This window comes from Canis lupus, chromosome 7, assembly GCF_048164855.1.
Source record: "Canis lupus baileyi chromosome 7, mCanLup2.hap1, whole genome shotgun sequence".
Taxonomy (NCBI): domain Eukaryota; kingdom Metazoa; phylum Chordata; class Mammalia; order Carnivora; family Canidae; genus Canis; species Canis lupus.
Window position 1 is genome coordinate 27,412,753 of NC_132844.1, and position 72,089 is coordinate 27,484,841.

A 72,089-nucleotide genomic window follows, 5' to 3' on the forward strand; every position below is an offset into this window, starting at 1 on the left:
GGTCTAAGAGGAACCTGCTGCTCTGCTAAATTTCACTCTAGAAATGTAATGAAGTAAAATTTCAGGGACTGTTTAATACAGTTGTGTATGGAGAAACAAACATTTTAAAATCCATGTACTTAAAGGTTGTTCTTGCTACAGAGCATTTATACTTAAAAAAGAATTTTAAAAAATTCGCTATATAGGATTTGGTTTGCTAGCGTTAATCAGTTAATTGAAAACTAAGGAGATGCAATACATTATAAAAACCCTTGTATTGTTAGAGTATTTTATATTGCTTACTTTCCTAGAAGGAAGAGATGATCTCGGGATAGTAGAATTGAAAACAACCTTAGTTAGGTATCTATAATATTAATTTGCTGGAACTATCATAAAAAACTACCACAGATTAGGTGGCTTAAACAACAGAAATTTATTTCCTCATAGTTCTGGAGGCTAGAAGTTTAAGATCAAGGTATTTGGCAGAGTTGGTTTTTCCTCAGGCCTTTCTCCTTGGCTTGTAGGTGGTGCCTTCTGGTGTCTCACATAGTGTTTTCTATGCCTGTCTGGGTACAAATCTCTTCTTATAAGGACACCAGTCAGCTTGGATTAGGTCCTGCCTAATTGGTAGGGTCCTACCTTAATGACCTTATTTTAACTAAATCACCTCTATAAAGGCCCTATTTCCAAACAGTTACATTCTAAGATATTAGGGATTGGGGCTTCAACATATGAATTGGTGGGGGGGGACACAATTCAGTCCTTAACAGTATGGTAAGATCTTCGTCTTGCAAAAGAAGAAACTGAGACCCGGAGAAATAAAGTAAATTCCCCAAGGTCACATAGCTAGCTTTTGGCATACCTGATAGAGGATTGGGGCTCACATTCTGTAATCATTAGTGCCTACCTGGCTAATATTTAAATAAAAATAAATAGGAATTAGTAGCGAAGACTTGAAATCCCAGCATTTGGCAAATAGTGGACATTCAATAAATATCTGTTGAATGATTGACAGCCTCTCTTTAATGAGAAATAAGGACTTGTTACAGATTTGGTGACGTTTAAAATATGTCTAAAGATGATAAATGGATAGAAAAGTAGATAGACGTTGGATAGACAAGTATTGACCAAGACCCATTTATTTAGGAATCATACCTGAAGTAGAGTCCCACCTCTTCTACTATCTAAAGCGTACTTTTGTCTCCATTTTAAAGCCTCTAAACACACACAGTGTTATAGGAAGGTTGAATTGGGGGTTACAAAACAGGGAGCTGCAAGGAAAGCGAAGTACAGAGTTCATGTTCCCATTAGTGAGTGATTAGATAAAAGTGCTCCTGCAGATGAGCTCTTCCTTCAATCACTAGGCTCTGCCAGGAACACAGATGCAGGTTATTTCAGGTCTGCCTCTCTTGCAGAAGCAGGAGCTCAATGAAGGCAGATGCTAAGATCTCGGTACTTGACACAGACACTAGAACTTAGTAGTCACTTGTGAATGAAAGGAATTAATGAAAAAGAGAATATAGCCATCAGGCACTGAATCATGGCATTAATCTAAGACTAAAGACTAGGGGCAGCCTGGGTGGCTCAGCGGTTTGGTGCCGCTTCGGCCCGGGGCCTGATCCTGGAGACCCGGGATCGAGTCCCATGTCAGGCTCCCTGCGAGGAGCCTGCTTCTGTCTCTGCCTCTCTTTCTCTCTCTCTCTGTCTCTCATGAATAAATAAATAAAACCTTTAAAAAAATAAAATAAGACTAAAGACTAAAACAATTGCTCATAAAAACCCCTGACTTTGTCCACAGACACAGGAATTACTCAGAAGATACATATGCTGCTCACTGCTGAACTGGGAAAAGATCCTCATTAATTATTTCATGAACCAGTTTGTGCCTCAACATCGTCTCCAACACTTAAAATGCCTTTTCTTTCCTTTTTTTAAAAAAAGATTTTATTTATTTATTTATTTATTCATGAGAGACACAGAGAGAGAGAGGCAGAGACACAAGCAGAGAGAGAAGCAGGCTCCATGCAGGGAGCCCAATGTGGGACTCAATCCTGGTGCTCCGGGATCACACCCTGAGCCAGAGGCAGAGGCTGGCGCTGAGCCACCCAGGCGTCCCTTAAAATGCCTTTTCTATGACTTACTCATTAGTTATCTCATAGAGTAATTTACACATTTATAGGACAGCCTATGTATGTGTGGATCCATTCATTTTGTTTTTCTTAAATTTATTCTCTTCTAAGTAGGAATAGCATGATTGCCTGAATTGTAGCACATCCTGGGTAGGCACATCACAAATTTATTTGGAAAATTCTATAAACCCCTCTAGAGGACGTGGGCTGAGCACCAATCGCCTTCCTCTTTTGGCTCAACCAGTCTTTTTGACCTTTGCTCAACTGCTCTCCCTCTCTCTGAATCTCTTATTTGGATTTTGCTCACTAGAAATAATAACCTATCTCTTTGCCAGTGTTCAGAAAGGGTTAAACATTGGAGAGTCCCTGGCTTCTTCTGAGTCACCTCCCTCCCCATTTCTCAGGAAATTTTTTTTCCCTTCCTTTCCTTGGCATTAAATAATCCTTGTAGTTAGTATCTTCATATTTTATAGATAAAATGACAATTCAAGCTAATAAAAAGAAGTGTAATTGGACAACTGAAGAACACGAAGTTTCTACTAAGAAATACATCAACACATTATTAACAAGCCAAACGGAAGTCTTTGTCCTGCCCTGACTATATGCAGAACAATGCCAGTCACTCCCTTTCCTTTCTGGAGGCACCTTTTGCAGAAAGTGTAAGCTCAGGAGACTCTAAGAGGAGCAGTAAAGTTTGCCTAGGTTTCCAAAAGGTGCTCCAACGAGGGGGACTGCAGGTGACCATCATCTGGCATTTTGGAAAGCAACCTGAGAGAAAAGTCCTATGATTTATATTTTTTAATGGCAGAAAACAGTCTTCTGAATCAAGTCACTTAAATCCTTATGGACTATTTTCAAGCTAAGCTAATACTGTGCAACTCTTTGTATGTGACACAGCAGCTCCCCTTCCTTCTCCCTTGAGTCTGGGTGAGTGGAAGTTGGCAGTGAGAGGGAATGTTGAATATTGCACACAGGGAGTTGGATAGGAATGTTGAGAGTTAAGGAGTAGCCTTGCTTACCCTCCCCCTTCTCTTAAAATTGTCCGGAGCACGTTTGCTCATACTCCCTAAATTTAAAAATCCCAGGACCCAAGTGAAACAAATCAGCCTCCCTCCTAGTGGATTTGCTAACTCCCAGAAAGGTAGAGACAGTCAGTGTGGAGGGCAGGTGTTATAAATAATTGGTATTTTTCCCACCTACAGTTGTTTCTCCCTATGAACTCCTTAGTATCCCTTGGTGTTACACCGAATAATCTACTGTCTTGAACTGTATTCCTGTTGTTTTTTTTGGCGTGGTTCTTGCCTCTCCTACAGATTCCAAGCTCTTTAACATCAGGACCAAGACATATAATTCTCTTTTACTCCTAAAGCATCAAACCTAGCACTCAGGAAATATGATTTAATTGGTTGATGAAAGAGAGGAACAAATGATTTGAATAATAAGTGAAGACAGAGAAAACTTAGGAAGATTTGTAACATTTGCAAACATCAGTGTCTTCTTATGTTTTCACATTATGTGGATGTCGAACTGTTCTCAAAATCTCAGGGCATTCACAGGAACTGCCCAAGTAGTGTTTCTGCAGGAGAGGTCTGATTGATCATGGTACTCTCATGTAGACAAGGACATGAACATGCTTATATGACTATGTCTCCTGGAACTTCCAAGTCTTCAGTTGAGTGGGCTTTACCCATCAGAAATTAAGAACAACTGATGGCCAACATTAATTGGCTGACAGGCAGGTATGACAGGCATGTTTCACATGCCTCCTGTTATCTTTATGATGATTCGGTGTGCAAGGCACTAGAATCTTTAGGTCATGGATAAGAAAGTTGGGCTCTAGAGAGCTTATATAACTTGCAGATAAGCAAACTTTACCTGTTTAACGCAGGCCTTAACCAACCACAAGTGCTGCTCCTTGAGCCAAGTTTTGTTGTTTTTGTTATTGTTGTTGCTTTTTTGCTGAGGCAAGATGTAGAAATACATTTAAAACAAGAAAAAGAAGAAACACTTGTGGCATCCCTGGAAAAATATTTGGAAGGATTTAATAGGAAGTAAACATTTAAAAAAGTCTTTTATTGATAAATATGTATTTATTTTTGTGGTAGAAGAGTAAAAATAATTTGAGGGATATATTTAATAAGAAAATAAGTTATTGTGTTGAATAGTAAAACACTCTATTTCTTTAAAAATAGATTTCTTAAAAACAAATAAGATCCAGAAAGGAATTTCTGAAGGGATGGTTTTATTTTGCTTCTTCAGACATGAATTATGTTAGGAGATTCCATGCTGTCCATGTTTGATATTCAACAATGTGTGCACATACTAAAGTTAGAACTATGATAAGGGCAGTTATTCCTGGGAATATGAATAATAAAATCCTACTTACACTGGAAAAGGCATCTTTGCAGGGAAATTTACTTTGTGATAATTTTCCTGATTTTTAGTCATTTAATGTACCATTAGATATGTTTTTTATATTTCTAAACTTCTATTTTCAGTTAGTCTAAGTCTGGCAAGTTATTGGAACTTATTTGTATGTTATTTTTACCTGTGGTTTAGGGAAAGACAGATTTCCCTGTTACTGTCTTAGTGGCCCAAAGTAATACATATCCTGTATTTTAATGGGGATATGTATGAATTTGTTGGTGATTATATTTATAATCATAACCCCAGTAGACATTGTTTAAAATAGGCTTTTGGAGTTGGCTTATTCTACTTTTAACAATTGTAAGTAGGGGTCAACAGAATGGAGTGGTGGAAAAATCATGAGCTTAGGAAGCCAAACTACCTTGGATCTAATCCTTGCATATGTCCCTAGGTAAATTATGAAACTCTGAGCTGTCAGTTTTTTCCATTGGATGATAAATAATTCCTTGAATTTAAATGAGATGGTATTAAGCACTTAATACTTCTATTTTGCTTTCTCTTTCCATCAAGCTTATATCCTATTCAAAGATAGAATTCTGGTGAACTACAAGGTCATTAGGGAACAAGGTTCAAGACTGATTGCTATTATGCAATAAATTCATTGGTTATTCTGACTAATATGAACCCACAGATAGCCCTGTGAAATCCTGCCAGGGGTCCTTTGGAGGATGGCATTAGTGTAGCATTGACAGCTCAGGGAACTGGAAATAAGCCAATGGTCATAAATTGCAAAGCCTTATACAATCCAAATATGATGGAAACTATATGCCATTTTTGGGGGTGATTTGAAAAGCACATGGTTTGGAGTTATTTTGATGGATTAAGTATTTTTCCTGAATCATCTAGTTTAGAAGATTAAAACTTGATTATAAAATACCAAAATGTTTTTAGATGTAGAAATAGTTGAGTATAAATCAAATACTCCAAGTTCATGAGAAAATAATCAAGTGAGGAAGTGATGTGGTGTTCTTTTAGGTTGATATTAGAACTAAGAAACATTACAATAGTTTATTGTTCATAGAATAATATATTCTTGCAGAATTGTTTTGGAACGCGGCACTACCCAGATTTGATTGGTGTTTGGCAACACACCAAAATAATACCATGATGAAGAAAAGTTAGGAGAATGTAAACTTTTTCCCCCAGTACCGTATGTCTTTTAATTCAAATCCAGATAGAGGTGGTTTTATTACTCTTCTATGGTTGAAAGACATTCCAGCATAGAAGCTCTCTGTCAGAAAAAGTTACATGATTGTCTAGAGCAATGGAGCTTAACTTTTTGGGTCACACACCCCTTTAAAGAAACTTTGTGGAAACACCTAAAGTCTACATGATAATATTAAGCCTCCAAGAATGGCTAGAAGGTGCCAGTCTAGGTTCTTGGCAGTTATAGCTAGTCTCAGTGGGCCTTGCAATGTGAGGGGAGAAATCCTAACCCTTGCCCATATGTAATTCTTTATCTTAGCTTAACAGCTATTCCTTAATTTACTCTTATTTTTCATAATTCTTGCTCAGATGCAGTCTCAGCAGGGATGTTTTTCCCTTTTGTTAAAAATTTAAAAACTCTATGATAATGAACTATCTTAATATCCTCCCCATTCTACCCCCACACCTCTTTCTTTCTCTCCTCCCCTCCTTCTCAACTTCAACCACCTGTGCTCCAAACTCCATGTCCCTTCAGTTTCTTCCAAGACTTTACTGAAAGATCTTCTCTTTCCATTATTTTTAATCTTTCCTTTTATTGTGGCTATTTCTACTCCTTAAATAAGCACTGTCAACTCTGCTTGAAGTTACGTTAAGAAAAGTAGAAACAGGGGAGGTCCTGTATGTATACATAATGGAAGGTGCTAGAGCAGACAGGCAAGACCTCTGCCTGAGCAGCCAAAATGCAACAGCAGAGAGAAAAGATGGTGCTGTAATTGGGTGGCTGTGAGAAAAATTTCCAGGCTACCTCTAAGAACGAGAGCTTGCTTAGAGGGTACAGGCTAGCCTTGGAAATGGAGTGAGCTAATAACCTACAGAATGTGTTGACGCAGTAAGACTCAGAATGAAGCCTTGGAAATGGGGTGGGGGTGGGAAATAAGGACAGAAGAACATGAATAATACCAAGGCCCTGTATGCCAGCCCAGGAATAAAAACATCTCTGGTTGTGGATAAGGTGATTGGGTGGTATAGACCAAAGTCATCAGAAATTCTCGCTGTTTCTAGACAGCAAGACATCCATGGACTCTTTAAGTTATACTAAGTTATACTGACAGTTTTGGCTCACCAGGCTTTTTAATGTGTCTGAATTTGTGGCAAGAATGTTAATACAGTATTTCTGATACTCCCAGGAACTCTGGGAGAGAGGAGGAGGAAGGCTTGGAAGACAGAAAAGAAGAGCACCTGGCTTAGGTCTACAAATAATATCTTTTGCCGCTAACATATGGAGGAAGTGAATGTAACAAATGCATGGATTGAGGGATGTCTGTCAAGTAATTGGCTAAGATAAAGACTCATACACTATCTAAAGCTCTGATTTACTTTAAGAATTCTACAAAAGAATTATATACCCCAAAGGCCTTGAAGAAAGCGTCTTTATGCTTGTATGATTATGTTTTCATTAACTATCACAAACTGCCACTTAGGTGGGTAAGAATGAAAGTTTAATGTTCTTCATTTGTGTGTGATATTATAGTTAGTTGGAGCAGTAAAGTGGTTTAATCAAACAGGGAAAAGGAGAATTGAATACTACTTATCTATGTAGAGTTCCACTCACCAAAACCCAACCTCCCTGCATCAACCAAATCATGTCATGTCATTTTTGACAGGGTATCTGGAGAGCACAGAGACTCTAGGGGACCTACTGCTCTCCCTTCCCATGGGGGTCAGGTAGAAACCAGCAGCGCCACATAGCCCTGCTGGCTATGAAAGACCGACCTCTTTCCCTTTGCTTTGTAAAGAGTACTTGGTGTTCTCTCTTTATAAGCTTCAATTAGGTTTTGGTTATGGAGGGCTTATTAGTACAGTTTTATTGATGCTTTAACACATTTTTCTTAGCTGGAAGCTAGTTTAGGAGCCAGTTTGAGAAGCTTGTAAAGGAGAACTGCAGGGAGTGGTCTTTCCCCAACAAATTCCAACCAATTGGCTTCCTAGTATTACAAGAGTTTTTGTCATTTTCCTGGTAGAATTTTCTTCCTTGATTAATCTGATCCTTGTTATCTTGCAGATGAATAAATTGGAAAAGAGAGTAAATGGGAAATAATTGTTTACACAGCCTTTTAAAAGTCTTCAAGCCCTGAGTCATGTTCGAAGTGCACAAGGACTGCCGAGATCCACTGTCAGAGGGCCAGCACCTTGAGGGCTGGAAGTGTGCCGGATGTGAGAGAGGCCCCATCCCTAGGATAGCAGAGTCAGTAGGAGTGGGGCACTTCACCCTGTATCCCAAGCCTGGATGTCCAGGACTTAACTTTTCTTAAAGAAACTATTTATTTTAGAGAAGTTTTAGATGTATGGAAAAATTGTTGAGAGAGTACAGAGAGTTCCCATGCAGTCCATGCCCAACTACACCTTGGATTCACATCTTCCATAGGCGTGGTACATTTGTTACAGTTAATGAGCCGATACGGATACATAATTAAGAGTATTAAGCAAAGTCCACATCTTATTTAAGTTTTCCTAGTTTTTCCCTAATGCCTTTTTTCTATTTCAAGATCTTCTCCAGGATACCACATTGCACTGTCATTTAGTCACCATGCCTCCTTAGGCTCCTCTTGGCTATGGCAACTTCTTGGACTTTCCTTGGTTGTGATGATCTTGACAGTTTAAGGAGCATTGGTGAAGTGTTTTGTAGAATCTTTTTTGGTTGGGATATCTGACGTGTTTTTCATAATTCCACTGTGTTTATAGGTGGGGGAGGAAGAACACAGAGGTAAAGTACCATTCTTATCAGGCCACATCAAAAGTACCCATAATCAGTATCACTATTAATATTGGCCTTGATCACCTGAGTGAGGTCATGTTTGTCAGGTTTCTCTATTATAAAGTTATCTTCCCCTTACCTTTCTGTTCTGCACTCTTTGGAAGGAAGTCCTTTTGTGCAGTCCACACTTGAGGGATGAACGATGACATTCCATCTCCTTGAGGTTAGAGTATTTACATAAATTACATGGAATTAAATGCATGAAATATTTGATTTGTCTCTTATTTCCCAATTATTTATTCAATAATTTATTTATATTAATATAAACTCACAGATATTGACTTTATACTTTGAGTTATAATGTAATACTACTTTATCTATTTTCTTGCTCAAATTTTTCTGGCTTTGGTCATTAAGGGATCTTTCAGTTGGTTCCCAAGTCCCTTTGATATGATCCCACCTTATGGGTTTAAAATTTTTTTGGAGCATTTCCTTCCTTTCTGCCACTACACAATGCTCCAGGCTCATATTGGATATTTCCAGCCCTAGAGAAACTTCTCTAATGGGCTCTGGCTCCTTTTATTGAAGAATAGTATAGAAACCATGATTTGAGTGCTAAGCTTTCTGGTTGCTATTGGCATGTCATTGTCATCCTAGGCTTTGTCAGCTCAGGAAGCAAGAACATATGTGAGTGTATCCTAACCCACGTATATAGACATATCTATAGATATTTCTATATGTATTAGTTAACCCTCTGTTCCTACATGTATACATCCATTTATGCCAATGTCTCTGACTCTAGAGACTGGGGACTTAACTTTTTCGTATGACAGTAGATCATCTAGTTTGTTCTAAAATGTTTTCTCTTTCTCCTCCCTCTAACCAGACTGGGGGACAGCAGACAAGTAGTGGAAGGAGTGGGAAGAGAAGGAAGAAGTGGAAGGAGTGAGAAGAATTGTGGAGGTTCACTGATAATTTGGGATGCAGCAGTGGAAGATATAAGTGAGCCAAAATTAGTAGAAATAAGAGAAATATCAACTAGAACAGTATCATTTTCTGGGTGCTTTTTGATGTGGGGACAACCATTTTAGAAGCCTCATTGTAGCTGCCTAGAGGGAAATGTCCTGAAAGAGAGTCCGAACTACCATAGATTAGAACAGTTTAGAAGTCTGGCTCCCAATAGAGAAATAATCAACAATGCCCACAACTCAGCAGAGCTGCCAATTACTATTCTCTGTGGCCCTGGTCAAGAAAAGGTATGACATGTTCACTCTGTTTGTCAAGGCCAGGGGTATGTAATACATTTTAGAAAGACTTCCATTAAAAGTCTAAACACTGTTTTGATGCTTTAAGCATTGTTAGGTTTAAGTTTTCTGCCTTAGAAGCTATATTTGCTATGCGCCCAAGTTTGTTAAGTCCAAGGCCTCCTACTGAGAGTTCTAGAGGCCCAAATTGTGTAAAAAATTAAGCTGCTTATAAGGGGATTTGAATGTAATGAATTTCTGGACAACATCCTCTGAGATGTTAAGCTTCTACGGTACCCTGCCAGACTTTGCCTTTGCCCTTGCCAGGGCTCCTTGTGAATCAGCCCCCTCAATCCCATTCCCAGACTTGGGGAGTCTGCCCTTCTTGAGATGTTCACTGTCTGATGATAAATGAAGCCTATGGAAGCTGCTTCCACCTGGGGAAAGTGTTTGAACACCATGGACCTCATAAAGGTTCTTGAGGGATGGGCGAAGCATTTACCCACATCAACCACGTAATTCCTTACCCTCCTTTCTTTTGGAAGAGTTGAGTTCTGGGGCAGTGATACTGAAAGGCAGAAGGAAAACGCAGAGGGGAGAACCTGTGTCCTTCTTTCTCTCACTCCCCTTCCTTTGCCCATCCCCCATATCCTCTCTCTGCCTCCATCCCCTCTTTCATTTGTTCAGACAAATATACCTGGAGCCCTCACCAGCATGGGGCTGGCCCTGAGTACTCAGAAGTGGCCAAAGGAAGCATGGTCTTTGATATTTTAGTGCCTTCCTTCTGTTTGGGAAAACAGGCATGAAACAGCATCCTCAGTTATTCAGTTACTCAATCGCAGTTATGTTAGGTGCCAGCATGAATGAGATTTTACCTTGAGGTGAGTGGAATGAGGCTTTGCAGTTGGTTGAGATATAAAGGATTCTGGTGTTCACTTCAAATCACTAGAGCTGCCATTCCCAGAGCATTTCTGTGTTAGGATCTGTGCTAGGCACTTGGCTTGTGCTGTGCTAATTCTTCCACCAACACACAGTGGTATGTACTTGGCTATTCTTTTTTTTTTTTTTTAAAGATTTATTTATTCATGATAGACAGAGAGAGAGAGAGAGAGAGAGGCAGAGACACAGGAGGGAGAAGCAGGCTCCATGCCAGGAGCCCGACATGGGACTCGATCCCAGGACTCCAGGATCACGCCCTGGGCCAAAGGCAGGCGCTAAACTGCTGCGCCACCCAGGGATCCCCTGTACTTGGCTATTCTTATCCTCATTTTACAGATGATGCTCCTGAGATTTCAAAAAGCTAAATTGCCCACAGGTACAGAGAGATTATGTGAACGCATCATGATTTGCACCTGATGTCAGTCTGGATGCAAAGCCTGTGCCTGTTGCCCCCTGGTACCCTGCCTGCCTCCCTGTTTGGCTAGCCTCATAGAGTGAAAAGGAGGCAGAGACAAGTGATCCAATGAGTAAAGATGTCCCTGTGATCATCAAGTCATGAATTCCGCGCATTTCACCAGCTGCCGCTGAACAATATTTGTTATAGTTATAAAGAAAAGGCCAATCAAAGATTTTCTTTTTTGAGCCCAACAGGTACATGATGGTGTTTCCCTGAGCCTTTTAGGGAGGGGTTTGAACAGAGAAGTCTCACTTGTCTCAGCCACTTGCAGATACTATGCCACATAGAGTGTTCATTAAATATACATGATAAAGCTTCTATGTTGGTTAATTCAGTCTCCTTAAGACCTCTGAATCCTTTTTCCCATCCATCTGCCACTACCTTTTTTCTTCTGAGTCATTATCTTTTACTTACACTGTGGCAATGCAATCTTCATTGGTTTTTCCACTCACCTCTTTTCAGTCTGTTTTCTGTTGCTTATTCTGTGTAAAACCCTTCAATGAATCTCCCTTGCTGGCCAGATAGAATCCAGCAGGGCCTACTCAGGGCTTGCTGAGACCTGCTCTTCCTCCTTCCTCAGCTTCATCTCTCACCACCCTTTGTATACCTGGGTGTACAAGGTCCTCTTTGTAGGTCCTTGTCCTCTTTGATTTTTCAATCAAAGAAGGTCCTCTTTGATTTTTCACAAAACTCAAACCTTTTGCCTGTTGTCTCTCTGTCCTTGCTATTACTCCTAACTGATCCTCCACCCACTCTTCATTGTGGGATTTGGGGGCTTCCTGCTCTGTGACTCATCCCCTCCTATGTGGACTGTTGAATAGGAAATGTACCTCTGTTATCTTGCACATCACACCACATTGCAGCAGTCAGCAAACATATTTTTTTTTTTCAGAAGGTCAGATAATAAATACTTTTGGATTTGTAGGCCCAGGGTATTAGATGAAACAACTCAGATCTGCTATTGTCATTTGAAAGCAAGATATAAGCCCATGGATGTGTCTACATTCCTATATAATGTTACATACAAAAGTAGGCAGCAAATCAGATGTAGCCCACTGGCTGTGGATTGCTGACCCCAGCTATATTCCAATCAGCTATTCATTCATCTCTCTTTCTTAGTAGCCTGTCAGCTCCCCAAAATGAGACAGCTGATCTCTTTTATATTTCTATTCTCAGCATCTAATCTGGGCCTGACACATAGCAAATGCTTAATAAATGCTGCACCACTGAATAGGTGGATGAATAAATGAGTTAATATCATGTTAGGAAGTAAGCCTTTAATGGAGTTAATGGGAACCTTGACTAAATGAATCATGGTGAAAGTAGAGATGTACCAAAGATGTACATGTACTTAGAGATAGCATCTTTGTTGTTATCTGGATCAGTATGGTTAGAAAGCTTTGCCCCTTCCATTGTCAAGTTGCCAAAGATTAAAAAGAGCCTGGTGGGTGGGACCAGTTCTCCACAATCTAAGTCTCTGTAAATAATGTTAAAGTTCAATAGGAAGGTTACTAAATGTGGATTTTGCTTCATACCTACCACTTTCCATGGAGGAATTCTTAGTCACTGATGGATTTTGCTCCAGTAAGTCTACAGGGTCTGGGTGTACAACCATTAGCCTTTATGCAATTTAGGTTTGGAAATTTCCAAAGTCCAGCATTTACTAACCCAATAAGAGTTGATCAAGCTTTATTCACTCAGCCTAATGCAGGGGTGCCCATATCTCTGTGGTGGGAGAATGTATAAGCTAAGTAAGGTTTGAGTTGGGGGAGGCAGGCTATCTGGAAGGTTCAACTACTCAGAGCATCTCCTTCTCTGACAAAGCCAGATAGCAGGTGAGTGTGCTACCAGGGGAAAACATTACACTTGTTAGGTCTTTAAGATAATATTTTTTGGAGGAACTTTTTAATGATACACATCTTATTAAACCAGGACAATTAGAGGTATGTTGAATAGCATTTTGGTATTGAATTTTGACTTGGTATGGGAGAGGAAAACCATGGGCACTCAGTACATTTAGAAATTTTTTCCCTTATGTGAAATGGAACAGAGAAACACAGGATGATCACTTTGGTTGGAAAAGGGAGCAAATGGCCTGTACTTAATTGAATTGTATTGATTTTCCTTTATACTGAATACTTTATTTTGTTCCATTTTAGTTTGGTTTGCAATAGCAGGTCCAAATTCTCCCATAGGATCTCATACAATGAAGAAAGGAAAAGTAAAGAGTCATTTTTCGAGGGAGTAAGAATCCTAAGAACATAGTTTGATAAACCTAGCCCATAGATATATTCTCTGTTATTTTCAGTCCAAACGTATGGATCTCCAAAATTCCATAAAGCTGAACGTTAAAAAAATTTAAAAAGACATACAATATTCAATTGTACTTGATAGATATATGGTGAGTATTTCTTTCATGACTCTAGGTGTCATGCTATAGACTAGGGATACAATGATAACTGAACTTTCCGACACCTCCGAGGAGCCCAGAATCTGGTTGAGAAATGTTTAATTTATCCATTATTGAGTAACAAACCATTAGACTTAGTGACATTAAAAAAACACCCATTTTACTCTGCTTACAGATTCTGTGGCTCAGAAATCCATATAGGCCACAGTGGAGTTGATCTCTGTTCCACAGTGTCTGGGAGCACAGCTGGGAAGTCTCCAGTGGTTGGGAAAGATGTCAATGTCTGAAGCTGGGATCATCTGGAGGCTGCCTCACTCCCATGTCTGCTACCTAGGGATAACTCAAAGGTTCAGATAGGGATGTGGATCAGAGCATCTACATATGGCTTTTCCACGTGGCTTCAGTTTCTTCTAGCAAGCCAGATACACCTGAGATGGAGCATCCAAAGAACTTTCCAAGAGAGCAGAAGTTGAAAGAGCTCTTTGGAGCTATCTTCAGAAGTCATGCAGTATCACTTCTGCATTCCATGGCATTCAGCAAGTCACTATTGCCACTCCAGATTCACAGGGAGAGGAATTGGACTCCATCTCTTGGAGGCAGAAAAACAAAGACACAGCAAAGGAGCATGGGAGATGTTGCTGCAATTGTCTTTGGAAAATCTAGTCTGGGGACGCCTGAGTAGCTCAGCGGTTGAGCATCTGCCTTTGGCTCAGGGCATGATCCCAGAGTTCCAGGATTGAGTCCCACACCAGGCTCCCTGCATGGAGCCTGCTTTTCCCTCTGCCTACGTCTCTGCCTCTCTCTCTGTGTCTCTCATGATAAATACATAAAATCTTTAAAAGAAAAGAAAAGAAAAGAAAAGAAAAGAAAAGAAAATGTAGTCTGTCATAGTGAACTATATTAAATGTTTCTGTTATCTATTACTGGGAAATAACCTACCCCATAACTTACTGCATTGAAATAACAATTGTCAATCATCAGCTGGGTGGTTCTATGTCACATGGTATGGAATGGGTTCAGTCATATGGCTGCATTTAACTAGAAACTTGGAATGCCAAAGATGGCTTCACTCATGTCTGGTGCCTCAATTAAGGTGGCTGGAATGGCTTGGGGCCCATTGGTTCTCATCCACCTGGTCTCATCAAATAGTAGTCTGTCTATTCCATGCTTCTCTATATGATTTCTGAATTCTTTTAAGGTCTAGTGCCAGAACTGATGCAGAGTTAGTTCCAGGTTGGATTTTGCTTAAGCCACAGGGCCAACCAAGACTCAAGGAGTGGGAAATATACCAGAGGAGTGGCATGTGCATGAGAAAAGGGGTGGTCATCTTCAGAAACAACCTACCGCATTAGAGGTATCATGCTCTGAGATCACAGACACTTTTGCCAGGTTACCTCTGAGGGTTTCCATGTCAGGCTGTGGGAAGGAGGTGGGCTCATGGTGGCAGCGTGGTGGGTGGTGGAGTATCCAGAGAACATGTGACATTTGAACTCTGATTGCTCTTGATAGGCAAGATGTAGAAGCATTGTAGGCTGAGGAAATTGCATGAGCAAAGGACAGGGAGGCTGGAGCATGCACAGGGAATAGAGGGAGGTGCCATGGAGCTACAGCATCATTATATATTTGGGGTGAGGATGTGATGGAGTTGGGGTAGAAAGGAATGCCAGGAGATCAGCCTATACTCAAACATGTTTGTGAAGGGCTTTCTGGGTGCTGCTGAGATATTTGGACCTCATTGCATTGGAAATATGAACTGAGAGTTTTTAAAAGATGGAATCATAAGATATGAGCTGGAGAGAGGGGAGATTGGGTATAGGAAGAGCAGTTATGATGATATTGTGACAGCTCAAATGAGATCCAAGAAGATTTGCACCATGTCGGAATGGAGAGGAACCTCTGTGGGGCAAGATAAGAGAAAAGACAAAACTATTCGTACAGAGAAACAGGGCCACAGGACCAGTGTTATATACACTCTGAGGGCCATGGGGAGACTAACCTGCCAAAATCTTTTCTATCTATTACCATTCTGGAATTTTTCTGTTACAACTGATACATTTATATTAAGACTTGCCTGTTCCTTTAGTCCCAAAGGAGACCCTAGTGTGCCTGACTTTATCACAGCTATTTCCTAAGAAAAAAAGAAAATCCAAAGTAGTGTACAATCAGAATGGAGTTTTTGGAACAGCTGCCTTGGAAGCACTGACATTTAGATATGGTATGTTCGAGCTGATTGGATACTAGAGAAGTTTCATTTCTATATTTGCTCAAACTTCTTACCACTGTGGAGGTGTTTACAGCAGAATAGACTATCCATTCATTCAGGATATATCAAGTGCCTACTACATGCAAAGCACTATTCTCAGAGGTAGATACAGCAGTGAATGCAATAAAGTCCTCACTTTCATGGCTGTTCTTTATATTCTAGTAATAAGGATTTGTCACATTCAGAGAAACCTTTAAGACTGGCTATGGAATTTTATCATGCTGACCTGGCATAAGAGTTGTCCTTTCCTAAGTGGAATAGGTGTGCATTTTATGGCATCTCAGACCATAGACTTGGCTGTACTTACCGCTATCACCCACCACTCATCATTAACTTGGGTAATTGCTTACCATTAACAAGGAAGTCATTCCAAGTTGAGCACAGAAATCACAACAGGTGGCCTCCCACAGAAGGAGAATCGCATGCTCAATAGTGGGGGCCCAGAGTTTTGTTTTCTTGTGCCTATTCAAATTCTGACATTTGAAGAGTATGTTCCTTCCTGTTGTGCATTTCTTTCCATCCCTTTTGTTTTATTTTTAACACCCACTAACTGTCATGCCCTTTGCCACTGAAATGGATCTCCAATAACTACTGGATGGGAGGCATTTTGGCTGCAAGGGAATGTGTTTCCAATTTCTGCCTTTTCTAATAGCATCAACAGGTGTAAAGAAGAAGCCTTGGAGCCAAGTGCCACAGAGAATTAGATTAGTGCTCATTCTGGGGTTGTATTTAGATAGGTATTTTGAGGATTCCAAGTCCTGGCATTAATAAAACTTGGAAGGGTTGGGTTATAAGGTAAATATTTCTCTGGATAAGCCATTAACCATGAACTTTGTTATTTACCAGAATTCTATTAGGGGTGCACTTGCATACAGTTGTGGCACAATGATATCTCCTGTGAAATACAGTCATAAGGTCTGAGATTATCTTGAAGAACTTTTAGTCACTCATCAGAGGAAGTTCATATTCCTTTTAGACTACTCAGCATTAAGTGTATTTTATTATAGTCTAAATTACTAATTCACATATGGAACATGATAACTCTCTTTTAAACAAAGCACCTCCCTGTGCAGCCAGACATGATAAGTAATAATTTATGATAAATTCTTTTAAACTCCAATTCTTCAACATCCTCTTTTAGCTTACTTATATATATATTTTTGGATCATGTTTTCATTCAATTATGTATGCAACACTTCCAATGACTTAAATGGTAAAAAATTGTCCACGGTTTATCTAAAACTCGAAACAGCTGTGTCTTTACATTTTTTATTAATATATATTAATGTTTTCAAAGCAGCTTGGCTGCTAGAATGAGTGTGTGCTTATATGTGTGTGTGTGTGTGTGTATCTCATATGTGCACATGCGGACACATGATTCTTCTCGGAGGCATTTGTTGGCAGATAGGAAAATAATCTGAGTAGCAGATATATGATCTCATTTTTTTTCCTGGGTAGTTTGCAATTTGGATTTAGTCTCAAAGGATTAAGTATTTTAGCCTATGATGATTTCACAGATGCCAATGGCCTAGAACTTCTAATCTGCACCCATAAGCTATTTAGTAATTTCTAACTATAGAAATTACAGAGGATATTGTGAGCCCATCTTACCAGGATAGGAAGGAGTGTGCTGCCTATATTTTTGAAACATTGCTAGAGCCTTTGAAGCAGTTAACACTTCCTTTAAACACTTTGTTCCTCAACAGGAATATTTTGGAAGCAGTAGTAGCTGGAGTTTCCTTTTTCTTCTTCTTCTTTTTTTTTCTTTTATTTATTTTTTATTTTTTTGCATTTAGTCTATGTTCATTCTGCCGGCAGTTTTTGTTTTTCAAGACACCAAGAGTAGCACTAAATCTTAAGTATTTAAAAGTGAAAAAGTGAGGATGATTATCTTTTATCTGGGACTATCAAAGCATTTTCTAACCACTGAAAACTTGATCATTCAAATAAAAAATGGGGCAGTAATAGCTGAGATCTGAGGTTGGCAAACCCTCATATCTGCTATATCATGTTGCCTTTTCCTGTTCATTCATCCTAAACACATTGGCTTATCATCTATAATATACCAGCACTATTTTTAGGGATATATCAGCTAAAAGAGAAAAAGATAAAAATTTTCACAAATTTCACTTTCCAGTTGAGGGAAATGAGCAATAAAAAAAACCAAAATGATTAATTAAGTTGACTATCTCTTACTACTTTCTAATGTACCATGCAGAGATAGAAAAAGGAGGGCAGGAGAAGAGGGATTTGGATCTGGTGGGGACATCTGCAATTTTAGGTAGCCATATTAGGTCTTCCTGAGAAGTTAGCATTTAATTGAACTAGTGAGGCAAGTAGTCACGCATAAATCTGAGGAAGGAATTTTCTAGGGGAGGGAGTCACCAGTGCAAATGCCCTAGAGCAAGAACATACCTGAGGAAAATCTGATTTTCTAGGCAAATCCTTGCCTGCCATTCTCTTGTTTCTGGTGCCTGCTGATAATGCTTGGTGTCCTTGGTTTGTGGTGCATCATTATAATCTCTATTGTCACATGGTCTCCTCTCCTATGTGTCTCATTGTTCTGTGCTCTTTTTTTTCCCCCCAGTGTCAAAATAAATTTTATTTATTTTTTAAAACTTTTTGTTTTTATTGAAGTTCGATTTGCCAACATATAGTATAACACCCAGTGCTTTCTTTTTAAGGAAACTAGTAGTTGAATTTAAGGCCCACCCTAATCCAGTATGCTGTCATTTCAATTTACAATTTATTTACATCTGCAAAGACCATAATTCCAAATAAGGTCACATTCATAGGTACTGGCTATTAGAACATGAACATCTATTTTTGGTAGACAGAATTCAATGCATTAAATGGGGTAGGGGTAAAGACAGAGAGACCAGATGGGAAACAGAAGCACAGATAATGGTGGCTAGGACTAGAATGGGAACAGTGGAATGATAAAAAGTGATCTGCTTCCAAATGTGTTTTGAAGGAAGAGCTAATGATTCCCTAACACACTGGGTATGGGGTATTAAAGAAAAAAGAATCAAGAATGATGCTGTTGGGCACCTGGCTGGTTCAGTAGGTGGAAAATGAAGCTCTTGATCTTGGGGTCATGAGTATAAGCCCAGCATTGGGTACGGAGCCTACTTAATAAAAAAAATTTTTAAAAGAATGATGCTGTGATCTGAATATGTGTGTCCCCCCCACCCCTACCAATTTCTATGTTAAAGTTCTAACCTGAAAGTGATGGTGTAGAAGGTAGGGTCTTTGAGAGGTGATTAGGTCATGAGAGTGGAAGGAGGAATGGGATTAGTGCCCTTATAAAAGAGCGTCCAAGGAGATCCTACAAGGATCTAGCTCTTCCTACTAGGTGAGGATGCAACAAGAAGGTCCTGGCTGTGAACCAGAAAGAGGGCCCTCACCCATCTTTACCGGTGCCATAATCTTGGACTTCTAGTCTCCAGAACTGTGAGCAATGCATTCCTGTTGTTTATGAGATATCCAGTCTATAGCATTCTATTATAACAGCCCAATTGGGCTAAGACAAATGACTTCAAGACTTTTGGACTGAACAACTAGGAGGAGGAAATTATAACCAGCTGAGGTGGAAAGGCTGGGGGAGGACTTGGTTTTGGTGAAAAGATCAGGAGCTGTTTTGAATATACATATCTGAGATGCATGCTAGATGTGCAAGCAGAGCTGTTCTTGTGCAGTGGGGACCATAATGAATCCATGCTATCTCTTTTATCTCTTAGTAATCCATTAACCACCAAAAATTCACAGTTTGAGGACCAACTTCACAATCAAGCCGTAGTATGCATTGTAAGTAGGCCAGAGCCAAGCCTTTGTTTTACCTACTATTGGCCTTTTCCTCCAGCAGATCCTTTTCATCATTCTCCAAAGGCCCAAATGATTGGGTCTCCTCTCAGTGTCTCATGGAGCAGCATTTGAACAATACTAAGCTTGGGCTGGAGGGTCTTGGGCTGGAGGCCCCAAGGACTGACAGTAAATGCAAAATGTATTTCTGTTCTCATCTGATAATGGCAGAGATTCCAATTCACCACTTCTCTCCTAAAAACTTTATGCTCAGATATTCTCTTTCCTGTCAGTTTTCCTCATATAAACAAAAGCCTGGGGCCAGCGAGCACTGGGTTAGCAAGTGAGGCATGGTGGTTGTAGAGATACCCTGGAGCAGCAGAGTAGCGGGATTCTGATGGGAAACTGCACTCCTTCTGGTCAGTATAGTTCCTTTTAGTAACCTAAATGCACTAAACAAATAGTAAAATAAATAAATAAATAAAAATAGAGAGAAGAGGGATGCTTAAACATGTAGGGTTACATTTTGGTTGAAAAATCATACTTTTCAATTTTCTTCAAGAAATCTTTTTCTGGTGCTACATAAATTTCATTTGCCAACTTCCCTTACTTTTAGTCCAGGATAACATTGTACTTTAATTTGTAATTTTCTAAGTCCAATAAATCTTAGTCTAAGTTTTTGACATCGGTATCTTTGGCTCAGTATATTCTCTTACTGTTGGGCAGTGGTTACTATTACCAATGTCCACCAGTAATACCATCAAACCAGACCTTAAGCATGAAGAAGACCACAGGGTGTAAATTGTTTCAGTTGTTTTTCATCTTTACCTAAAGATTTTAATTTTAGAATTATTTAGCATAAGACACTTATATAAAAATTATAGAAAATTAATTTATTCAGGAAAATTTACTAAGCAAATGTTACTTACTGTAGTAGGAATACATGATGAACAATACAGCCATGATTCTTCCATTCTCCAAACGCTGACTAGATATCCTACAATATAATTAAATTCTGCTACTACTTACCCAGAGTTAGAATCTGACTCCACATATTTAAGGGCTCAGCCTTCACTTCAGAGGCCAGTCACAAGTGTGGGGTCCCCAGCTTACCCACACTTCTGTCTGACTTGGCTACAAATCAGGGATCCCCACAACTCCTCACCACCTCAGGTTCAAGAATTTGCTAGAAAGGCTCATAGAACTCAGGAAAACAGTTTACTTATGTTGACCAGTGTGTTATAATGAATATAACTCAGGAACAGCCAAATGAAAGAATGCGTGAGGCGAGGTATGGAGGAAGGGGTATGGAACTTCCATGCTCTTTCTGGGAGAGCCACCCTTCAGTATCTTGATAATCTATGTAAGCATGATTGATGAAATCTTGGCCATTGATGATTAACTCAGTCTCCAGCTCTTCTTCCCTCCTGGACGTTGCAGGATGGGATTGAAAGTTCCAAATCCGTAATCATGCCTTGGCCTTTCTGGGAACCAGTGATAATCCTGAAGCTACCCAGAGATTCCCAGACACCAGTCATCTCATTTTCATACAGAAGATTCTCTTATCACTCTGGAGAACACAGTGTTTTAGGAGCTGTATGCCAGGAACCAGGGACAAAGGCCAAATATCTATTTCCTTGTCTCACTGGAGGTCCTGGAGATAAAGAGGAGAGGAAAAGGAGACCAAAATGGAGCAGCCAGTACAGTAGGAGGAATATAATTTTAAGGTAAGAATCTTGATATAAAGTGTTTCTTCTCCACTGTGTCCATTTATTACTGTTTATAGTTAGCCCTTTAACAACGTAGGGTTAGGGGTGCCAACTTCTCGTGCAGGTGAAAACCTGTGTAATAGCTTACTGTTGACCAGAAGCCTCACCAATAATATAAACAACTGATTTGCATGTATTTTGTACATTATATGTATTATATACTGTAGTTTTACAATAAAGTAAGCTAGAGGAAAAAAGTGTTATTAAAAAAAATCATGAGGGGGTGAACCTGGGTGTTGTAGTCAGTTAAGCATCTGACTCTTGGTTTTGGTTCAGGTAGTGATCTCAGGGTCAGGATATTAAGCCCTGCGTGGGGCTTCATGCTCACTGGGGACTCTGCTTTAGATTCTCTCTCTCCCTCTCCATCTGCCCCTCCCCACTGCTCTCTCACTTTCTCTCATATAAACAAATATATCTTTCAAAAAATTAAAAGATCATGAAGAAGAGAAAATGCATTTACAGTACTGTACTATATCAGAAAAAATCCACGTATAAGTGGACCTGTGCAGTTCAAAGCCATGTTATGCAAGGGCCAATTATGTACTGATGTGATGTACTTTTTAGATGATTAGGGCTATCATCTCAATGAGTGCCCAGAGGGAAAGTAAATGGATATCATGAACCTGAGGTTATAGATCAGATGCACCCTTTCTCAAGTGGGAGTGTGGAATAAAGGACTACATACTGGATTGGGAATTGGGATCCCTTGGATTCCAGTCCAGCAACTCTAGGTCCCAGCTGTGTGGCCCTGGATGGGTCAGTATAATTCTGTGAACCTCAGTTTCCCCATCTGTCAGAAGAGGCAGGGGAACCAAGCCATCTCTCCAGTTCCTTCTGCTCTCGTATTCTACAGAGCTCCCTCAGGTTTGTGAGAAGTTTTCATCCCACTGAAGAGCTGAGAGAACGTGATAAAGTCACTGATCACAAACTGACAGCCTAAAGCCTGGAGCTAAGCAAATAACCTATCACTGGAAGAACTGTTGATCTTGGACAAAAAGTCAGAGTGAGTGTGAACTGTGGGAGAGATGATCTAGTGGGCTGCAGAGAGGCAGGTAATGGAAGGGCATGGTTTTCTATCTTTGTATGGGAATATCATTTGCATTTTTAATGTAATTTCCAGATCATTGATCCCAAAGTGGAGATCTGCACAGAGCATGGCAGGTTGCAGTGCTACATTTGAATTCCCCTTGTTTTCCCTGGAGCCAGATCAACACCTGGTCACTCCCACCCACGCCTCCCCAAGTCAAGCAGCAGACGCCAATGTCTGGACAGGCATGTTTCCAAGGGTCTGACTAGTTCCCTGCTGGGTCCCCAGTGTTTAGTGCAATGCCAGGACCATCATAGCCACTCAGTACACACTTGTTGAATGAATGAATGTTGAATGAACTCCTCAGTCTCACAGACTTGCAGGAAAAGGTTCATCAACTCAATGTGACAGGTGAAGGATCCTCTCATATTTCTGCACCTGTTGAACTGGGAATCCATGCCCTTAATAAATTTGCTTAGCAGCCCTTGGGAAACCAACGTCGAGTGATGGAAGGAACATGGAGCTGGGTGTCTGGATCTCTGGACTTTAGTGCTGGCTCAGCCATCCCAGGATGTGTGACTTAGAACTGAGACAAGGTACATAGCCTCTGGAGACCTAGGTTTTCTCCAAGGAAAAATTAGAGAATAATACTAATCAATATTCCATGGAATCCTTAGATTCTGTATTTCTTCCCTATTCTTTGTGAAGAAATTGGGCCTCACTGGAATTCAAATATAAGTTTCCTTCTGATAATAAATATTCTACTTGGTCCAGTTCCTATCATCTGATTAAAATTAAAATACATCATTTTGTATTTGAAATTTTTTAACGATTATATTCGTTTATTCATGAGAAACACACATACACACAGAGGCAGAGACACAGGCAGAGGGAGAAGCAGGCTCCATGCAGGAAGCCCGATGTGGGACTCAATCCCTGGACTCCGGGATCATGCCTGAGTCAAAGGCAGACGCTCAATCACTGAGCCACTCAGGTGTCCCTAGATTTGAAATTTTTAAAATACGTGTAGTGAGTCAAAAATTCTACATATAATTTATCCTAGTAATATGTTGACTTTCTTCTATGTTACATATGAAATCTAACACTTCAAATGATTACTACTCTGTGAGGCATTCTCTCATCCTCCCATCCATCAGAGACTTCCCCCCAGAGTTCCAATAGCCACTTGTGCCTTTCCAATGGCATAGGTGGTTACCTCACAGCAATCTTGCATCCTAGTCTTACTTACATTACAGATTCTCAGGTATAAAGGACCTGGATCATTGAGTAATCTCTGAAGGTATCCCCAGGACAGTTCCAATATTTGTTGAATTTAATTTTGTGAGCTACTCACACTATGTATTTACATTGTAAATTACTCAAAACAACACCGGAAAGGTACATAAGGCAAAAAAATTAAGTCTTAACAGAAAAGCCAGTTGTAATCCAATTATTATCTAGTTGCTTTTTTTAAAAAATTGAGACTATTTAAATGAAGCAATCAATTAAATGTGACCAGCTTTTTAGGCATTTATAATGAAGGAAATATTTCTAATGAAGAGAAACAAAGAAAATGAATAGAAATGTAATCCAAGTATAAATGGATAAGCAGAATTATTTATGATGAAGAACACTGCAAGCAATTTAGCTAATAGGTTAAATAAATTATGGTACTTCCATAAAATATGATACTGTGTAACCATTAATAATGTTGTGGAAATATTTTTATTCCAGTAGAAAGATGTTTGATATTTTATACAATAAAGTGTGAACAAAGAATATGTTAGTGGTTTACAGATCTGTAAAAAGTATGTGTCCAAACACATTAAGACACACATATGTTAAATGTCAACAATAGTAATTTTCTTTTTCTTTTTTTGTTTTTTTATTTTCTTTTCTTATTTGAATTCTTAATTTTCTATAATTAACAATGTGTTTTGCATGTAGAATATGTGCTCCAAAGCTCCAGATAAAGAGACAACCCTGTCTAATTAAAAATGTATACATGAAAAAAAAATGTATACATGAGATTCATTAGTACTGCCCATATTATTCTTAATTTTTTTCTCCCAATATTTAATTTTTCTCTTAGTTTCTACAACCTAACAATTGAGTGTAGACACAGAAATGAAGTTCAGTGATGCAGACCTTAGATCTGTAGGGTGATTCTGAGTTGGACATTATCTGGTCAAATGACGATAAGCAAATTATCTGGTTTCTTCTGTCTGTAACCATGTCTACAAAATATCACAAATATTGACTTATCTTGAGTAGGTGAAATTTGAGAAACAGGCTTTAGAAAACTTGGGGAAGGGATCCCTGGGTGGCTCAGTGGTTTAGCTCCTGCCTTCGGCCCAGGGCATGATCCTGGAATCCCGGGATCGAGTCCCATGTCGGGCTCCCTGCATGGAGCCTGCTTCTCCCTCTGCCTGCTTCTCCCTCTGCCTTCTTTCTCTCTCTCTCTCTCTCTCTCTCTCTGTCTCTTGTGAATAAATAAAATCTTAAAAAAAAAAAGAAAACTTGGGGAAAATGATTTAAAAGTGCAGCTTCCCACCAGTTACCCAACCTTAACATACTGTGCAGAGTAATACAAACTATCAGGCTTTCTTACTAATTAGCCACACTGAAGTGCTACAGGTGACATAAATGTACCTGTTGCCCAATTTGGATGTAAAAAGATCATCTTCCAGGTTGGAAATTAATGAATTTGCATATCAGTTGGGTTGTAATACTAGTGAATTTTTCTAGAATGAAAAGGAGGAAGCTGGAGTATGACTATAGCATCGATGTTGGTGGAGATTGCCACATTCTCACTACAAGGGAGAGTCTTTGAGCAAAGGACAGTTAAAGGGCAGGCCTTCTGTGGAGGGGCACACCTCCTACCACTTATTGATTGAATGCCCTCTGCTCTCATCTCAGCTGTTTTTCTCCCATCACGTGAGAAGGTGGCAGAGACCACCACTCTAGACAGCTCTCATCCTGGAAAAGTCTTTCTCATCCTGACTCACAACAAGCCACTCAGCCCTGCTGATAGTTTCCATGGATTTGTTTTATTCCATTTCTACCCTCTTACTATTTGCCATTATAACTAACCTTTAAGTCCTCTTCTAGGTGGTCCCAGCTCCCCCCACCCCCCGACTAAGTTCTCTGCACCTACCTACAGCTCCCCAACTGCATGATGCTGTATTCTTGTCCTCCTTCAGAATCCTCCTCTTGCTAGGGTCATTCAGGTACTAATCTCTATGTATGTGCCACTCTGCATTTACCTTGTACCATGCTCTATGATTAGTGTCAACTTGCTTGTGCTCCCTGCTAGATTGTGAGCTCCTGGAGGAGTGAATAGATTCCTTGACCTCTTAGTCTTCATCCACACTGCATAGCGCACTGGCACCCTTGCCCCACCATGAATGCCAACAACCATTATGCAGAGCAGATATGAGCTCCCAACTGAGATACTATGAATAGATGAGCATAAATCCCACAGTCCCTACCTGAAAAATGAAAACAAATCATAAAAATTTTTAGTTTCTCTTTTTATAGAAAGTCTCATTCTATAGAATTGAAGAATTTTGTAAAATGCAAAGAAATTTGATCCTAGAGAACACACTAACAGCAAAGAGAACTAATAATTCAACTGCTATATAATATCCTAATCATCTGGGGACTTTAGGGGAGGAAAAGAATTCCAGTCAGTTTATGTATATGTGTGTGTGCTTAAAAGTGGATAACTATGATTTTGCCTTTACACATGTGCTGTCCTACTTCTCTTCAAAAAAGGGTAAGCCAGGGTAGCTCAGAGGTTTACACTGCCTTCAGCCCAGGGCCTGATCCTGAAGACCTGGGATCGAGTCCCATGTCAGGCTCCCTACATGGAGCCTGCTTCTGACCTCTGCCTGTGTCTCTGTCTCTCTCTCTTTCTCTCTCTCTCTGTGTGTGTCTCTCATGAATAAATAAGTAAAATATTTTTTAAAAGGGTATGCCAAGTTTTCCTTATTTAGGTGAAATCTGGACTCTAAGCTTCATTTAATGTATCAGCTCTAGGTCAATTTTCTCTTGCTTCAAGCTCTTCACACCTGGTAGGGCTTTCATAACAAGGTCTTACTGGAAGGCTGGAAGAGATTTAATGGAACCTGTGGCTTTCCACACATCAACATCAGCACCTTTTGGGTACCATAGCCTGGCCTTCACTGTCAAAGCCAGCTGTTTCTGAGCTCTTTTGATTGAGCTCTGGGTAACAAGCTCCAGCAGCTATTTCAAAGCTATATCAAAGGATATTTATCAAATCCTGTCCCTGGGTGCCTGGGTGGCTCATTTGTTGAGCATCTGCCTCTGCCTCAGGTTGAGATCCCAGGGTCCTGAGATCAAGTCCCATATCAGGCTTCCCACTGGGAGCCTGCTTCTCCCTCTGCCTGTGTCTCTGCTTCTCTTTCTGTGTCTCTCATGAATAGATAAATAAAATCTTTTAAAAAGAAAATATCCTGCCCCTGCTTTTGTCTTTATTTACAGGAATCACAGGGGTATGATATGAACTTTTCTTTACCAAACAGCATAAAAGCATACCAGTCTCTCTTCCCAATCCATTTTCTGTCTCACCAAACCAAGCAAGACTCAAGGACTCTCTTCTGAAAGGCAGACTATGTGTTCTAAGCCATGTAGCAATCTGGCCATTTGGCCTATTTCCTCCTGCCTTCTTTTTTTTTTATTAATAAGATTTTATTCATTTATTTGAGAGAGTGGGGGGAGGAACAGAGGGAGAGGGACAAGCAGACTCCCTGCTGAGTGTGAAGCCTGACACAGGGCTCGATCCCATGACCCTGAGATCATGACCTAAGCCAAAATCAGGAGTTGGATGCTTAACTGACTGAGCCACCTCCCCCCCTCCCCCCCCCCCCCCCCCCCCCCGCCTTCCAAATACTTCGTTGGGTGTGAGAGGCTGTGGATTTCAGGTAGCTACTAGAGGGCAGTCAACAATCCTAATTTGCTTATAGGAGGCCAATTTGTTTTTTAGTAGCAGGATCTAATTTCAGGGCACAAAACATAAACGAGATTTAATCTATGTCCAGCTCATGTCGGGTGCTGTAGGGATCCAGAAAATGTACTGTTAAGAAGTGGCTCATCAAGTCAATAAAAATAAAAAGTGAGTGCCCACTATGTACATAGCTCTGTACAGATGTGTAAGACGTTGTCCTTGAAAGATAATGGGAAAGGAAGTTCAAATCCACAGAGTGATTCAGAGAACCATTGGGTGTCACACAAGCTATTGCTATCTGTATCTGGGATGGTCCAACTTCAGTGTCTATGAGAATCACCTCGAGAGCTTATTGAACCATAGATTGCTGTAGGTCTGAACAAGGACCCAGAGCCACTGGTCTATTTGTATAGGAGTTCAGAGAAGGGTAGAGACAGTATAGGCTCTAGCAGTAGAGGGATTGAGGCAAGTGTGTGATTCTTCTGGCTCCTTTGCTTGAGTGTTGAGGTGGGGCCTGGTGAGTCTTTCAGTATCTTCAGAAAATGGAGAGAGGAGATAGAGCTCCAAATTTTTTTTAAAGATTAATTTATTTATCCTAGAGAGAGAAAGTGTACAGACAGGAAGAGGGGCCAGGAGAGGGAAAGAGAATCCCAAGCAGACCCCGCATGGAGCATGGAGCCCAATGTGGGGCTTGATCCTATGACCCTGAGATCATGACCCTAATTAGCCCAAAGAGTTGGACACTCAACTGACTAAGGCACCCAGGTGCCCCACTCCAACTGGTTTTGACAGGGAGGTGGAATATTTAGAAAGGTCATGATCATGAAGAGAGGTATTACAGACCAGGGAAACCCTGTGAACAGAATCATTGCACCTGAAATGATGTAGTCATATGTCAGAGCTCATTGCACAGGAGTAGAGAATTCATGTCCTCTTCCTGCAATGGTGGTAGTTACTGGAATGGATAAGGACTCTAGACAAAGGCCATGTGGCTGGTAAAAAATAAGAACCAGAAGGTTCCTGACTTACAACTTCTCCACAAGCAGTATTTCAGTCCACAAAATACCAAGGCAGGTGCAATTTAAAATGTCTTCTAAGGGTCCTCTTCACCCTGTTGGAGAAGCTCAGCTCTATCCAATCACAAGTGTTAGCTTCATTTCTCTCCCTCCCTCTTCTCAGCAGTATGACCACAGCAGTAACAGTCTGTCAACAGGAAATTCAGACTGATAGCAAGGCCTGACACAGATACCATCCAGGCAAATCAAATAAAATTTACCTCTAAGTTTGTAATGCCTCCTAAAATATATAGAAAAACTTCAGTGTGGGCCTGGGCACAAGTCTGTAGGCCCCTAATATCTTACCTGAGGGTTGATTGCAGTTATGAATGATAGTCTAAGCAAATGAGGGCCACATTAGACTTGTAGAAGCTCAATTTACCTCCAAATCCAGCCTCTATACAAAGAGTGGTTCTGCATTAAGGCAATCCAGATGTGTATCAGAGACCACCTTACCTGAACCAGATGCATTCCATAAATACTGAAGGTGTACAGGCTATTATTACATGACCCCAGAGGATAGCACAGTACAGCACACGAGCCTGAGCACCATCCTCACTCACCACCCCAGCCTCCCAGACCATCACAGCCTGACTGAAGCTACAGTGCAATGCCCACAAATGAGATAATTTGCCCACAGGCTCTCACACCAGTTTTTGGACCTATCCTGTACTTGTTTTCTCTTTTCCTCAATCCAGTAAAAATCTAGTAAACCCCTATGAAGTGACAGGTACTCAGTTAGGTGCTGCAGAGATCAAGATGAATAAAACTCAATTTTTTCACTGTCTACTGGAGAAGACAAATGTGTAGTCAGGTAAGAGCAATGAACAGAAACACATATGAGATTCATAGGTAGCCCAGAGAAAAGCAAAATTAATCCTTGTTGGCATAACATGGTAGTCCCCTGGAGGAGGCAGTTCTGAACTGGGTTTGGTGAAATACACAGAGATTTTTCATAGGGCCCAGAGGTTGGACATACTTATTCCAGGGATCCACAGGCACATTGATGCCATGTGGAAAGGCACGGGGCATGGAACAGTGTATTTGAGGAACTGCAATCATACCATAGGTTGCTAAATCATAACATTGAACAGGTGTTGAAAGATGGGGCTGGGAGTGGGCCAAGAACCCCTTCACCCTCTTATAGTGTATTCTCAATGGGAAAGCAGGCTTATGCTAATAAAGTTGGTAAATGGAAGTTATCATCATAATCTCTTAGTCAAAAACCTCTCACAGAAGTACAAGCCAAGTCTATGACATCCTGTGTGGTCTGCTGTATTTCTTCTCTTGATGTCTTTTCCCTCTCTTTTTTTCCTCTTCCCACTCACCTGGCTTGTTGGCTGCCTTGCTGGCTTTCCGACATGCTGAGGCATGCTCTGCTTCTGGGTCTTTGGACTAGCTGTCCCCAATTCCTGAGATGCTTCTCTCAGATCTCTTCCTGGCTCACTGCCTCTCCTCTCTTCAGTTTTGTTCAGATGCCACCTCCTCAGTGAGGGCTCCCCTACTCTTCCCTTCCACTGAACATCAGGCTCTTAATATGCCATCCAATTTCTCCCATGCACCCACAATCACCCAATGACTTACTTTGTTTACTGTTTGTGTCTCCCACTAAAATAGATACTCCTTTAGAACAGAGAGTTTGAACCTTTTGCTCACTGCTGCAGCCTAGCCTCTACAACAATGTTTGACACAGAATAGACATTCATTGCATGTTTGTTGCATGAATGGATACATATTTTATATGTGAAATCAAGGAGATTGGATGTTGTCCTGAAATCACTGGAAAGCTATCAAAGGGCTTTAGGCCAGAGGAGGAGCAAGAGGGATTTGCATGTTTGTAGATCACTCTGGAGGCTGTGTGGCTTCTCTTGATTAACAGAAGGGGCAAGCCAAGGGTTGGAAAAACAAGCTCCTGAAACCATCTTGGATTTACATAAGTGAAAGAGAGTGTGAAGAGTAGAAATGACTACTAGAGAAGGAGTGGCTTTAAATGATATGCCAAAAATGGGGTTGCCTTTATTTGAAAGCTGACACATAGAATGAAGAACAGAAGGAAAGAGTCAGAGATAACTCCCAGGGCCTCTAACCACGAGGGGAAAAATAGGAGCAGCAGTAGAATGGAGGTGGTGGGAGATGGAGTGATCAAATACACTCTTTCAAGGGTTCTCTGTAAATAGTGAGATAGTTGCCATTACCATTGAAGTCATGTGGTGATGCTGCCAGGAGCAGTGTGATTGGCATCTATTAGGGCTGAAGTTTCCCAGTTGATTGTTTCAATGAATCAAAGACTAAATTGAGTGTTTACTTATTCATGCTTTCAAAGAATCATACTTGTTCATCACTTCAGGTGCTGTGGTTTTGGAGGTAAGTGAGATATGCTCTGTGTCTAGTAGAACCCAGTCTATAAACAAGTACACAAACAACAAAAACAACCATGACCCACCAAATGTTAGTGCAGAGGCATCAATAAAAAGCCATGGGAGCAGTGAGGTCTCTGATAGGTGTTCAGTGAATGTTGAGAGAGTAATTTACTGTTGGAGAGAAAGTACAAGGCCTGAAAATAGGAAAATTGGTGAGGAGGTGGGAGTGGAGAGGGAAATGAAGCAGAGAATGGGATTCCAGGCAGAGAAAAGGACGTGAGAAAAGACAATAGTTTGATATGACCAACTATTAGATATATGGGGTGGAGGTGGTGACTGCAGATGTCAGGGCCAGATTGGGGGAGACTTGAATACCAATGCCAGGAACTTAGATTTGTCCTGCAGCCCTATGTAATGAACTGTTTTAGAGCAGAGGACTAATATGCTACTACAAGTGTTTTGAAGTCAGTTTGGGTAATATTGCAGAGGATGGTTGCAGGGAGAACTGAAGGGAGCAGGTGCAGGGGGGTGGTTGATCACAGAGGTCTAGCTTGGAGACAACAGGTGCTAAGATAGGCATTATGAGTTTGGAAAGAGTATGGAAATGGGAAATAGTCCATTGATGGAATTGATCAGAATTACACATTAATTTAGGCTTCTTACAGAAAAAGAGATGCTCAGGGTGAATGTAACTTTGCTGCATACGAGGCTGGGTGGACAGCAATATCTTCTACCAAGAGGATAAACAGATTTAGGGAGGAGGGGAGCCAATGAGTTGCATAAACTGATTTTTGGATCCCTGAAATTAGAACCAGAGTGCCCCTGTGAGTAATTGGGTCTTGTTCCCCTTCCCCGGAAAGTCTTTTAGGGAAGGAGGCAGGCATTTTTGGCTCCAGCACATCTAGGGCTGGTGGGAAGAGGGCCTTTAATTCTTAGAAATGGGTGTGAGACCAAGAATGAATGACATCAGTAATCAGGATCATGGATCAAGATGAGGTTATTATAAGAATAGCTGCCCCAAGTAGGTCATCCAAACAATGGTGGCTCTGGGCTGTTAGCAGGAGGCAGAAACAAAAGCTAGGGATGGGAGAAGGAAGTAATGCAGAGGGACTAAGTGTGGGGTGGAGCCAGCTCTGGCTGCGCCTCGAGGTGGAATGGCTGGTCCTATGAAATCCCAAATAACTAGACAGTTTGAATAGCTTCTTTCAGCAAAACCATGTCTTCTTTCACTGAAAGATCCTATCCACATTTGTTTATTTCTTTTATTAGGTTTACTTATCAATATGTCCTTTTGTAATTCATACTGTGTGGACAGTGTGGACAATCTCATGCCAAAAATAAACTTGAATCTTCTTTCTGAACATGGAATAGTGTAGAAAACTGTCAGAAAATGAGGTTCATGTCAGATGCAGGGAATGGCTTTCTTCACTTGGCAAATTTCTTTTACATTTCATGATCAGGGTGATAGGAATAGGAGAGCCATCGAATTTCCATTCTACTCCACTGACTCTCACATGCCTGCCCATTTATCTACTCATCAATGAGTATTTGAGAGCCAGACATAACTTAGAACTAGCGATACAGCAGTGAGGAAGACATAGGCAGTCTCTCTGTCAAGGAGCTTGCAAAGAAGATGGATGATGTTTGAGTGCCTTAGAGAAGAAGTGTAGAGGATGCAGAAGTTTGAGATAGCTTAGAGCCCAGGATGCCTTCCTGAAGGGAGCATCCTTCCTGAAGGGAAGGGTCTTTCCCTTCCTGAAGGGAAAATTTATAAGCCAAGATGTACAGGACAAGGAGATTCTAGCCAGGCAATGGATAGTGGGGCAGGAAGAGCCAGCAGAGGGGGATTGCTTCAGTATGTAAAGACCTACAAGAGGAAAAGAGCAGGGACATCAGAAGAACTACAAAGACTTCCCTCACAGCTGGGATAGAGAGTGAGGAGGAGAGCGGTGTAAGGTAAGGCTGTAGAGGTAGGCATGGACCATGTGGACTCTTGGTAAATTGTTCAAAGGATTTTATTTCTATCCAAAAGGTCATTCATAGTGGCCACCAAAAGAAAGTAATAAGAACTGATGTCTTTTTCCATGTGGGCTGTGATTGTGGACTGTGATCCTCCTAGGTATGTGACATCTCATGCTGGGCCTCCGGAACAATACTCTTTCTTTCTTACAGACAGGTTCATCACAGATATGAGGTGAGGCACATCAGCTGGGAGGATTGGAGACTTCAATGTTTTTTGTTTTTTGTTTTTTGTTTTTTTTTGGTTAAGCAATGAATCATTTTATAGTTCCTATACATTTTAGTATAAATCTCATTAAGAATCATAGCTCTGGGGGATCCCTGGGTGGCGAGCGGTTTAGCACCTGCCTTTGGCCCAGGGCGCGATCCTGGAGACCCGGGATCGAATCCCACGTCGGGCTCCCGGTGCATGGAGCCTGCTTCTCCCTCTGCCTGTGTCTCTGCCTCTCTCTCTCTCTCTCTGTGTGCCTATCATAAAAAAAAAAAAAAAAAGAATCATAGCTCTGAGCGTATTGTCAACAACCACTTAATCGAATAGGGAGCATCCTTCCCAAGTAGTATGAACAAGAATCATACTGAACCTGTCTTATTGCAGTGTGCTGAGGTCTGGTAACAGCAGTCCTACAGTGTCTAGGTGCAGTATATCTATCACCCATGCCATATGGGAAGCTTATGGATTGTGAGAATTCCACATCTTGGAAGCCTTTCCTCCCTTGGCCACCTTCAGTGACCATGTGCTTGTAGTTGGGCAGTACAACAGCATGTTACTCATACATCAAGGGGGGAAAGTGGGGACAGGGGAGGATGGGCTCAAAGGTGCTAATATTTTAATGAAACCAAACAATAGATATGTTAACCATGAGGGTAAATGCACATTTTCTAGTAATATCATCACTCACAACAATGTATCATTGTGGGTTTTTTTTTTTTTTTCATAGTTTTGATGTTGGCATTAGCCAAAAAGTATTACATATTCTTTTGGTTTTATGCATCAGGAAAGCTTCATAATAGTCAAGGCAAAAATGAATTTGCAATATCTTAAAAGGCATTTGGTATGTCTTTCCAGTGATATATAATTCTTTTGGGATATCTATATCTTCATTTTGGTACATTTTTTTCCATTTACTCTTTTTCTTTTACTTCTATCACCAATACTTCTGCCTTATTTTTTAACTCCATAATGAGATGTTTTCATATTCTCAGTGGATAGAAGCTAGCACTTCTACCTCTACAAATTATAAAAAAGATGCTCCCTCTGGGTGGATAAAATACAAAATAGTATCCTTTCCAGGTAATAAATTACAAAAAGGACTTTTTCCTCCAGGGCCAAGGTGTAAGACTTGACATAACATAGACTGGATTTCAGCCCTTACTTACCTCACTTATCCCCACAGCAGGTACCTTTGTGCAGTGCACAAATTGAACAACCAGACATAGTGACCTTGCAGTTATTTCATTGTCTTCATATTCAGTCTCCTCATAGTTCATTTAATTAAAGAAATATTTATTAAACAGGGCATTATGTTAGCAACTTAAAGGGATATAAAGACAGGTAGATTTCAGTACCTGCCCTGAAGATACAGTCTATTATTAACAGTAAGAAAAGTACATATACAGACAACTGTATTAATTCTCTCTCTCTCCCGCTCTCTCTCCATATAAATATATATATATATATATATATATATATATATATATATACCATGCCTCATCCTAAAGAATGTACATGAAACTACCTACAAGAAGAACCTCACAAGAACAATAAAATAACATTAAATTGAAATGAGGAAATTTTAGATTTAAAAACAAACTATGATCACATATAAAAAGAGGGAGAAACATGGATAGTGACCATAGTGGTCAACCTAGAGCTTCAAATTCTGAGTTTCCTGGCATCCAAAGTGAAAAGTGAAATATGGTCAAGTACATAATTCACAATATTGACACTTAGGTCTATACTAAATTAATCAGAATAGGCTAGGCTGGGCTGGCTCCAAATCTCAGAGGTTTACGTTATAACAAATTCTTATTTCTTATCCTATATATAGGCTGCAGGTCGAGCAGCTCTCCAGGACAGTGTACCATAGTGACTCAGGGGTCCAGGCCATCTCCATCTTGTGCATAACCATTTCACTCCAAGTCTTCTGTGTTGGTTGTGGGGGCGGAGGGAGTGAGTAGAAAACATGTTACTTCTGCTCATAGCACATTGCCTAGGCATAGTCACATGACCACAAATAACTACAAGGGCGCCAAGAAATGTCCTGTTTGGTCAAGCTACCACCTCTAATACACACACTGGCTATGTATACCTTTTCTTAAAACTGAATTCTCAAATTTTTTACAGGAGACTTTATACAAGACAGAAAAACAAATAAGCACTGTGTTATGCAGATTCAATGAGAATTGCTTTGCTCACTCATTTAGAGTGACTAGGGCAAACTTCATTGGAAGGTAGACATGAAATGGGTTTAAAGGATGATGAAAACTTTGGAAGATATGAGGAAGTCTGGTAGGAAGAAGGTCATTAGCTGCAGAGGGAATGGTAGCATATACCCATTCTCTCCTGGGAACATCCAGCAGGCTGGTTTACCTGGTACCTAGGTAGTCGTGGGGAAGTCAGATTAGAACCATGGGCAGTGGCCATATTGCAGAGCCTTGGGATTTGTATTTAGTTCAGTTGAGTGTTTGAAAGCAGGGAGTCCCTGCTATTATCATTTTCAAGGCTTCTACTTACTAGAGCTGCTGAGAGGGCTTTCCAAAAACCTTTAATCATGTTTCGAGGGATTATGAAAACACAGAAATCATACAGTTCTTTTTTTCTCCTCCCTTCTGACACATACCTTAGCAGCAAGGGATGTATCCTTAAATATTTCCTCAGGAAAAATTAATGAAGTGAATTAAAACAGACCTTCTTTCAAGCTGTTCCAAATGAACTCATTTCATAGCCTTTATCATGGCTTCCTTGCCATTTGGGAAATTTATTTAAGTTATTAAAAAAATTCCCTAAAATTCTCAGCTGAAAAATTGGCTTCTGTTTTTTCTACAAAGCTAACTCACCTGATTTGTCAGAACAGCTTGAAAATGAAGTGCTAACTGGTGGGTTTTATTGAAAGGAAACCAAGTGGAACAACATATGTATTTTCTTAGGAAACTCAAAAAGCTCACAGTCATGTGGCGTTCCTTGGGGTGAATTCTTTGTTATGAATTACAACCTGCTTACTGATGAGTTGTTAATAAAAAGTAGGCCTGCCGGGCCATTATTTTTTTCCACACAGTACACACAGTTTAGTTTTCTTTCTTTCTTTTCTTTTTTTTTTTAACTTTTCATTAATGCAGTGAGTGTGAATAAATCTGTTTCTAATTTGTAATTGTTTTCCCTTCATCTGGACAATAATTTATTGCCAAATCTAACACTTGTCTATTATTAACATCCCCTCAACAGGAAAATGTTTTAATTTTTCCTTTTCTCCCCCTCTTACTTTCTTGCCTCCACTCCCCCTTGCCCACACACCTCTTTTTTTTTTTTCCTTAAATTGAGGGAATGTGAGACCAAAAAGTTGCAGGATGGCAGGGATCTTGTTTATAGAGGTAACATCCAAATCTGAGCTCACGGCAGCCGGAGGTAACCAGGCTCTTGTGGGCCTGTCCACGTTGCATCTTAAGGCCTGCCAGCTGGAGTTGTTTGGAGCTGAGAAAATAGGCTCAGGGAAAACTGGGGAGGAAACTAGAAACAGATGGTAACCTGAGGTGGCAGGACAACTTTATTTAGCGTGGCAGTTTTAATTTATTTATTTATTTTACACACGCATCTGGTCGCACTGGGGAGCCTCTATGCATACTCATTATTACGCTGTTAATAGTGTATCTGATTTGCCAAGGAATATTAGCAATTAAGTTCACTATGTATTCAAGTAGATTCATATTTTAGTGGGCCTTTGTGAGGCATGTTAGTGGTTAGGGTTTTATGTGGAAAGGGCGTAGAAGCTGCTGTTTGAAGTTCTAGTGGTGTGGAAAATGTGTATCTACCAATTAAGGATGTTAAAGTGGCCCCACCACCAGAGAACATGCCAAGTTGTCAATAAACAGCCAGTGGGATGCTAATACATTGCTGTGGGTGCATTCTTGAGTTTAGAATATTCAGGATTGCTCCTTCAGGGATGCATGGATGATGGGCCCATCATTATTTTCACTGGAGGCATGAGTACAGATCCAGACATGGGTTCGAGGTATTTAATGCATTAGAGTCCATGTCTCCTTTTTCCATCACTATCCTCACCTCAATACGTAAAATTGGAAAGGTCATTTTGTGACATTAGATGGAGAACTTATTTTGCAAAAACAAAACAAAAAAACTCAGACTCTTTTTCCTTTTAATTTCTAGGGTATAATTTTCATCCTTCTGAGTTTTGTCTGGATCTTAAATTTCTGAAAAATTGTGATTCCTGTGATGGTTCCCATTAAGTTGTCAGGACTCTGTCTTTGGGATAGGCAGATTCTTGCCTGATTTATAGCTACTTTTGTAGAATTGGGAAGCTTAGCTAATTTGAATTATCACCTGGATATCTGACTAGTCTTACCGCTACCCTTCGATTTTGTTTCCCCCGCCACGGGGAGCTCATTCCCAATGTCTGCAAAGAATACTCGATCTTCTCCAAATGTAGTGGTTGTTCTGACACTTGAATTGAATCCACATGGAAGCTGGTACCAGGGGATATTGTATTAGTGAGCAAGCCTGCCAGTTATGTAGTCACTGCTCATCTAAAAGCCTCAGAATCCATAAGAACCTGAAAATGTTATTGAAGTAAAGTTATTGAAGTATGTCCTTCAATGGAAGGAAAATAAGAAAAATGTGTGTGTGTGTGTGTGTGTGTGTGTGTGTGTGTATAACTAGACTCTTAGAACATGCTATGATGATGTAGGAAGGAATACCTGCTCTAACCCTGTGCCTCTTGGGAAAGGACACCACCTTTTTACAAATGGGAGCAGGCACTGCCATTGCAAATCTGGATGTTGCCTGGGAGTAGTAAGTTTGACATGTGGGCATGTCACCCCTGTGCGAGTCTGTTTGCCTCTGCTGGTACCCAGAAGGTGGCTGTCATCACTAAGCCAGGCCTGCCCATGGAAGCATCACAGATGAGTGCCAGCTGGCTACCTCATCAGCAGCAGAGTGAGTGTGGGATGAGAGAACACAGAGAAGAAACAGAGAGGAGCTGGGAATTTTAAACCAAAAACGTTGATGTCAAAGTGTCATAGAATGTCATGTTTTTCCATCCAGGACAGTAGACATCTATGCAATTCCATACATTTTTCACTCAATCTGCAATTGTTTATTTGGGACACACTCTTTGGCCACCCTAGATACACTTTCTTTTCTTTAGACATTACAGTTTTAGTAAGTACAGTTCTGAGTAAACGAAAACTGTATCCTGACTGGTTATGGCCACAATTCATTGCAGGGAGAATACATTGCAGGGCTGACAAGACTCTAACATGTCTAAAGATTGAAAAGCAAAGAACTTAGGCTTTGGAGTCAAACCTACTGGCTGTGTGATGATAAAGAGGTTTCTTAACCTCTCTGAGCCTCACAGTTTGCTCATCTAAAAATATTCCTGCCCTAGTTCTTGTGAGGATTACACAAGATAATAAACGGAAAGCACATAAAAATAGTAAGAATGTAAGTAAACAGGAAGGAAAATCAGTTTCCTTCTTCCCTTGCTCTTCTGTGGAAAATGCTCATTAAGGATTCAAGATTAGCTCATATTTTCTTCTGCTAGCATGTAGCCACATGTTGATGGATTCTTCAAGACTCTTTGAGCCAGACTTAGTCACAATCGGTCAAGAAAGGAAGTTTTCCTTAGCCACCAAAGCATGATGAAGTCTGTTGGGACACGAACCCATGTCCTCCAAAGTCAACATGTCCTGATGTTGAGACTAAATGAATCCAGCCTTTCCAAAATCACAATTCACATGAAGAAATTGAGCAGTAAATTATAGCAGGCACACAGAGATGACTGTTAAACCTCATATCCCTTTTAAGGACCGAGCAACATTACAGACTACAAAGATCAAGCCAAGAAAGAGTGGAAGCAGCCAGGAAGCCTTTTGATTAGAGGTTCAAATCCAAATGAAGGAGGAGCTCTGTGATTTCCTTTGAGTGAAGGGGTGGACTGGTCTCACGTGTTATGCTTCCGACTTGCTAAACATCTGTCTCCCTCAGTTCCTTCCCTGGAGGATTATTTAAATAGTCTCTGTTTTCTCACCATAGGCAACCTGGGCTGGAAAATCCTCTGCAGACACAATTTATATATATATAAAAAAAAAATCAGTGCATATGTGTTTGTGTGTGCGTGTTAAACCACACTTAATTCTTCCCTTTGGCCCTGAATTTTAGGACTCAAGCCCAGAAACAATAGGAGCCTAGCACCTTACCATATGATGTCTTTCGTCTTGTTTTTTAAAGCTTGTTAAAAAAAATCCTGATCCCTTGAGTTCAAAGCACTAATATGTCCCACACCTCCTGAGGGACCTTTTCCAGCCAGGCCTCTTGTTGATTCATCCAGTCAAGCCTTCCTACATAGTCTACTGGTTTGGCAGCATGTATCAGCTGGCATCTGGCTCCCTTCTATCACCAGGGACTCTTCAAAGCTCACGGTTCTTATCTCATTGGTGGTTTCCCTCACTGTGCAAGAGTGTGTGTGAGTGCATGTGTGTGTGCGTGTGTGTATGTGTGTATGACACACGTGCACATGAGTGTCAAAATTCAAGTTTTTACTATCTCTCTCATCATCTCCAGAGGGAGTTTAGTCTTCCTGTTCTGTGTTTTTCACAAGTCTGGATATTTTCAGCTTCCACCATACAACTTTACACATTCCTTGGTCTGGATATCACTTGTGGATCTGGGAACGTAATGATGCTTCTGAGTACAGTTCTCAGATGAATAAAACTGATAAAACTCCCGGCATTTCCATCATGTCTTCACCAGAGAAAACTGCTGCTACTCTAGATGTGCCCAGCTCTCTTCCCCCTCGTTTCTGAAGTGCTTGAAGGATGGGATGTGGATGAGGTGTTGTAGAATTTCTCAGTAGGGTTGGGAAATATTTGTTCTTCGTTGTGGTACTACACAATTGGCTCAATCCCTGAAGCTGGCAAACATGCTATTGTCTTATTTTGGGAAAGATTCTAAAAGCATCCAGGTTAAGAGTCCAGTTTCCTCATTTATCCTGGAGGCCCAACCTTATGGATAGATCACTAAAGGTCTCTTCTGCCTACTATTGACTTCTCTTCTTGATTTTGTATCTGAAATTTCTAATGAGAAGAACAGGAAGACCAACACTAGATGCCTAAGAAGAGAGCCTCCTGGCTCATGAATGAGGAAATAATTGAGACAGAAGATGGGAGGACAGTACAGAAGGCCGTATAATGGCTCTCCAAGGACTTCCATGTGCTAAGCCTAGGAACCTGTGAATATGTTGCTGTACATGGCAAAAGGAACTTTCCACATATCATTATTAAGAATCTTGAAATGGGAAGATTATCTTAGGTGATCTGAATGGGCCCTAAATGTAAATACAAGGATTACAGTGGAAACAGATTGGAATGATGTACCTAGGAGTCAAGGAATGCCAACAACCTCTAGTATCTGGAAGAGGTAAGGGACAGGTTCTCCCCTGGAATCTTCAGGAGGGATTAGCCCTCTTGACATCTTGATTTTACCGGAGGGCCATGATTCCCTAAGTGAGGGACATTTTTGTGTGTGTACCTTTCCATAGGGGAACTCCAATTTAGTCTGCAGGATTTTGTGAGGTGTTCTTTTAGATGCCATAAGAGTAATTAGCTTAATTGTCTTTCCTACTGGACTCTAGCACTGGCTGTGCCTTGTCTGCTTCTGGGTCTTTGGTACCTGGCTGATGGCACAACTGTAGAAAACAAATTTCTCAGGAAATATTTGTTGTATGAAGAAATAACTAAATAACCAGCATGTATCGGCTCAGATCATGATCTCAGGGCTCTGGGATGGAGCCCTGCATCAGACTCTCTGCTAAGTAGGGAGCCTGCTTCTTCCTCTCCCTCTGCACCCCCACCCCTTGTGTCTGTTCTCTCTTGCTCACTCTGCTCTCTTCCTTAGATAAATTTTTTTAAAAAAGTCTTTAAAAAATATAAAAGGAGAGGAGATTACTACAGAAGTACAGAAGGAAGGCCATATGAAGACACGGGGAAAAGAGATGGCCATCGGAAAGCCAAGGAGAAAGGCCTTAGAAGTAACTAGTCCTGGGGCACCTGGGTGGCTCAGTGGTTGATCCTTTGGCTCAGGTCGTGATCCTGGGATACTGGGTTGTCATCCCTGCAGAGAGCCTACTTCTCCCTCTGCCTGTGTTTCTGCCTCTTTCTCTGTGTGTCTCATGAATAAATAAAATTAAAATCATTTGAAAAAAAAAAGAAGCAACCAGTCCTGCTGACACCTTGATCTTGGACTTCAGCCTCCAGAACTGTGAGGAAATAAGTATCTGTTTAAGCTTGACTGTGGCACTAATACCATATCCTTGAGGGGGAGGGGAGGGTGGAAGGACTTTGAAAAGGATGTACATTTACTTAAAACATGTATGTAGGCTAGGACAATTGTTAACAGTGTTTTTTCCTCCTGAAACTACATTTTGCAGATAAAATATAAACGTGCTAAAACTTCTTGAAAGCTTTTTTCTTACAAATAGGTCGACTATGTTCCCCACAAATTTCCTATCTTATTAATTCACTTAGCAGATTATTTCCTTTTGAGAGTAGAAAAGTAGACACAGTGTAGGAAGATGATCATATATTATAAAGGAAAGAATATAAATTAATTAATTTTTCAGATATCCCCTGGCTTTAGAATCTGGCTTGGTCTGAGTAACAATCTCCTAGGTAAAGTGTATCTAGAGGAATGGGATTCTCTCATTGTCTCAGACAATGTTCCTGTGAATTGCCCCTGTGGGTTTCATGCTTGTTTGTCCCTGGCTGTGGGTGTCCTGCTGTGTCCAATAGTTCGGCATGGTCTATAGTACAGTGGGATTGCTTCCCAAGGCCATGAGTTTCTGTTCTGGAAACAGCCCAAGATAATCTGTGTCTTTGTTTTTCCTTTATAGAGAGATGGACTAAGCATGGATTTTGTAGAACCTACATTCTCCTTCAAGCTTACCTGTAAGAGGAACTGACATTGGTTCATGAGGTTGCTTTGCAAAATGCCCAGGGAAGCACTCCGTCTGCACAAGGACTCCTGCCTGTCTCTCCTGTGGCCTGAGCCCCTGAGGCTTCTCCTGTACCACCTGAGGCACAGCCAGGAAGCTGGGACACCCCCGCCCCGAATCCAGCCAGAAGACCCACAGCTCCCACAGGCATTTTGAGGATGTGGGACCTAGTAGAGACTCTGCCAAGGTGGCTAAATGTTTGTGTTGCCAGCTGGTGGGGTAAGGGCCTCCTCCCCTTTTGCTCGGTTTCATCACTTCAACCTCCTCGCCTCTGAGGCCCATAGCTGAGGAAGGGATGTTGCGAAGTTCTAGGTGGCAAAAGAAAGGAATGAGGATAGTTATTATGGAAAAAGGGCAGAACCAAACAAGAAAAGAAGATTCCTTTAGGGTGGAAGAGTACTTGAGCTGGGAAAAAGAACTCTGAATTGGAATTGTTTTATGAGAAATTTTGACCAGTTCTGAGACAGATTCTTGTGAAAGGGATTTCTTAGGAGCCACTCCCAGGGAGAACATAGGGGAGTGATGGGAAAGCATGACTATAGAGGAAGAGGCTAGCGAGGGCACAGTATTGAGCAAAGACCCTTGGAGAGAAACTCTATCCTTTCTATATTTCTGTGTAACAAATTGCCCCAAACAATACACATTTATCTTCTCGAAGAGTTTAAGTAGGTCAGGATGTCAGGAGCGGCTTGGCTGGGCCTCCCTGGCTCAGGGTCTGCACATCCTAAAAATATGACATCATGGGGCCTGCATCCCATGATGGTTTATGTGGGGTGGAAGGATCATTTGCAAGGCAGCTCACTCACATGGCCAGGGAGTTGGTGCTGGCTGTTGGTGGGAGGCCTCAGTTCCTCTCCACAGACTCTTGGGCAGGCTCTCCCAAGACTGCCCAAGCATCCTTGTGATGTGGGTATCCCCTGAGCGCAGAGTCCAAGAGAGAAAGCCAGGCAGAAGCCAGTCATTTTGACTCAGCCTTGGATGTCACCTAGCGTAACTTCCTTCATCTACTATTCTTTGGAAGCAAGTCACTGTCTGGCCTGCATTTAAGGGAAAGGGAATTAGGCTCCATCTTTTGAAGGGAGGCATGTCAAAGAACTTAGGCACATATTTTAAAACCACCGCCATCCTGCTGGCTCAGCTTTATAGAGGAGGCTCAGAAGACAGCACAGTGTATCTCTCAGAGTGGTTTCCACCAGTGGCAAGGGAGCGGGAGCACTGACAATGTCACACTTGCCTATTATTGATTAAGGGCTGCCTGACATAGAAGGGGCGTCACTTCCTAGGCTCCCTGACTCGCTGGCAAAGTGGGTGCCCGGGGGCCGACCTTGGAAGAGGGACACAGGTGCTGGCCACCGAGAGTGAACACACACCGTAAGGTGTGGCGCTGCCAGTATGGTGATCCCTGAGGGGATGACAGGTAACTCAAGGTCAGCCACCACCAGAAAGCACAGTTTCTGACTTAGCACAATAATCACAATCTTACTTCCAGGGTGGTTATTCTACCGATATGTTTGTTAGAGGAGTAATTTGGGACTACGGCCTGTTGGCCTCAGGGCTGGTGGTGTTTTGCGGGGGGATGCCATGCTTGCAGGTCTCCAAAATCCTTTAATAGGGTCATTGGGTTTCATGAGATTCTGCTTTACGTTCCCGTGCTTGTATGGCCCCATCTCTAAGCAGAATTCCCCATTAGCTCAGGGAGCCCCAGAGCAGATCTCGGAAAACTACATAATGAAATAAAATGACAAAATAGAAGTAGGCAGATCCTTGCCTGAAAGAGCCGGGGAAGGAGATGGCTGGACACCAAGGGTTATTAATAACACTCGGTACTTTGGTGGCGTCTTTCATCTGTGCCTTGAAGAGCTGCACGGTCATTTAAGTAATCCAGGGTTATTTTCTTGGATAGAATCTTTAAATCCAACAGGTCTTTTGAAAGTTTGGTGCTCTGAATATTTTACTCTTTCTGGATTGTTCTCAAGGGAAAAATGATTTTGATTTATGAATCGTCTGGAGGTTTTTAAAAGTCAGTTATTTCTTAAAACAATAGATAGTGCACTGCCTTTGGCAATATTATCCTGAGTTCACATGGTTTTTTTCCTTCATTTTCCATCTCAAAGCTGTCTTCGTGAAATTATTTAAGTAAGTGATATAACATTTCTGTTCAGTGGGGAAAACATATCTAAGGATCCTGCCTGAAATTGCAATAAGCGTGGGTTCCAGGCGTCTTCCAGCGGTCTGTCAGTCCTTGTTCCCGAGATGCCAGGTGACCGGTTGCAGAAGCCTGCTCTGCTTTCTCTGCCACGCACAGCTAGTGAGGGCGCGGGGCTGCAGCGGCCAGGTGGCCCTGGCGACGCCGAGAAAGGCCATCTCTAAGCTGACACGTGGCTCAGTCAACAAGCCGGCTTGCCTTGGAGATACTTCACCAAGGAAGCGAAGCACAGAAGAGAGACAAGGAAGCCCCCCCCCCCCCCACAACTGCCCACGCTGACACCTTGGTTGGCGGCTCCACTGGCCTCCTGGGAGCGTTTGGCGGCCTGTGCAGAAGCCCGGGATGCAACGGGGGAGACTTGGGCTGTATCTCATTAACTTGTCACATCTCTTCCCCCCAAGTGAACGAGGGTGTGTTCTGCCTACTGAGTGGTCACTGATTGTTTCATCACCAAGTCCTGAACTGAAAAGGGCTGCTGTGTAACAAAGCCCAGATCCAAAGGGAAAAGAAGAGAGAGAGAGAGAGAGAGAGAGATTGAGGTGGTGTTGGTGCTAGGATTGAAACCACAGCAGAGGACGTGTTCCCGGGGGCCCGGGGTCCACCTGTCCCCACCTGTCCCCAGCGCTCAGCAGGAGGAGCGTCGCTGGGCCTCGCTCGCCCACCGAGCCGGATAACCAGGGCTGTGTTTGCAGCTGTCAGGAGGCCGGTTGCTGCCGCGCTACGGATGCTCTGGACCGGACAGACTTTCCCGGCTGATGTTTTCTTTTTCTTTTCTTTTTTTTTTAAACTGGGATGCAGGAAGTTTTCCTTTCCGGGCGGTTCCCAAGCCTGTGGAATGACCGGCTGCTCCCACTAGGTGGCAGCACGGAGCCCCGCCCGGGCTCTCCCGCAAAGGGCTCGGCGTCTGCAGGAGGGGCCGCCCAGGTCTCCCACCTGCTTAGCAAGCGGCCCTTCCGTCTGGTCTCTCCCTTTCCTTTGAGAAAAGGCCCTTCAGAGGCTCGTGGTTTTGCAGACTCTTTCAGCAGTGGATGCACCCTCCTCCCCAATGGTCTACTTCACATATGAAGTGAGATGATATTTTCTGCACCAGATTTATTTTGGTATAAAGCAAGACATCATAATCCCCTTCGTGGGGGTGCCTCATTTCCTTTTAGACTGTGTGGGAGTCTGTGGCAGTGCATGTTTTTCTCTTGAGGAAGACATTCTGCTCACCCCTTAATAATTCCTATCTTCTAGACGGTTTGCCCCTACCTTTGGTTGAGTCTGGATCTGCTGGGCCCCAAGGGGGTGTGGGGGGGGGGGCGGTGGGAGAATTATGATAATGTCCTGGCCTTGTCTTCTCAGAGAACCCTGCAGGCTCAGAATAAATACAAAAGCCCCTTTCGTTTACTTTCTGTGAAGTTTTGCTCTAGCTTTCTGTCTCATCGCCTTGACATCCAGTTCTAACATGCTCCTGGAGGGACAGGCTGTACAACCTGACATCACTAATGTCAGCTCTGCTGGACAAAGTTTAGAAAACCTGAATGTGGTAGATTCACCAATTTATTCCTCACAGTTGTGTTTCTAAGCTCTTTCATGCCTCTCCAAGCCTTCCCAGTTCCCACCCCCTTGCCCCCTCCCCGTACTGCTAAACAGACAGAACTTTCCCGTCTCACCTGCGTTCACTGCCCCCATTTCAACCTCCAGTTTCTCTTTCGCTTCTTCCCATCATCATTGCTGGGACCGCCTCCACCGAGGAGATGGCATCAGTGCATTTTAGAGGGAAGGCACCATATGAATGAGACCATATAATGATTGTGCTTCTCCGATTGACTTATTTCACTCAGCATCTACCCTCCAGTTCATTCATTCATATGGGGAATAGAAAAAATAGTGAAAGGGAATATAGGGGAAATGAGAAAAAATGAGTGGGAAATATCAGAGAGGGAGACAGAACATGAGAGACTCCTAACTTTGGGAAACGAACAAGGGGTGGTGGAAAGGGAGGTGGGCGGGGGGTGGGGGTGACTGGGTGATGGGCACTGAGGGGGGGCACTTGATGGGATGAGCACTGGGTGTTATGCTATATGTTGGCAAATTGAACTCCCCTAAAAAAATTAATTAAAAAAAATAGAGGGAAGGCAGCAGCCGCCCTCGGTTTTCCTTTTACCCTACCCCTCTCCTTCCCCGTCCTCAGGCCAACCGTACAGAAACTCTCTTCCCATTAGGTTTCAGTGATTATTTTGTGAATCTTCCTGACTCTCCTCTTGTAAGTCTCTGTGTGCCATCCCCCCACTCACCTCGGAAAGTAGGTCTGAAAGTGAGGTTCTAGGACTGGGAAGAGTCCTAGAACCTCACTCTCCACCACTTCCCCAGGACTCTCTCACCCACCCTTCTAAGTTCTATCATGCTTCCTATTCAATCCATTGAGGTGTCCATATTCCCAGCCCTGTCAGAGCTGCCAAGTTCCAATTCTTCTTAAATGGTCTTCTGGACATTCTACATCATTGTCCATGACCACCATTATCCAGATGTTTCTAAAATCAAACTTGTCCATGTCATGGATTGGAAAATAGTCGCCATTTCCTTTCCAATTTTAACGCCATCTCTCTCTCTCTCTCTTTTTAAAGATTTTATTTATTTATTCATGAGAGACACACAGAGAGAGGCAGAGATACAGGCAGAGAAGCAAGCTCCATGCTGGGAGCCCGATATGGGACTCGATCCCGGGACTCCAGGATCACACCCTGAGCCAAAGGCAGGTGCTAAACCGCTGAGCCACCCAGGGATCACACGTCATCTCTGTTAATGACCTGAAAAATGTGGTGGTGTCTGTGACTTCTCCATGTCTCCTCCCCCTCAAATCCAATTGATCAGCAATCCTCTGACATCCCCCTCCTACCATGTGACAGCTGTGGTGTACAAGAAAGAGCTTCTCACTCGGAAGGGTGTGTGGGCACCTTTTGTCAGCTATGAGGTATTAAGTGGGTAACTTTTGCAACCCTATCCCAGTGTCCTAGAACAATCAAATCACCACATCCAGAGATGGTGGGCCTTTGGAGATCATCTAGTTCATCCTCCTTTATTTGTAAATTTTTGTAAATTATTTTTTTTTTTAAAAGATTTTTATTTATTTATTCATGATAGTCACAGAGAGAGAAAGAGAGGCAGAGACACAGGCAGAGGGAGAAGCAGGCTCCATGCAGGGAGCCCAACGTGGGATTCGATCCCGAGTCTCCAGGATCGCGCCCTGGGCCAAAGGCAGGCGCCAAACCGCTGCGCCACCCAGGGATCCCAAATTATTTTAATTTAATAATCTAATAAATAATTTAAATTATTTGTAAATTATGTATTTGTAAATTAGAAAACCAGGTCCACAAAGTGAGTTCTTTGAGGTCTCTGAGTTGAGACCCAACACTAGGTGTTTAAAAGACCAGACCTAGGTTCTTCCTTCTGATTCTCTGGGTCTTCAGGAAGTCCCCATTAAGATGGAAGTATGGCTTTAGAAGGAACAACACAGGAAACCATCACTGTTACTGAACAAGACCATCTTCCACTAATACTCCTGAAACAAAAGAAAGTCCATTTTTGAAGGGAGCAAAGGAAAGGAGCGGAATCTGAAGAAAGGCAGTGTGAGAACCTGTCAGGGTTACTGGCATCCTTCAATCTTCTTTCTATAACTTGTCTATAACATTACCTGTCCAGAGCATTCCCTTTCCTCCTATCCACCCCTTTGGGTTGGGGAGACATGACCCTACCCTGCCACCAGGAGCAAGTCTGATTGGCCTCATTCCATCTGTATAGCTAGTATTCTGGGCCAGTTTTTGGTGAATGGATTGGGGGAGGCACATGTCCTGGACAGTGTGTGGAACTCAAGGCTTTTGCTTGTTCTGCTGAGAACTAGAAGTGACCCATGGAGCTCCAAGCATCCATCCCCCACTCATGTGGGAAAATCTGCTAAAGGCCAGGGTTGAGAAAGGAGGGCAGAGACATCACATCCTGAAGACATCATTTGAGCCCCTGGATTAAGCTTTGCTTCAAATCAGCCCTACCCTCGAATGTTTTATGAGAAAAAAATGTGGTTTAAGTAAAGGTTTCTGGCACTTATAATCTTAAAGTTCCTTATTGATACACTCTGGGAAAGGTAAAATTTTATATATATTATATTATTTATTATATATAATTTGCATGTAATATATTATTAAATATATAATATATGTATGTATATTATATATGAAATCTTACTACATATAAATAATTTTACTATACACACACATGCATAAAATGATAAAGAATAGGCCAAAAAGGGGGTAATAAAAACTCATCTCTCCCCACCTAATTTAGCAGCTACTCCATCTCCGTAGCCCAAGGCCTGGCCATCCTGCTGGGCATATGCTCCCAGACTGCTGTCAGAAGCAGAATCCCTGGAGAAGGAACCCCACCTTCTCCTTCCATGACAAGGAGGAGAGAACCTGATTTTTAGATTGAGATGTCCAGAGTTTTTTAGTGACTGTTGGAGAAAGCAGCTAAGGAAGAAGAAAAGGGAATGGGGAAAGAAGAGCATGCTCTGACCTGGAGAATCCAGGGGGAGTTCAGGGGAATGAAGTCAGGTAGGGGAAGAAGAGAAAAATGAGATGAGGAATGAGACTTTGGGTGTCACAGTTCAGAATTTATGCTTGATCTGAGATCAGAATGTTGAGATGTCAAAAACTATCAAAACATGCAGTAAGGTAGCAGGGAGTAGAGAGGTGTTAGGTATGTCCTATTAGGTGGGTTCATCATTTGCTGCTTCGGGCGAGGCACGCAGATACTGCACAGGAGATGTGTAGTAATTAATCTATTTTCTGTCTGGTGGTCTTTCAAAGGAGCACTTTAGGAATGATATAAAAGTCTCCACTGTATTTATAATATGCTGAGACTTGCACCACATGTTTTATGCAACCATATGAACCTGCAGAAGCAATTGCTGGGTGAAGTTAAGCATATATTTAAAACAGGTGGGATGTTTTGTGTCTCAATATACTAATTTTACTACATATAGGCTTCATCTCTCCTTACCTCTGGGTTTTGGGGGTTTTTTGTTTTGTTTTCTAAGTCTACGTCCTGTACATATAATGGCACTATGCATCTAACAGCCATTTGTTGCAACCCTGTGGTAGTCATTAAGGCTGTTTGCCAAATACTTGGGGCTTCCAGGCACATGGGAGAATTGTACTTTCCCTCTTCCTTTGAACCTAGGCATGGCCATGTGACCTATTTTGGCTAATGAAATGTGAGTGGCAATAATGTGGCGGAAGCATTAAAATCCTGTATGCAATTTGCATGCTTTTTTTCTTTTAACCTCTGGCATGGTGACAATCAACAGTTGGAATGGCGGCTGCTCCATCAGTTGGAATCCCTGAGTGACTCTGATGAGCAAAGCAATCTCACTGCCCCATCCAACCCCAATGGACTTGTAGCCTAAGCAATAAATAAACCTTTCTGGTTATAAGGCATTAAGATTTCTGGGTTAGCTGTTGGTGCAACAGAACTTGATTTATATAAAATCAAAATATTCTGGCAACTGTACTTGAAATTGGGTTGAATCAGCTAGGCCCCTTAGCCAACGGATGCTCACCAACCTGAGATATGTGAAGAAAAATTATAGAAGACAACACTTAAAACACTATTAATTAAAAACTTAAAAATATTTTATAATTTACTCTTAAAGTCTTTAACTCTGATATAGTTATTTTTTGTTAATACTATTCTTTATGTATATGTATAGATATACTCACGATTTTTAGGTGGGTTATAGTTACACTGGATATACTTTGGGGATTTTACTCTTACTTCAAATTATTGACAAATACTTCCATAGGTTTCCATTAGTCATCACTGTTATTATGGCTATGCAAGATGAATTTAATTTTGATTCTATCAGATTCTTTCGCAGCAAGTTACAGAAAAACTCCACTCAAACTGGCTTAAGTTGTAAGAAGGTTTAGTATTTCACAGCTGTGGAGTATTTCTCATGTGATGGAAGTTGCAGCTCCGGGTTGATTGACTTAGTAACTCTGTTGTCGTCAAGGTCTCAGATTTTTCCATTTCTCCGGTGTGTTCTCCGCCATAGTCTTCTCCCCCCTTAGATGTGTCTGAAGAGGGCTGCAGAGGTTCCAGGGAGCACATCCAGCATGGTGCCCGGGGTTGGAGGATGAATTGTTTCTTCCTGTTTCTTTTTTTAGGAGGAGATACCTTCCCCCAAAACTCCTGAGAAAACTTTTCCTCTTCTCCTAGTGGCCAGAATCAAGTCCTGTGGCCATTTCATAAGCCAATCACTGGCCTGGGGGTAGAATTATTATGGTCGTTGGAGACCACAGTGTCCCTTAGGGGGGGTTATGGTTAGTCCCCTTAGGGGACTAACCATAATTCGATAACCAATCGCTTATTGTTGAGTGTTTAGGCTGTTTCTTGTTTCCATAGTATCGGTGATGCTCCTGGAAACAATCTGAGTTCTGTATTTCTGCTCTCCCCCTCCTTTCAAGTTTTCCTAAAGATGGAATTTCTGGGTCAAAGAGAAGAAGTATTTTTACTGTTCTTCCTATGACTTACCAAAACATGCTTCAGTCTGGTAGGGATTGTACAGTGGTGCAGTGCCACCAGCCCTTGTGAATAAGGTTGTGTTTTTATCTCTAAAACATGCTGTCAAGTAGTAACTTATTACCGGTTTGACTTACAAATCCTTAATTATGACTGAACATTTTTCCATAGTTTGTTCGCTCTTGTTGGAATGGGTTCCCTCAGAAGGTAGCCCTCTCTGGCGCAAGAGTCGGAAATGTTGAAGTCTCAATCCCCCAAGACAACTTGGCATCTGGCTCCACCTCTTGACACAGCAACGCTGGAACTAGGAACTGACTCAACATAAAGTAAACGCCAATTATCCAGAGATGCAAAAGATCCAGTTGGAACCCATGGGAGACCCTTTGCAGGGAAATGTCACCAGGGCTCTAGGCCAAATGAAAGGAATTGCAGCACTTGGAGCAGGATCCTTGGAGAGCACTTAACCACAAATTATTTTTATTACCACATGAAATTATTGAGTTAGAAGCATCAAAAAAATTTTAAAATGATATTCACATTTAAGAACTTTGAAGAATGGCTATCTCTAAGGAAAACGAAATGAGATAGAGGGCTATTTATGCCTGGGTTTGGCACAGGGTTTAATAGCAAACCCCTCTCCCTTCATTGAACCAAAATAATCTTCAGAGGTCAATTTGTTTTGGATGGTACAGCTGTCTTTGTGTTAAACCAGTTTCCTGTTTCTCGAATATCTTGATTCCACGGTCCTGTAGGCTTAAGATATTTATGTTATGATTTACTATTGGGTGCTGTGGGAGCTTCTGAGGGGGTCTCTGAACTCCTTGACACTGTTTGCAAAATGTTGTGGGTGCATGCACTGTTCATGAGAGGGCTTCATGGCTTCCGGGAAACCATAGAAAGTCCCTCGGTTGCCCTGCTTGCAATTTTCTTCCAGTTTCATCTTTGACTACAGCCTCCATCACCCTCTATTCTCCAGTTTGCATCCTTTCTATTCTTTTTCCCCTCAATCTCCCTGAAAAACCAGTGCTTGGGCTTGGCCTGCCCTAACTTAGGGCATATCTCTTAACTCCTATCTCTGCTAATTTGCATATTACATGTAGCTCTTTTCTCTTCATACAGGATGGTCAGGGAATAGGATTTTCCGGGTAATATGTTATACTGAGCACCTAACCTTTTAAAAACATGCTAAAACATATTCAAGAACATTAGATATTACTGATTTTTTGTTTTAGAAGTCACTTAAGGATCTTTTGTCGTCTTAGCATCGCAAACATTACTTTTCTCTCTATGTAACAGTAAACACAGGGTCACTTGTATATTCTGGAGCTTTCTTTGGGCACTTTGCCTTTGTAAAGTGCAGCAATGTTATGGAAGGCCTTCAATACCTCAAGACATCTCTTGTCCATCCCTTGCCACCTCAGCTACATCATTCTGGCCTAAAAAATGAGATAATCATATGCATCTTCCTTTGCCCTAAATATACACCACAAGCAGAAGGAAGTTCTTTGTTGCGTTCAAAGACTACAGAATTTTGGCTATTTGTTCCCATACCAGAACTCAGGAATATATTTTTATCTAGAAAATGATGAAGAATAAAATATAAAGTATAAAAGTAGATCTTGTGTTTTAGAAACAAATAGCTGTAAGTGGAAAGGCAATCAGAAAAATAGCCCTCTGTCAAAAGATATAGTGAGAAACACAAAGGCTGTAATAAGATCTGAAAGGTGGACTGGCTTCCAAGGAACATCCTCGGAGTATAGTGCAAAGGGGACAGCTGCCTCCTTTATTTTTAAAGATATGATCATTCAGGGGACAGAGAGAAAGGCTCTATGTAGTTGCCAGAGAGGCAGCATAGAATCCCTGACAGAGGACCCCATCTGGGTGGAATATGGAGAGGAAACCAAGGGGCAGGGGCTTTTACCTTTTATGTAAATCCAAAACCCAGCGCTTGAGAACTTCTTGGCAAGAGTCTGTGCGGAGATGGTCTGTAGATTCTGGAATGCCAGTGGCCTCTTGCCTGCTGGACACTGCTAGGAGATGAGGGGGGAGTCTATGTTAATGGTGTTTGGGAGGTGATGGCTGAGGTTTTAGGAGTTGTGGTGATGGGTGACTCATTGCCGGCATCAACAAGGGGGAGTCCACCCCTGATGTGGGGTTTGGGGAGTGGGGGCCATGCACAGGGCTAGTCTCCTCAGCCATAGGGCACCCTCAGTGACTTCATCTAGTTCGGGAGAGCAGCCAGTCAGGAGTATGTGTATGTGTGTGTATGTATGTGTGTGCACATGTACTCTAATTCCACAGTGTAAGGTGGGTGTTAGTTGGTCACAAAAATGTGCGTTTGGGGAATTTTATTTCTGGAATCCATATTTCTACACAGGCAGAGTCCCTCTGAATTTAATTATTTTCTCTTCCTATTCACATTGTTTGCCCTGTTTCCATTTAATACACTTAATGGTCTTTTGCTGGAATTTGCTTTTCAATATTCTTCTCTCCTTTTCTTTGAGTTCCTTCCAACCATCATCTATGTCTCTCTTCTTTCTTTTGTCTCTCTTTTTCAATACCCTCTTTCAGCCTTCTTCTGAGCAATTCAGTGAAACCCATTTTAATACTGTTTACAGCCACTGCCCCAATGTAGTATCCCCCACTCACCCACCCTTTTTTGGGGGGAGGGCAATTAAGAGAACTAAAAATTTTATTTAAAAACTCTCTCCCTGGAGTTGCCAGGGTGGCTCTGGTGACAGTTGAGAGAGCTAAGCTCTGCCCGGAAAGATGAGTGGGTTTTAGGTAGCTGAGAAGACATACAGAATGGAGTAGGGCTACAGTGAAGACATTTGCATGTATGACTTTTCATAAATACCCTTGGCACAATTTTCTATTTATAGCTTAGTTTTGAAATCTGAGAGAGGTTAAAATGAAGAACCGGTAAGCCTGCATTGAGATTTGGGTAGGTGGAAGTGTGGTCTGATCCTGAAGGAGAGCTTAGGCACCTATGGGCCAATAATGCATAAAGAATGAAAATGTGAAGAAAAATTCTAGAAATCTCTCAACATGGTGAGTGCAGGAAACAATGGGAAGTTTGCTTCCAAGTAAGCCTGGATAAGACTGTGTTTACAGCTGGGAATGTAAACAAGGAAACCAAGCACAGTGCTCACAGCATGAGCGCGACATCATGTTTTTGTTACAACGACAGAAAACTATGCATAAAAATTGGAAGATTATTTGGTATTTAAATACAAATGTGAATTTAGTTACAAACCTCTAAAGATGCGTTTAATTTTACAATTCCTCTTAACTCTGGCATCTTGTGACAGGTATGTACTCTTTAACCACCCATGTATAATTTCTGATCTATCAGGCTTTGTATTGACTCAACAAAGTAAATAGATATTTAGGTCAAACCAGAAAGATATCACAACATTGTTCGAATGTTATGTGCCTAGAGGGAGAAGGCCGATTCTGACAGCAGGGATTATAAATGTTTTCAAGTAATTAAAACCTGACTTGCCTTACTTGATGTATGCCGTTTTCAAAATGTCTAATTGTTTGCACAATTTAAAATAAGGGGAAAAAACATGGCAACTTTACTGAGCCAAGAGGGAGTTGTTTGAAATGGTTCAAGTTATGTTTAGATTCATGGAGGGGTATTTGAAAGAGCTCTGAGGCTGCTATAAAGGATATTTTTTCAGATGATTAAATGCAAATATTGTTTAAAAATGCTTAAGAAAATGATTTTAGACTAAGCAGGAAATAAGAAAAGATGGAGTGGGTAGCACAGAGGTGAAGGAGGGGATTGTTTAGGAGAGATTTCTCCTCCCGCAGTGACCCAGTCTTGATCTCACAGGATCTGAAGAGTCTTTGTTCTTCTGGAACTCGTGGGCAGGAAGGAGGATGAGGACGCTGAGGCAGCACACAGGCCCAAGTGAACGCCCAGCCAACAAGTACCTAGGGTGCACCCTCATCACTTTCCTGTCCACGCTGGCAGGCAATGCCTACTTTCCCCAGGATGCCTGAGGTTTCTGAGTTCACTCGTGTATACAGAGCCCTGAGCAAGTACGAAGACCTGTCCAGACTCCCATGTGTCTCCTTTCTAGTATTTGATACTAAAACCAACATCTCAATGCCCACACCAAAAGACCAGCTGGAAACCTCAGTTGTGATACCTCTTTTCCTCCCAAACTCTATCACACTGAATTTGGCTTCTATTTGAATTATATTATGTATGAGGTAAATGGAGACCTTCTTCACTCCTGGCCTTTTACACTCACGTCTGGGCTACTTTGCATGTTGGATACTGGTGGATGTCGAGACATCAAAGACTCTTGTGGCTGAAAAAGTTCAATACTCAGAAGTGACACCAAGTGTCCTGAAGACTGGAGACTGAAATATCTGTTAGCAACCATTAGAGCAACTGTTCTCTGTGGGGTTTCTGCTGTGGTTGAGGTGGAATCTGGTGCAATGTCCATGTAGTCCATGTATATCTCAACATTTTTGCTTTTGATCTAACATGAGTTCAGAAAGGAGAAAACGAGCCCTGAATTGGAGGAAGTTTCAGGAGCTTCAGGGAATTCTCTTTCCCATGGGTTTAAATCATCTACTTGCTGACAAGAATGTTTTATCAAGACAAGAGTTCTCTTTCAGTTCTGAGTTTAGATCCAACTTAAAGAGATTCTGGATTGGAATTGTATTTAGCATTGGCAAGGGAGAAAAGGCGTAGGAAAGGACTTCTAAAGGCTTCTTGGACATCAAATGGCTATTTCACAACAACTTTGTGATGAGTTAAGTGTAAATGAATCAGAAACATACGGACCAAATTTCCTTTGAAATTCACATGGGTTTAAGAAATTAAGGCAAAAAAAGTTCTTGGCAAAGAGTATTTTGGGATTTGCCAAATTCAAGCCATTTGAGAAAAAGTTGGAGACACTCTTTATGGACCCTAGAATGCCTCTGGGCTCCATCTTTGTTCCATTCTCTTCTCCACTATTCATCCAGGTGCTGTGCATCCTGGAAAGCTTCAGGTTGGCCCAAAGTCAAGCATAGGGAAGTCCCTTAGTGCTCTCCTGGTCTGCTGGGGAAGACCAGAACCATTCTTTGGAGGCAGGCAGCAGTGGAGAACTAAGCTTGATTTTGGAGTAAGAGAGGCCAGCTGTTTGGATCCTGTTCACATGGGTGCTGCCTTGAAGAGGGGGATCTCATCATGGCTTTTCAAGAAATTGTGGAGTTGAAGAGAGATATTTCAATTCTTTTAGAAGGGATTTGGCTACTTAATGGGAAGCATTTATTCTGGAGGCAGGTGGAAATGTTGGGCCAAGGAACTGACTCTTTCTCTGGACTTGGTCTTACTCGTTCTGCCAAAGAGGGAGCCTCTGTAGGGCAGAGACTCTATTAGTGTTTTTATTTGTTTACTACACACAGACTTTCCTATGGGAGATGTCTGCAATGGTGGTTGTACTGAATTGAGAATGAATTATAGAGGAAATGGTTTGCAAAATTACAAAGCAATGTTTTTCTGGTGAGAATCAGGAAATGTCATCAGAAGAAAGGGTCATTTCAGCAATGCTTTGGGATTTGGAAATCACTTACTTGTTGTAAAGAGGCTTTCACTGAAATGGAATTTGTTCAAATGGAATTTAACCTGAAAAGTGGGAAAAGGGACTGGAGGGTGGCACTTTTTTGCAAGAAGAATGGCATGTAGGTGGGTAGCAATATATAATAGCTAGCAGGGGAAGAGCAATTAAGGGGAAGATAATAAAGAGGGAAAGTAGAAGTCCACGGTTTAGAAACGGAGTACCATGCCATCCTGTTTCTTGGTCCACAATGAGGTGAGGTCCCCCCTGTTTGCCAGCATCACATATACTGACCCCCCTCTTGGCATCCCAGGTTCAGCACATTCTCACAGAGGTGGCAACTTAAGTCAGATGAGCCAATTCTTCTTTTAAGAACATGACCACAATACCTGGCCCATAGTAGGGACTCTATAAAATTTTATCAAAAGAATTAAAATTAGTGTTTCTGGATGGCTGTTAGCTAATATTAAAGAAGGAAAAGGCAAAGAAGACTGAGAATGAATGATCCAAGAGGAAGCAAGAGAAGCCAAGAGAGTGAGGTATCCTAAAACAATGAAGGAAGGCCATAATGTATATTGAAGACATGCAGAAGGATGGTAAAAGATTAGAAGCTTTCTGATGTAACTGCCTGGAAGTGTTTTCTAACCTTTCTAAGGGAGATTTCAGGATAGAGAGAGAGAGAGAACAACCCAGGAGGAGAGAGTTTGTGGTAGGGAAGTAGAGACAGTGGATACAGATATCGCCATGACCTGTTCCACTGTTCTGTCCCCCACTGATTCCTTTCAGCCAACTTTTAATGAACACCCACGGTGAAGCAAGTGGATACTGCCTTCAGGACACTTGTGGTCTTTGAAGGGAAAAAGGACAAGCTCAAAATAATGAATGCAAGCTAATTAGGAGAAATGAGAAAAAAGATGCACAAACTGCTCAAGTTTGAGGCAAAGGAAGGATCCCTCTGGCTAGCCTGACAAAGAAGGTGATGTTTGAGCTCTCAGAGAGCTCTCTCCCTCTTACCTTCAAAATGCCCCTGTCTCCTGGCCCAGCTGTGCAGTGGCCACCAGAATTCTGCTTGCCGTAGAATTTAGATAGTTTCTCTTCCAATCCCAAGGCAGATGTTCCACAAAGTCAAACTGAAGCTCTGGGCCAGGACCACATGAGCACCAGTGTGTGGGAAGGCAGCTTCTCAGAGAGGAGAGAGGACTTGTCAGAATGGGGTGTTCTAGTGTATGTGTGCCCACCCCACACCCCACCTTCAGTGATGTCATAGGAACCCTCAGGGCTAACTTGCAATTAATTAATTTCCTAGACATCTGTATCTACCATGAATGTATGTGAGCTATTTTCATTTCCTCAGAGAAAGTCATAAGAAACCAGTTTTCATTAGTTCAGGTGTCTACCTCTTCCAACTGTTTATTTTTGAAGACAGACACAATCTGCTGTGTATTTTCTTGACTGCTTACCAGATTCCTAGGCTCCAGGACCTCTCCTTCCTGCTTTTCTCCAATACTAAGTGCTCTAAAGTGGCCTCATCCCTCATCCCAGCTGTCTCTGTCCCTTTCCTGGTTCTTAGCCACTCAGCTGTCTATCCTCCATCCATTGAATTCAAAGGAATGTGGGCATGGAGATTTCTCCTAGGAGTTGGGGGGAGGGAGCCACAAAGCAGGTAGAGTGTCTTTAGTGAACTTCGGGGCTTCTCAGGATTCTGCTTGTCTTATTGAGCTTTACCTACTCCTTGGACCCTTGCCATTCACAACTGCTTGCTTTTGCATAAGTGATCCTGTATAAAATAATAGAATTTCTGTAAAAAGAACTAAGCTGGGAAAGAAAAGACATTTTGGCAAAATTTGAAACATAAGCAATGTTTATTTTTTAGGAGCGTTTTACAGAACTAAAGTCACTTTAGTAGTGACTCGAGAGCACTAAACTACGTAATGGATTCAACAACTTGTTTTGCTCATAAAATGATCATATTTGATATATTCAACATAAAACATATCTATTCAGAAATATGATTTATTCAGAAATAATTACAACTAGCTAAATTGAATTTACTTTTCAATGTTCTTAAATTTCTTCAAAAGAAATTTTGAGTTGATGAGCTCTGAGGAATCTAGCAGCTCTACTTTTTGCCGTTGTGTGAGCTGGCAAAAAGAACTTGAGGACAATACCCCAAACATGCTAGAATGATTCTTGGGAAATGCAAAATTAATAACAACAACAAAACCAAAAAAAACCAAGCCTGTGTTTTCTTCCACTTTTTCTCCTGGGACCTTCTCTTTCCCAGTACTTTTGTCCGGCATCTGTGGGTATCTAATGACTTGCCAAACTTCTCTCTGTGTCAGACTCCAATGGGCAGGTTGTCCTCTCTGCTACCCTAGATCTAACTTCTGGCTTCTTATTTTTTTTCCCCAACCCTCTGCTCTCTCAAGCTCTCTTTCCACATGGGTTTTTTTTTTTTTTTATGCATTTGAAGAAAACAGCTCAAGTGTGCAGTTTTTTGGTTACATAGCTGCTCTAGATGGCTGTAGAGTTGCTCTGTGTATAGACAGACATCTCAGGGGTAACTGAGGCAGCAGTCTATTAGCAATCAGGCCCCTTTGGGGTCAGTCCATGGTCCTTCCTCAGTCAGGATTCCCACTAAGGAAAAGTTGTGGTTAAGGAGTATTGATAGTTGGTATTTAATAGTGTTTCTCTGTGACTAGATGGCAAGATCCCTGAGGGCAGTTATATTTTATTCATTTCTGTCTCTGTAGTGTTTGATTTCATATCTAACACATAGTAGGTGCACAATATTTGATATTTTTCAAATGAATGAACAAGCAGTTTAAGTATAAAAGACCTTTAGTAATAGAGTCTTCAAATGCATATGTAAATTATTTTGAATTTTAAAAATATTGCTTCAGGATACTTATACTAATTCTATAGTTAAAAGCTTAGTAAATCATTGCCATTGTACGTAAAAAGAAATGATATAAAGTATTTAGGTGCTGCCCTAATTAAAAATAATCTTCAAAGAGAACTTAGATGTTTTGGAGGTTGATGTAGACATGAAAGACAATCCTGAAGATACACTTAGCAAACTTTAGTTTTCCCCAAAAGGTCATTTTAATCAAGGAATTCCATGAGTTATATTTCTTTACAAAATATTATGTTTTGTTAATCCTGGTCCTCCAAGAAGAAGATGTCAAAGCAGGATTAAACTTGCAAGGATTTCATGAAGGAAAGTGGTCTATATGAGAGGAAATAGGGAGAGGGCTGGAAGAGGCTGTGGGGGAGACCTCGATGCCAGTCTGATCCCCAGGGAAGGCAAGAGGAAGAGAAGGTTGGGCGGAGCCTCCTGAGCTGCTCTGGGATCCAATGGAGATTAAGAGAAACAGTCCAGAGTCCACCCGCCAAAGTCCACTGAGGGGTCAGTCATTGGTGGAGAGCAGCAGGAGGAAGGGGTGGCTTGTGGTCAGTTACAAGGTTCCCTGTAATGGGAGGTCTGCAAGCACATTCCCGTGGGGTACCTTACCAGCCCCAGCTTGCTCACCTCCAGGCTTTTTTTTTTTTTATGAGCAAATGAAATAAACTTCTATCTTTTGGAAGTCACTCTAACTTCTGGTTTTCTATCACCCAGATCTAAACCTAATTTTACTAATATAGGGAGCTCTTTTCTGAAAGGGAGCCTGGAGACACCAAAAGAGACATGCTCTTTATGACACAGAGAGTAAGTGGTAAAGTTAGGAATTTCACCAGTTCTCTCAATTTTCAGGTTGAAAATCCTTAATATTAAATTTGAAGTTTATGTTAAAAGTCACAGTGTCACAACTATCCTAGCACTACTGAGCACTTCAAGGGAGCCTGTCTCAGCCTAAGCTTCTTTGTCTGTAAAATGGAGAAAAACATTTTTGCTACCAACATTGTAGGGTTTCTGAATTATTGAGGTTTGCAAAGCATATATGCTTTGTAAACTTCGAGTCCTCGTAATGAAGAGCCATTTTATCCTAATCAATTTACTGACTTCTGGTTTGAACAATAGGAACAAAGAATGAATGTTCCTTTATGCAAGGTATGACTGATCACTAGAAGCTTCAGGCAAAGCCCTAACCAGATTATTAAGTGGTAGACTAAGAGGATGAGGGAGAAGGAAAATAACTCATCACTTAAATAGATGACATTGGATATTTTCCACTAATTGTTTCCATGTCTTATCATCTCAACTGCATCATAAACTTCTTAGAAGCCAGAACTGTGCCTCATCATTCTGTGTGCCCTACATTTACTGTGGTTGGTGGCCTGATAATTACTGTGAATATTATTTTTTTTTGCAGGTAAAAAAAACTGTGAGATCCACTAACACCATAATTTTTAAAACATCATGTTCTTCTAAATTCTTGACTCCACCTCTTATCTTTCCTGACTTAAAAAGAGCAAAATATATACTAATTGCTTCAATTTCCAAACTTTTGGTTCATTTCTTTAGAGTTTTGAGCCAAAAGCCCCTCTTTGTAAGTCTTATTTTAACTCATCATCTTGAGTCTAACTATAAAGCAAAGGAGACATTATAAAACATTTTTTTCTGAAATTAATTCTGAATAAATTATTTAGCTTGTTTGTACAATTCTTAGCTCAGAACCATGTTTATATGAATTTATAACATTTCATCTGATGATAATGATTAAACAGTGAAGTCATGGAAATTTTGTTATGGAATATTTGGTTGTATCACAATTCTAATTGAACAAATTAATGAGCAAGAAGTTATCGGGTCATAATCTCCCTAAGGCTTGAACAAATGGCCTTGAACACTCAGACAGTATTCAGAGACTTACTTCAGAAGACAGAGATCTAAGTTCCCTTTTTTATGCATTTATATAAAATAAAGATAAGCCTGCCTTGCCTATTGCAAATGAGATCATATTGTATGAATGTGTTTGTCATATTACATTCCATTCCACAAGGTAATAGCAAAAACATAAAATTGTTACAGAAACATAAAAGAGAATCACATGTGTGAGATAATTCATGTAAAAGTCCCTTTAAATGTAATGGCCACATGAGTTGGCATTAAATATTTGAACAATAAATCCCAGGATCAGTGGGTAGACAGATGATAACTATGGTGCTTAGCTATTTAATAATGCAGAGAAACTGTTCATATTTCTGAAGCCTCAACTTTTTTGGATGTTTAGAAGGAGGAGTCATTTTAGGGATGACTGGCACTATTTGGGGAAGCTCTAAATAAGTTCATAGCCACAAAGTTCACCTTCCTGCAAAATGATAATGTGACCAAAATGTGCAGGTTATGACCTATAGAGGAGAGATGGGGTAGTGGTAGCAGTCCAAAGTTATGGGTTCAAGTGTTCGCTCAGTCACTAACTAGCAACGGGACCTTGCACAAGCTACTTAAACCTCTCTGAACATCAGCTTCATTCTCAGTAAAATAAGAGATTTGGTTTTGCCTTTCCAGATCCACTTTCCAACTCAAATATCCTAAATTCTACTGCCATTTATGCAACACAGAGTTGAAATATAAGACCTCTGACTCTAGCATGAACGGTTGCTCATGGAGTTGAAATTTTGATGCATTTGCATTGAGGAAACACCACACAGGGGAAATATTAAGTGGGGGGGGGGGGAGCTGACATCACATTTGAGCTGGGGGCTGACTTGTAAAACAGAGGAATGGTGGGTGCAGAGATTATGTTCCTTAACTCTGTGAAAGTTTGGAGTCACAAAATGCTGTGTACACATGATTCAGATGAAATCTGAAACAATTATTAGATATTTTCTAACTACCCAGGGGTTTGTAATTGTGTTTGACAAAACACATGGTTGACATCACATTTTTCAATTTTTATCCAGATGTTAGGTGTCATATGAGCCCGGCCAAAGGCGGTCCATACTTCACAAAGGCAATTGCAAGTGATGAAAAAAATCAGTTCCTTTAGTTGCCACAGAGAACATTAAAAAACCAAATTATTGACTTGGGCTTGACATTAGCATGGTTGAGTTCAGCCAAGCTGAACTGTGTTTTATGGCCTAACTGGGTGATTATTGGTTAAGATCCTTCCCTTTGCTGTTTATGCTATATCAGTCTGCCCCAACTCCCCTTTGTTTAAAGAATATATCCAAGCTCCTTCACTTTCAGCAGACAGCCCCACTCTGTGGCTTAGCTGTCTTTTAGCAAATGAGAGAAAACCCAGCTCAAACTAGCTTGCACAAAAGTAGAATTTATTGGTTAGATTAATTGAAGGTCCAAGAAAAGACCTAGCTTCAAATGAAGCTTAGAACAAAGGCTTGCTCTAGATCACCGGGACCTGGTTTTTCTCAGTCTCTTCTTTCTTGTTTATCCCTATTCTCAGAGAGGCTCTTCCCACCATGGAAACAAGATAAGTCCTATCCCCTCTGCTGGAAGCTGTGTGAGAAAGTTTACCTGCCCCTTAATCAGAAGCCTCAACAAATATCCCATCACACGTCATTAACTCCAGTTGCCACATGGACCTAGACCAACCCCTAGAGATGGTGGAATGTGACGTTCCATTTGGGTTAGGACTGGATCATGAGCTCTGTTCCAGAGCTACAAGTTGAGAAGGGAAAGAGTGGGTCTGCAAGAGAAATCAGTGTTTGGTTACCAAAAGAGGGTGACATGGATGCTGGGTGGCCAAACCCTGATGTCCTCTGCACTTGGAAACTACTTCATGGAGACAAATGGAATCTCTTTTAATTTCCTGGTGTGTATGCTTTTTCTTGGCATGGTCCTAGAAGAATAGAATATCTCTCATCCTGCTAATGGCCAACCTATCTACCGGTCACCCAAACTCTTTCCAGGAGCTGACTTGGTCAGTCATGGTTACTATTTCATTTATCTTTTCCTCCTCCTCTTGCATTGGCTCCTGCCTCAGTTTATGACACACTCCAGTCTATCTTGCTATAAAGCACACATACACACGCACATTTGTTCAGGATTTTGACCCATCTCCCTTTTACCTGCCATCTGGTATGTTGCCTTTCTTTCCATAAGAGGTTTTTTTTCCTTTTTTTTTTTTTTAACCTCCCAAATTGTTCCCTTGCCCTGTCTCCACTTTTTTTTTTCACATATCATGCACTCCACTCTCAACCTGCTATCTCTATACCTCTATGGAACTATTCTTTCTATATTACTAAAGATTTGGTCATGAAGACAGACTGCATTGTATTTTGAGCAGGAAGAGATTTAATATAGGGTATTAGAGGCTTTCACTTCAGGGAGCAGAGTTTAAGGAAGCTGCTGCTAACTTCACAGAATTGTAGTAAAATATAGCCAAAACCTTGGCTGCCTGCATATGAAGTGGATGATTTGAAGAAATTGCTAGAAGCTTCTGGTAAATCTCCAAGTCCGCCACCTACTGATGTTCAAGTACACAACCTCAGGGAACCACATCTTCTTCTCTGCCTTCTAATTCACATGTAAGTGCCTTCTATTTACAGAATCTAAATGAAACATTACTGTCCAGGGATTTGGAGAGATGTAGTTTCAAGGCTTCAGCCCTTGCAGTACAGCTTTGAAGGGTGAGACCAGTCCCAAATATTAATGGACTGTAGCTGGCACATTTTCATGCATAGGCACTTCATTCTTTCCTCCCTCTTTAATCTTTCTGGCTCAGAGTTCTGTCCTTGAGCTACTACTTGCTCACACTGTGAACCCCCCCCGAGTTATCTCATCTACTCTCATTCTAGGCACGTGAAGGCTAGTGATGCCATAGTCTGTAACTCCTCTGCAAATTTATCCATGATTTTCATGTTAGTACAATTTTCTGCTGGACCTTTTTATCTGATTCACCAATAGGGACCACAAACTCAACTTGTTTGAGAATGAAATCTATTTTCATTACTGAACCTGCTCTTCCTCCAGATTTTCTGTCTCCTTTACCCACACATTCAGTCAATTGCTCAATCTTATTTTTAAAGTCTTTCCTATCTTCTCCATTCCTACTCTACTGTCCTGGATCTATCAGCTTTTCTTGGGTTACCACAGCCTCTTACCTGGACTTCCTGCTTCCAACCTGGAATCTGTTCTTCAGAGACTCTGAAAGGATTGATCTAAAACACAAATCTGGGGGCACCTGGGTGGCTCAGTTGGTTAAGTGTGTGACTCTTGATTTTGGCTCAGGTCATGATCTCAGGGTCATGAGACCAAGCCACATCAGGCTCCATGCTCATTGAGGAGCTTTCTTGAGATTCTCTCTCTCCCTCTACACTTTCCCACTCCATGTGAATGTGTGCTGTCTCTCTTTCAAACCAACCAACCAATCAATCTTAAATAAAATATAATAAAACACAAATATGCAATGATTCTTTTTTTCTCAGGACCCTTGACTGGCTATTTTAAGACTGGAAAAAGGGAGCAATGATTCATCAGACAATTCCCAATAACTCATCATAGAAAATAGATGGGCTGCAAATGTTCATAAAAAATGAAGATGAGAATTGGAATAGGGAGAGAAAAAATTGTATTCCAAATGCTCTGATTCCAATTACCCAGAATGAATGTTTCAGCATATCAGTTGAGGTTTCAGAAGAGGGAAAATCTGATGAGGAATCCAATCTTTTATGGTCTAGTTTTTAGTATGGAGTTTATTAGACAGTCTGGTTAAGTTTGCAGGCCTTATATTGATTTCGCATGTATTCTTAGTTTATTTCTTACTTTCAACGTGTGGACCTCAATGTGTGGTCTCTTTAGATACCAAATAGAATATGATACATGGGAAGAAGATGATCAGGAAAAGATGGTGAATAAGGGGGTAATAATAGCTCTGCTAGATAAAACAGAAGCAAGAAAAAATTCCCAGGGAAGAAATAATACTACCTGCCTTTTGTTAGCCTGAATCATAACTCTCATTGGTAACGGTGTTTTCTAGATGTTTCCTTCATCTGGGTCAGTTTGAGTCTGTGAGGAGAAATTGTACAAGTAATACTGTCTAAATGTTACTTGGAGGGCAGGCGTGCAAAGGGGAAAATATGTTGGTAAAGTAACATTCTTTCCTGGAAGTAAATGTACTTCTATATGCATGTAGCATGTGAATACCAAAACTGGACAGTGAGGTTTTTAGCTATCAATCCTACCTTCTTCCCTAGTGACAAGATTTGCTTTAGTGTTTGGAAGGTTGGTGCAGACCCATGTCTGCTTTGTCTACACAGTCTCCCATGTTTTTTCCACCTTTGCTTTCTATCAATTCAGAATTCACCCTCATTGTCCTCACCATTGATTATTTCATCACCAACATTTCCACCACCACTCCACTACCTCCTCTTCCTCCTCCCACTCTTCCCACTCCCCCTCGCTGCCGCCAGCTGCTTCTGCTTCTTCTTCTTCTTCTTCTTCTCCTTCTCCTCCTCCTCCTCCTCCTCCTCCACCACCACCACCAGCACCACCACCACCATGTAGTGGATTATCTATTATGGATCATTTAAATTCTAATTCCATACTGGCATTTGAGTCATGGAAACTGATACAGAATGATACAGGAAATAAGAGGAAACAGAAATTCTTATTTTAGCATTTTAAGCAAAATTACTGATGAATTTTTGTACCAAATTAGGGATTAAATCTACCATTGATTGCTTAATAATTTACCTCTAGTAATGGATGCATTGTATATAAGCAAGATTATAATCCACCAGTGTATATCAACCTTATTAACATGATTAGCTTGAGCCTCATTAAATGGTAAAGACAGTCTCTCCAACCTATGAAAGAAATAGGGAGGAGAAAGTTGGATCTTTAATGCTGTTAACAATGATGTTTATATTTACTTCTTTATAAGGTCTTTCAAGTTCTCAACCCATCCACACATGTAATCACTATGGGATGGCAGTTAAGACCACAGTCTCCGAAGTCAGATTGCTCAGGCTTTTCCAATTATCAGGTAGATGAAGTTGACAAGTTTTTTAACCTTTCTGTGCCACCATTGTTTTATCTCTAAAATAAGAATAGTGATAGTTCATGACTTGTGGGGCTATTGTGAGGATTACATGGGTTGATGTGAATATAGTATTCAGATACACTCCTGGTATTAAAGACTTACATGTAAGACATAATTTAAAAATGTATAATTGAAGACCAGCCTAAGAACTATTTAAAATTACCTTACTCATAGTTTTAGGGCATTTCTTTGGAACTTCCAGTAGTGGACTCTTCCTGTCCAAAAGGGGAGTTTATACTTGTTCTAGAATTCTGATGCTAGGAGCTTCTTAGCAAGTAGCACTTTTTTAAAGAAATGCTTTATAAAGAAGTCTGTCAGTTTGAAAATCATTAGGTATTCCTCCTAGAAGTCAAAGACCACATTCAAAGCAAATTATATGCATGTTTCCTAAAAGTGTTAATGTGCTAATCTGTTTGTTCCCTGATCTAGGCAGAATGCCATAGTATTCCACATGAGCAAAATACCATAGTTCTTGAAGATTTCATATAAATATTACCCACTGTGTTTCACATTTCCAAGTGTTATACTTCCCCATTAAAGTCAACAAGCTGGAACTGGCATTGGGATAAGTAGAATGATTTCACTTCAAGTTACAGCCCCAAGTCCTTCTAATAGGGAAAAGTTAGCTGATTAGGCTATTAATTATTTCACTCCAGTAAACATTTTGATTCTGCATTATAAAAATGAAACTCCTACTTGCAAGGCATAAATTTGCTACTTTTCCCTTGGGAAACATCTCTACATTTTTCTGGGGTTCATGGATAGTGCTGTTAAGTAAAGGGAAAAGATATCCTGGAGGAGCCAGAGAGAATGTACTTTTGATATGATAGAAAGAAAATTAGACAGAAACAGTGCCAGAGAATGAGGTGAAAAGCCAGTTTGGTTATACTCAAGAAGGATTGCAACATAGAGGGATCAATTTAACTGGACATGGAAGGATGCACTTTCCCCCTTTCATGGCTCAGTGTCTTGTTTTACTGTACTTTTACAAGCTGATGAATTTCACTACTCAAAATGATGTTGACCTTCCGACCTTAGCTGAAATCAGGAGATTCTCAAGCATTCAGATTTTGCATAATTTTTCCAATTTATGTTCTCTGTCTTAACTAAATGGTTGCAATTGCATGTGCTCAAGTGTTTCTTTTCCTTTCCCTCCCCCTCTTTCTTTCTTTCTCTTCCCCCCACTTCCTCATCTTTCTTTTTTCATTTGGCTTTCCTTCTTATTTTATCCAAAACAACTGACCTCTTAAAAAATAACAATGATAATTTATGCATAATTGGGTTTACAAGGTATTCAGGGGAGCACGATGCTACATGTTATATATGAGGGTTAACAATTGAGCCATAGGTTAGGGATTTAGACATGCCCATGTGCCCATTCTTGGCCAAGTAAATCACTTTTGCTTCAAATATACTGTAGTACTCTATAATCTGAAATTTGCCATAATTGATATGCTTGCATTTTGCCTCAGGGGTTGTTCGCAAGTGACTACATTTTCTTGCCCTCTTACTCAGTAGGAAGGCTCCATATCCTTTCCTTTGGACTTCTTATGATTATGTGTTTTCACCACTCTGCTGATAGTGTCCTCTCCTCTATGAGAGAAAATCACCAAGTTTCAGGAAAAGGAGCTAAATCTATCATTTATGGTGTATCATCCTTCCAGTAGGTGCTTAAGTGAATTATTTTGGGATTAGGGTTTATTGTTTCTACCTCCCTTAATCATCCATGTTATATTTGACATAAAATAGATGTTGAGGGGTGAACTGGTGGCATGAATTAAAGTTATTTACAAGCTATTGAATAATTGGTGCCAAAGGCTCATATACTGGTGGGCCCAGGGTTCCTTACTATGTTCACTCCACCTTATCCTCACTGCTGATGATGTTTATTTAATACAACTTTCAATTGTTATGTTTTATTCTATCAAATCGGTATATATATTTTTGAAGAAAATTTGGAAAATCTTGCAAAGAGAAGCAAATAAAATCACTCATAATGTCAATCAACATTTAGAGACAACGCACTTGAGCATTTTGGTGTTTTCCCATTCAGCTTTTCTCTTGCACCTCCTCCATTTGTCACCGAATTGAAGGCTCTCCTTCAGGTATGACTTTGTGTCTTGTTTTTGGCGAGTTAGCATTCTATAGTGAAATTTTGATAATGACATCAAATACTCTTAAAAAATACTATTTTTGAAGATGACACATTTCCTGCCTTCAGGTTGGTACTATGATTCAGCTTATCAATCTGCAGTGCTTCTGAGTCTTTCACTCTTGGCAACAATGGTGGGATCAAATTTTGTCCTTTTTATTCCTTCAGCCTCACTTCAGCAGGAGGCAGCTGGGATGATAAAACGAAGAAATAAGCAGCGTGAGAGCATGGTACACATTGGTGCACTCACAACCTTTGTTCCAATAACTTACAGTCAGAAAATGGAAAGATCCTGGTTTGCCCCAGTGATGAGGCCTCTGCTCCACTCTTTCAGTTCCAGGTTGCCAAAGAACAAAATCACAGAAAGCCCTCATCCCCTGGACCTCTCCTACCACTACCAACTCATCTCCTGTAGGTTCTCCCTGCATCACTTTGCTGCCTATCCCACACTCTTCAGGACGTGTGCTTCCCTCCCTCCTCTTTTTCCCTCTTTGTCCCCATTCTGTTTGTTCTTCATGTCTCAAAATCTGTTCCTTAATGCCTTCCCCAGTTCTCTACAGAGTTAGTGGATCTTTCCCTTGTCTTTCATAGAAATCAATCCGTCTCTCTTCTTAGTAGTCCTAAGTATTATTTTATCCATTCGTATTTTTATCTCCCTTGCCATGGCAGTGATGGTACTTATCCATCTTTGTAATTTCAGTACTTCACTTGATGCTTGACCCACAAGAATGAATTCAGGAAATGTCGAATGGTTGTAACATGAATAAGTGAGTGAGTAACTCTATAACTCTGAAGTTATAGGAACAGAATTATGCTGTTTGGTCAATATGGTAATGTACAATTAGGATTCCCACATTAAATGGAAATACTATTTGGGGGTTTACAAATCCACAGTAAATGTCTTAGTTGAGTTAAATGTATCCATTCAATACTTTCCACCTCTCCAGCCCCACTTTACATCTTCTCAGTGTTCATGTGCCAGCCTTTTGCAGGTTCTTTCTCCTTGCTATGCTTCTATGCTCCACAGGACATTTGCACCTGCTGGTCCGCTATTTAGAAATCTTATCCCTTTCTTCCTTACCATGTTCACTTCCTCAGAGAAGGCCTTTCTAACCTCCATTACTAATAGTAATGAAAATAGTAGGAGTGGCAGTAATAATAGCTACCATACTATATGACAGGCACTCTTATGAGCATTTACACTGATCATCTCCTATAATCCCCATAGAAATCCTCTGAGACAGGGAACATAATTAACTCTATTTTAAAACAAGGAAAGGAATCCCAGAGAAATTAGGCAATTTATCCAAGTTAATTTAGCTAAAGCATACTGAGCTATTAGCCATGCATCTTCTTCACAGTTCTTATCACAGGTACAACTTGACATTCATCTGTATGAATTGTTGATTAATGTTTTTGTAACCCAGAAGATTGAAAGCTCAGTAAGATCCCTATAGCCCTAGCTCCTTATATAGTGCCAGAAGCAGTTTAATCAATAAATATTTGCTGGATGAATGTATTGTTTTGTTTGATCCAATATTTCAGGCTAGTGTTGTTTGAGAGAATGTTCCTGCTTCTCTGTGACTGTCAGAGGGGAATTTTAATAGCACATATCAACATACAATCTTTGAATTAGAGTCCTGTTTCTCATTGTGCCATCTATAATGATAGAGACTATGTGTGATGATGTAGGGACAGATGGCCTCAAAAAGACATCCCTACTAACCACATACCCCCTCTGGCCCCAAAGTATGTTATTTTAGTCCTAGCAGCCTGATATCTGGTTAGTGATGTAGCCTGATGCTGCATATAATCCTGAAACAATATATTTTGTCATTTAAAAAAATGTTCCCCAACAAGTTTTCCTTTTGGCTTAGTGGCAACCTTATGTCATTCTCCAGGAATGTTTCTTTTGTATCCAAAGGCAAATTTGGCCTAGAGAAATGTTATCAGCAGTTCACTAGAGGTTTAATTGTATGCTTTGAATAGCAGAAGAGGGGATATCCTAAAAATTCAGGTTAAACCTATTAAGCTGAACATCCTGGTTTTGGTTGGCTGCCAAAATACACTGTGATAAGAGTTTCAAAAGCTAATAACAGAGGGGATTAAATTGGTGTCCATTACAGATTTGTGGAAAGCTATTTCTTTGCTTTAAGACTTAATATCTGAACTGAATCAAGTTTTCGCTCTTTAATTTTTTGTTTCATTTTGCTATAATTGTCATTTTGGCCTATGGACTCAACTTTCTTCCTAGTGTCTTGACATCATTCCTTCATCAGAAAATACAGTGAAAATTCGAAGTAGAGACTCTTTTAAAGATCTTTCATTTCCATATGGGAAACAATGTAGTGAGAGAAAACAGGACCTTAAATAAACTGTTTAAAGTCATAAATTATTCATCATTACAGTTTTCCTTGAAAATGAGATATTGCTTCTTAACTACTCATTGATAAGTCTCTTTGGGGGCCATGTCTCCATCTACTATACCTAAGTTCTGTGGCCAATGAAGTGGATGCTTTGCACAATTGTCTAGGAGGTCAAGACCCAAACATTTTCCTGTAATATACAATTAATTTGGATGAGTTTTGTTTTCCTTGGCACTTTACTCTTTATCTTTAAAAACCTACAGTATATCACATGCTCATCTAATTGCAGAAGTGTTAGAAATTTAGCCATGTCTCAGTACTTTGAATAATTTTCTAGGGAACAGCTGCTGCACAGAATATGAGTGAACTAGCATATTCTAGGGGGCATCAAGAACTTGAAATCAGAAGATCTGATGTCTGTTCCTTATGTTGGCAAATGTTTGGGGCAATCTTGGTTCAATCACTTTCATTCCTTGTTTCTAAAGTATGGTGGATAATCCCTAAACTGCCTTCCTGCCAGTGCTGAGTTGAAGCAATTAATGTCAATTATTTCCTTTTTATTTGCCACCAAGGAGTTATTTTTATTAGCTTTTCCCTCAGTATTGTCATTGCTGTGATGAAAAGGCTTTTTCCTCTACCTTATACACTGTATTTTAAAAACTAATAATTAATTCCTCTATTTTAATGAATGAAAGGACTATTTCACTATAATTCCAGTAAAAACACAAAAGACCTTGATGTTTTAATTAGGCTAGAAAATATTTCTCAAGTAATGGTATGGTTTCCATTTAATCTGATTAAATATTTTGATAACTCTCACAGACCAACATTCAAATAACTAAATAACTCATAAATACCCCTGTGATTTCAGAGCCTCCATGTTGAGAATGGCTACTCTAGTAGAGAGGAGTGAGCTTTTGTCAATGAGTGCAGAGTTTCTTTAAATTTTCAATTCTGATGAGCACAGTCAGCTGAGTGTGAATTGTCAGAAACTTCCAGTGCTACTTGCTCCATGTGACATCTGTGATCACGACAAGACCACCAGATCTGTCGGTGGCCAGCAATGGAGTTATTTCTGTAAGGAACATAGTGCCAGAGACTTTTTTCCCAACACTCTAATGTTGTAGGGAAAGTCCTTTAGAGTCATTCTGGCCTGTGACTAAATTCTGACTCCATCAGTTTTCAGTTGTGTGAATGTGAATGAGTATATAAGCTCTCTCTAACCTCAGTTGCCCAGCTATAAAATGGGAATAACTACTTCATAGAATCAAAGTCAGATAATAAATGTCATAGACATGTAACAAACATTATGTCCTCACCCCCTTC